This window comes from Mesocricetus auratus, unplaced genomic scaffold (genome assembly GCF_017639785.1).
Source record: "Mesocricetus auratus isolate SY011 unplaced genomic scaffold, BCM_Maur_2.0 Super-Scaffold_100028, whole genome shotgun sequence".
NCBI classification, from domain to species: domain Eukaryota; kingdom Metazoa; phylum Chordata; class Mammalia; order Rodentia; family Cricetidae; genus Mesocricetus; species Mesocricetus auratus.
The window spans coordinates 16,494,683-16,565,905 of record NW_024429209.1 but is presented as its reverse complement, the minus strand read 5'-3'; the positions used below and the strand labels follow the sequence as shown (position 1 = coordinate 16,565,905).

General features: G+C 46.4%; 1 protein-coding gene across 5 annotated transcripts; it reads left to right on the top strand.

Moving 5' to 3' along the window:
* Positions 1–33,990: 33,990 nt before the first annotated feature.
* Positions 33,991–68,176, top strand: Znf217 (zinc finger protein 217). Of its 5 annotated transcripts, none has more exons than XM_040732836.1 (6): positions 33,991–34,056; positions 55,885–57,583; positions 60,323–60,439; positions 61,403–62,905; positions 64,498–64,627; positions 66,082–68,176. In XM_040732836.1, the coding sequence occupies exons 2-5, from the start codon at positions 56,197–56,199 to the stop codon at positions 64,605–64,607; spliced, it is 3,117 nt and encodes a 1,038-aa protein (XP_040588770.1). In that variant the 5' UTR covers positions 33,991–34,056; positions 55,885–56,196; the 3' UTR covers positions 64,608–64,627; positions 66,082–68,176. The 5 variants fall into 5 exon arrangements, with proteins under 5 accessions (XP_040588770.1, XP_040588769.1, XP_040588768.1 ...); XM_040732835.1 differs by lacking the exon at positions 33,991–34,056 and adding an exon at positions 42,889–42,952; XM_040732834.1 differs by lacking the exon at positions 33,991–34,056 and adding an exon at positions 44,081–44,157.
* The last annotated feature ends 3,047 nt before the right edge of the window (positions 68,177–71,223 follow it).

Genomic DNA, 71,223 nt, shown 5'->3' with positions numbered 1-71,223 from the left:
AGACCCTGTCTAAAGAAAATAATCCTGCCAGGTGGTGGTGGCACATGTCTTTAATCCCAGCACTGGGAGAGAGGGGCATGGAGGCAGGTGGATCTCTGTGAGTTCTAGGCTAGCCTGGTCTGCAGAGTGAGTTCCAGGACAGCCAAGGCTATTATATAGAAAAAAACCTGTCTTGAAAAGCCAAAAAAGCCGGGCATTGGTGGCACACGCCTTTAATCCCAGCACTTGGGAGGCAGAGGCAGGCGGATCTCTGTGAATTCAAGGCCAGCCTGGTCTACAGATCGGGTTCCAGGACAGCCTCCAAAGCCACAGAGAAACCCTGTCTCGAAAAAAAAAAAAAAAGAGAGAGAGAAAAAAAAAAAAGAAAAGAAAAGCCAAAAAAAAAAAAACAAGAAAGAAATGTTGGGGAAGTCCTGTTATTTGCCTGTGCATTTGTCAATAAAGTACTGTCTGGCCAATAGAAAACCTAGATAGGAGGGACTAGGAGTCGAGGAGGATTCTGGGAAGGGGAAACACAAGAGAGTTCGACATGTGACGCCATGGGGGTAGGACGCCGGGAACTATTCTCCGGTAAGAAACATACTTAGATTAACAATTATGGGGTAATTACTTAAGGCAGAGCTAGCCAGTAAGAGACAAACAAGGCCAACAGCTTCATAATTAATATAGCCTCCTGTGTGTTTATTTGGGACTCATGCGGATCTAGAACCAGGCTGGCGCGGCAGAGCCCAGGTGACTGGCGGGGGATAAACCAAAGCGGCTAGCAAAAAAAAAGCTTCTCTTAACAAAGAAAGATTGATTCTTGGGCTGGAGAGATGGCTTTAGTGGTTAAGAGCACCCATTGCTGTTCTTCTAGAGGACGTTGGTTCAATTCCCAGTATCCAAGGGCAGCTATCAACTGTGCCAGGGGACTTGATCCCTTCTTCTGAATGCCTTAGACACCAGGTAGTCATGCAGTACACATACATACATGCAGGCAAAACAATCATACATGTAGAATAAAAAAATAAGTTATTAAAAAAAAAGAAAAAGAGCCCGGCGTTGGTGGTGCACACCTTTAATCCCAGCATTCGGGAGGCAGAGGCAGGCAGATCTCTCTGAGTTCAAGGCCAGCCTGGTCTACAGATCGGGTTCCAGGACAGGCTCAGAGAAACCCTGTCTCAAAAAACCAAAGAAAGAAAGAAAAAGAAAAAAAAATCACCTGTTGGATAGGTGTTTATTTTATAAACTGTGGGGTTTTTTTGGGGGGGGGCAGGAGGCATTCACCTTTTTGATGTACTGTTTGTTTTATAAAGTAAACCACAAAATTCCCTTGAGGGAGATCTCAGAGAAGACGATGCCATCCTAGACGCGTATAAGACAAGCCTTGGGGAAATACGCGCGGTGCCCCCTTAACTTTGAACCCCTGACTGCTGCTTTGTCACTGACCTCTCACCAGCCTCAGTTGGGCAATTAAAGGAGTTAAAACCCAAAGACACCGGGCAACCCCTGTAGTCATGACCTGCATTTGCCCAAGGCTGCTGCTGGCCTGACCATCCTCCTTCAGTGCTCCCAGGGAAAGAAATGGGGGTCCCTGCTCTGCTCTGAGAACAGCCACCCTGGGGAATGCTCTCTCCAGTGCGCATTTACAGAGCCACGGAACTCTGGTGGACTTTGCTCTTTGTGCTGAAGTCTCTGGGGAAGTTGATAGTTATGATTTATCATTTGGCAAGGGACACTTGGAAGCAGCAAAGGCAAAGGTCACAGGGATCGACTCTGGCTTTAAATTCAGCCTTGGGAGGGTTGTTTTGAAGAGAATCGTCCACAAGGCTTTCTGGTAATGTTAGGAGTTGAGAAGCGATTGATCATCCATTACAGTGGAGTCTTGTGGATGTTTCTGGTGCAAACATGAATTAGAATATTGCATAGCTAAGTTGGGAGGAGGGTTCTTTTTTTTTTTTCTGTCAAAAGAGAACACTCACCAGATAACATTGAGGGACAATCCTAGCACTGTGGCAGAGTATCAAGAGTTAAGAGGCTATCCCGAGTAATAAAGAGAGCTGATTAAAAAATAACACCAATACAACAAACAACAACAAAAACATAGTTTGGAAGCTCAGGATATAGCTCGGGGATGGACCACTTGTTTGGCATGCAAAAAGATCGGAGTCCCATCGTCACATTGTAAAAAATGTAGAAAGAGAAAGAAAGGAAGGAAGGAAAGAAAGAAAGGAAGGAAGAATGAATATATAGCTTGGGAATAATCCTAAGTATAAAACAATATAGAAATGCATTCTAATTGTAAAAAGAAACTCAGAATGTCTTACAATTTCTCTAGAAAAAAAAAAGTATTTTAGACACCAGTCACCCAGGAGTGTGTCCAGAGACCTGCTAGGGATGCTGGGGGGTTAGGGGGGGTTGCAAGGGAAGTTCCAAGAAGCAACATGCAAAGCCAGAAACCTGAGTCTGGCTCCATTGTTTATTGATGCTTTTAAATTGATGTTTAAGTAGCCAGCTGATGCCTCTGCTTCCTTCGGTGATTCTGTGAAGTGTGTGACACTCCTGTCCTGTCGTCCCCTCCCCCCTCTCCCTCCCCCTCCCCAGTCTCTATCCCCTGGCCTTTTACACACACACACACACACACACACACACACACACACACACACACACACACACACTCCCACTCCTGCAGGGCTCAGGGAGCAAATGTAAAACTTTCTCCAGATGAACATGTAGTACTATGAACAAGACTGGGAACACAGCCTAGGCAGGTTTTCCTCCTGCTCAAGAATGTCATCTTCCCTCCCCCACCCCACTGCCTCCCCACCTGCACGGCCCTACATTGGAACTTCATAGCCAGGTTTGGCAAACCCTTGCTTGGCTAGAAAGATCCACCTTTGTCAAAACAGAAACACTCTTTTTTTTTTTTTTTTTTTTTTTTTGGTTTTTCGAGTATTGTTTTGGAGGCTGTCCTGGAACTAGCTCTGTAGACCAAGCTGTCCTCAGAAACACTCTTAAAAGGATTTCCATTCACATACTCTTTTATTTGTCCTAAAAGCTCTGAAACCTCAAGATGCTCTTTAAAAATAAAGATGAACGCCAGGCGTTGTTGGTGCAAGCCTTTAATCCCAGCACTCGGGAGGCAGAGGCAGGTGGATCTCTGTGAGTTTGAGGCCAACCTGGTCTACTACAAAGCGAGTTCCAGGACAGCCTCCAAGACAATACAGAGAAACCCTGTCTCGAAAAACCAAATAAATAAATAAATGAATAAATAAATACATGAATAAATAAATATGAACACGTTGAAGGACTGTAAACCTTCAGGATATGCGGGCATGTTCCAGTGAAGAGTTTTCACCGTTTTTAATTGTGTGTGCTTATTTTTTTGCGTGCATCATGTTGCAAGTGTGCAGACTAGACGGTTTGCAGGTGTCCAGTCTCTCCTTCCACCATGTGGGTCCCAGGGATTGAACTCCAAGGGTCAGGCTTGGAGGCAGTTGCCTTCACCTAACAAGCTATTTGTCCAACCCCTATAGTCTCTTTTAAAAAAAATAAATAAAAATAGACAACGTGAACACAGATTAATTGCAGAGATGGAAACGGAAATCTGTGGGATGTAGTCCTGATAACCATGATCACTGGGGAAATTGAATTAGCCTCAGTGTGAGGCTTCACAGCTATCGAAGCAAGCAGAAGGGAGGGCTGAGGCGTAGCTCAGTGTGAATGGAGTACTTGCCCAGCTTGAAAAAGCCTTGGACTAGATCTCCAGTTCCACCTAAGACAGGATGTGAGCCGGGCGTTGGTGGCGCACGCCTTGAATCCCAGCACTCGGGAGGCAGAGGCAGGTGGATCTTTGTGAGTTCGAGACCAGCCTGGTCTACAGAGTGAGTTCCAGGACAGCCTCCAAAGCCACAGAGAAACCCTGTCTCGAAAAAACAAACAAACAAAAAAAAGACAGGATGTGGTGGAGCGCGGTTTATAATCCCAACACTTGGGAAGATGAGACAGCAGGGCTGTCCTTGTAGAAGACTAGGGTTTGGTTCCTAGCACCCACATTGGAGTGGCTCATAGACTCCTGTAAGTACAGCTCCAGGGTATCTGTTGCCTTTGGTCCCCCTCAGACATAGATGTGTGTATATTCCTGTAACTTTAAAAGAAGAAAAGCATGCTGGGCCTGGTGGCACTCGGGAGGCAGAGGCAGGCTGCTCAAACATAGTGAGCTCCAGAAATTCAGGGAAATGTAGAAACACCCCATCTTAAGAAGACGAGGAGGGGGAGGAGGAAGAAGAGGAAGAGGAGGAAGAACAAGGAAAAAATCTGCGTGGAGAATGCTTAAATGTTGACTGCTATTTAACAGGATATAAAAATAAACATAGACTCATGCAGTGGTGGCGCACGCCTTTAATCTCATCACTCAGGGAGCAGAGGCAGGCAGAGCTGTGAGTTCGAGGCCAGCTTGGTCTACAGAGCGAGTTCTAGGACATCTAGGGCTACACAGAGAAACCCTGTCTCAAAAACAAAACAAAACAAAACAAAAAAACCAAAAAAACATGGGCTCAGCTGTTGAGCACTTGTCCCACGTTTCACACACACACACACACACACACGCACGCACGCACGCGCACACACACACACACACACACACAAGAGGGCTGGGAGAACTGTTTCCGGTGCACGGTGGGAAAGTTTACCAGAAGGACAAGCTGCCATGTGGAAATGCCACAACAACATTCTGGTCTACTTCCTCAGATCAAACAGGGCAGACACAAACCCAGCATTTAGATCTGCTGTGGCCAACTGTCTCCTCTCCCCTAGAGGAATTACACGCTCCAGTCTCGAAGCCATGTGCCTAATACCCTAACCCTCCCAGTACAAAGAGCAGTTAGGGTCAGATGACGTTGCTATATTTAGAGAAGGGCTTTTCTGTTTGGCTCAACCCCGACAGTCTTCTGCCCTGAACAAACAGGAGATTCAAGAGTGCGTTATCTCTCATTTGGTGAAAGAGCTGAAGTTGCCTCTGTATTTGGTCACTAAAAATGTGTTTTATAAAAGGTGGGGAACTCCTAATTCAACGTGGAAGGTATATGCCCTCCCCCTTTGTTTTTCAAAAGAATTTCACCGGAAGGCTGCGTGAAGAGCATTTAGCAAATGTTATAGACGGGTATGTGCTTCACTGAGCAGATCTACACAATGCTCACAGGACTACTTAGATAGCGATCTCCCCACGCCCCCAGAGCTCACACTGGGGGACAAACCAGCTCGCATAACTAAAGATGGTGACTGTAAAAAATTAACTCCAAAGAAAAGAGAAGGAACAAAAATTAACTCCACAGGAGCAGGAAAATAGCTTGTGTCTGCTCAAGCCTTCCCCTTCAGAAATTCCTGGAAATAGTAATGTTTCTTTTTTCTTTTTATTTATTTTTACTTATTTACTTCGGTTTTTTGAGACAGGATTTCTTTGTCCTGTCCACTGTCCTGGAACTCACTCTGTAGACCAGACTGGCCACCAACTCACAGAGATCCCCCTGCTTCTGCCTCACAAGTGCTGATCAAAGGCGTCACCGTCGATGCCCAACCAATGTTTAGTTTCTTTTTTTTTTTTTTTTGGTTTTTTTGTTTGTTTGTTTGTTTGTTTTTCGAGACAGGGTTTCTCTGTGGCTTTGGAGGCTGTCCTGGAACTCGCTCGGTAGTCCAGGCTGGTCTCAAACTCACAGAGATCCGCCTGCCTCTGCCTCCCGAGTGCTGGGATTAAAGGCGTGCGCCACCAACGCCCAGCTTGTTTCGTTTTTTTAATGGACAGCTTTTTACTAAGTAAAAAAAGTTATTATTGAGTGCATATTCCGGGTACACACATGTAGGTCAGAGATAGCTCTGTGGAGTCACCGTCCCTTCCACCCTTACACAGGAGAAGCAGGTATCCTGACTCTCATGTCAAGCTCCGGGTTACCTGAGGGGCAGCAATCTTAAGGCCTAGCTTTTTTTTTCTTTTTTAATATTTTTAAATTTGCCTGGTGCTGGTGGTGGTGGCACATGCCTTTAATCCTAGCACCCAAGAGGTAGAGGCAGGTGTGGGGAAATGTTGGTCAACATGGCTATTATTTTTATTCGTGTAAGTGCCAAAAGAGGCCAGAGAAGGCCTTAGATGCCCTGGAACTAGAGTTACCTGCAGACTGTTATGAGCCACCCAATGTGGGTGCTGTGAGCTCAACACAGATCCTCTGCAAAAGTGGCCCAGGCTGTAGGTCACTGAGCCATCTCTCCAGCATTAAATGCATTACTTATTCCTTTATTTATTTTAGAATATGAAAATTTATTACCACATTTTCATCTTCAAAATTTATGACCTTTTTTCTTCCTGCCTTTGCACAGGGCCAAAAGAGACACCCTGGCCACTTTAGCAACCTTAAAATGGACTCCAGGGATGCCACCTAGGGCATGACCTTTTCAACCAAGTCCGGCAGCCAGAACTTCATCATTTTTCTCAGCGAAGTTCAAGCAGCCTTCATTGGGCATTAAGGTCAGCCTACATGAGACCCATTTCAGCTAGAGGATGTTTGTTTTCAGGCGTGCAAGCCTGCCCAATGAGTGCTATCTCCTAAGCCCACAAAAAGGCAAATGCATTGGTAAGTCTAATGCTTTTATGGAAGACAGGAGGTGGAGACGGGAGAAAGGCCTGGAACCTCAATGACTAGCTAGCTTGGAGTGGAGAGTGACACAGCAGAAGGAAGGGGTGGAGGAGGAAGAGGAGGAGGAGGAAGAGGAGGAGAAGAAGAAGAAGAGGAGGAGGAGGAGGAGGAGGGGAGGAAGAAGAGGAAGGAGAAGGAGAGACTGCATGAGGCGAGGTGGGAGCTAACTCCTCACAGCTGTCCCTACATCTACCAGTCAGCAGCTGGCTGTGGCATGCGTGCGGGCACACACACACACACCCCATTCATACATACATACATACACTAGCCAGCTGGCTGTGGCTTGCACACATATATATAATACATACATACATGCAAATATCACCAGCCATCTGGCTGCTGTGGCATGCACACACACACACACACACACACACACAGACCATACATGCATGCATACATACATACAAAGGAAGTAGAAATGGAGTTCCCAGCCACCTGTTTGAGGAAGCATAACAGAAAAAGCTGGATGAGGACATTAGTGCAGGTGACAGCCAGGTGGGGAGGGCCCTGGGGAGCTGCCCAACGCAGGTACCTCGGTGAACAACACTTTCGGTTGCGGGACAATGATGAGTCACTTCCTTCCTTCCATGCTCAGAATGATTATCTCAGGCTTGGCACCAGTCTAGATTTTAACAACAGTATCCACACAAAGGGTTCCTCATTCCAGAAATTCAAAACACATTGCATAAGAAATGTGTTCTTTAAAAAATTTTCTAAAAAATTTTAAAAAACAATAAAACTGGATTCGTAAGGGTGTCATGGGGGTGTACACAGGAAAAGACAATACTAAAAAAATAAACTACATTTGAAAGAAATGTGTTTGGGGGTTAGAGAGTCGGCTCAGTGGTAAAGAGCACTTGCTGTTTTCGCAGAGGCCTGGGCTTCTATTCCCAGCACCCACATGATGGCTCACAACCATCTGAACTCCGGTACTGGGGGGTCCTGTGCCTTCTTTGATCCTCCACAAATACCAGGCACAAACACATGGGCAGATGAGACACCCATACACATAAAATAAAAATAATAAATAAATCTTTTGTAAGTTTTTAGATTTATTTTATTACTATTAATTTCTTTAACCTCACTACGTAGCCCTGGCTGTCTTGGAACTCACTATGCAGACCATGCTGGCTGCAAATTCACAGAGATCTGCCTGCCTCTGCCTCTCAGGTGCCAGGATTAAGGATGTGCGCCACCCCACCCAGGCCTACTCCTTCGTTTGTGTGTGTTGCCTGCATGTGTGTATGTGCAGCGCCTGCGTGCAGTTCCTGAGGGGATCAGTAGGGGGCGTGAGGTCCCCTAGGACGGGAGCTACAGGTGGTTGTGAGTGCCCTGTGGATGCTGGGAACCGAACCTGAGTCCTCATGAAGAGCAACAAGTGCTCTTAACCTCTGTGCCGTAGCCCCAGCCCCAAACGGATCTTCTTGTAGACCAGGCTGGCCTCAAACTCACAGAGATCCGCCTGCCTCTGCCTCCCGAGTGCTGGGATTAAAGACACAGCCACCACCGCCCGGGTATATTTTCTTCACTAGTGACTGACGCACTGCAGGTGGTGTCATCCCTGGGCTGGTGGTCCTGGGTTCTGTAAGAAAGCAGGCAGAGTAGGTCCTGATGAGCAAGCCAGTGAACAGCTCTCAAAGACCTCTGCATCAGCTCCTGCCTCCAGATTTCCACCCTGCGTGAGTTCCTGTCCTGACGTCCCTCGGTGATGGAGTGTGTCCTGAGAGCTGTAAAATGAACTAATCTATTTCCTCCCCCAGTTGCTTTTGGTCATGGTGTTTTATCACAGCAGTAGAAACGTAACTGAGACAATGATTGAGTAAGGACTGCAGAGGAGGAGCTGGAGATTCTGGCCGGCCCTAGTGTAGCATGGACTGCATTTCTGGGGTGTCCCAGGGCCACATCAGGATGCTGGTGTCCGGGAAAACCCTGCAGGCCTGTTTTGAATATCTTGATGCTGTTGAGACCACACTGGATGTAGCGAAGACTGCCGCATGGGCTGGTCTACCTAGAAACTGCCGCAGACACAGCCTTGGCCCCAGAGAGTATTAGCAAATTAAAGAAGGGGAAAGAGGAAGGGCAAGTTACAGAAACATGCGATAGAAAGACAGGAAGTCTGAGGTTTGCCAGTTGCTGAGCGTTTCATGTCTCTTAAGTGTCTGTGTGATCTGAGAGCTTCCTTCGGGATAACAAAACGAGAGCAAGCATTAAAAACCGACATCAGGGGGTGGAGGCAAGAGGATGGAAAGTTCCAGGGCAGCTACATAGCTACATGGCTAGACCCTGACTCAAAACAGGCACGCACACACGCACGCACGCACGCACCTGTGTGAGGTGGCGCATGCCTCTAATCCCAGTACCTGGGAGGCAAAGACAAAAGGTGGGAACAAGTTGGAGACCTGCACAGGCTTCCTGTGGAGACCCTGTCTCAAGACAAATAAGCAGATAATAATAAATAAAAGTGAAAAAGCAAGCCGGGCGTTGGTGGCACACGCCTTTAATCCCAGCACTCGGGAGGCAGAGGCAGGCGGATCTCTGTGAGTTCGAGACCAGCCTGGTCTACAGAGCGAGTTCCAGGACAGCCTCCATAAGCGACAGAGAAACCAAACAAACAAACAAAAAAAGACTGTAACTAGCCTTTTTCTGTCATGCCAGCCAGCTCCCAAATAATGACAGAGTCTTATTAATTATGAAAACTTGGCCTATAGCTTGGACTTGTTCCTAACTAGCTCTTATAGCTTAAGTTAACCCATTTATATTAATCTACGTTTTATCATGTGGGGTTACCTGTCTTCTACCTTGCACTTCCTGTTTCCTCTCCTTGTCTCCTGAACGCCTAGCAGAAATCCCACCTATACTCCTGCCTAGCTGTTGGCCGTTCAGGTTTTTATTACACCAATAACAGGAACATATCTTCACACGGTGTACAGATACCCCACAACAAAACATATATTCCTATTTTTATTTATGTGTCTGTGTGAGTTTATGCTACGTTGTATACAAGTGTCCCCAGAAGCCAAAACAAGGCACTGAGTCCCCAGAGCTGGAGTTTCCATCACTTGCTTCTTCTGCAAGAGCAGGACATGCTCTTAACTGCTGAGCTGTCTCTGCAGTCCTGTTAGCTAATTTCTTGTTTTGGGTTTGGGGTTTTGGATTTGGTTTGGGTTTTGGTCTTGAACTCACAGAGATCCACCTGCCTCTGCCTCCAAGTGCTGTGATTAAAGGCTGAGCTGGAGGTGTGACTCAGGTAAGAGTCCCTGCCTAGCACGTGTGAAGCTTTACATAAAAACTGGGCTGCCTTATAATCCTAGTATTTGAGAGTCAGAGGCAGGATGAGGAGGATTTCAAAGTCCTCCTCAGCTACGTAGTGAATTTGGGCTACATAGGACCTTGTCACAAAAAGAGAGGTCTAGGGAGATGTCTCAGCAGTTAAGAGCAGTTATAGATAGATTGTGATCCAGCAAGTGGGTGCTGGGAATTGAACCTAGATCCTCTGGAAGATCATCCAGTGTATTTAACCATTAAGCTGTCTCTCTAGCCCTGGTATTTCTTTAAAGATTTATTTGTTTGATGTTTTAATTACATTTATGTGTGTATACACATGTGAGTATTCACACATGAGTGTAGGTGCCAGAGGGAGCCAGAAGAGAGCTTGCAGCTTCATGTCTTCTTTTTATCCATCCCTGCATCTCAGCTCATGAGGAGATGACACCCTTATGTTGGGTGGATCTTCTCCCATCAACCTTCACGCCTAGCAACTCCCTCACAGACGTGGTTTGCCTCCCAGATGACTGTCAACACTAGCCATCACGATGGCTCCAACAGGGTACAGCCAGGCCACAGCTTCACCAACGCCATGGTTAGTGTTAGCCGTCAGATGGAAAGATCTGGAGTCACAGGAGAGACAGCCTCTATTCAGGCCTGGATGGGACTATGTAGGATAGCCTCGAGGCCCCTGAGGAGGGACTGTTTTGATTATGTTAATTCGTGTGGGAAGACTCATCTCAAACGTGGGCAGCACTAATCCCTAGGCTTGGGTTCGGGACTTTTTGGAGAAGTCAGCATGTTTTCACTCATCTCAAAGGTGGGCAGCACTAATCCCTAGGCTTGGGTTCGGGACTTTTTGGAGAAATCAGCGTGTTTTCACTGTTCTCTGTTCCCAGTTGTGGGTACAACGTGACCAGCTGATGCAAGCTCCTGCCTCCTGGATTTTTCTGTCTAGAATTAATTGTACAAGTAAACTGTGAGTTAAAATAAATGCCTCATATCTTGAGTTGCCTTTGCCAGGATTTTGTTTGTTTGTTTTGGTTTTGTTTTCCTGAGACAGGGTTTCTTGGTGTAGCCCTGGCCATCCTAAAACTGGCTCTGTAGACCAGGTTGGCTTCAAACTCAGAGATGTGCCGGCTCTGTCTTCCAAATGCTGTGAATAAAGGCATGCGCCGTTACTGCCCAGCTTGCCAGAATATTTTATTACCAAGCCAGCAACTTCTCTTAGGAAAGAAGTCCAGCTGGAAAGATGAGTAGAGGTTAAGAACACTGGCTGCTCTTCCAGAAGATCTGGGTTTAGCTCCTAGAACCCACATGGAGGCTCACAATCCACTGTAACTCCAGACCCAGGAATCCTGATTCTTTCTTCTGGCCTCTGTAGGTACCAGACACCTATAAGGTATACAGATGTACACCCAAGCAAAACTCCCATAAACATAAAATAAATAAACAAGTATTTTAAAAAGAAGTCCAGCCAGGCGTTGGTGGAGCACGCCTTTAATCCCAGCACTCGGGAGGCAGAAGCAGACAGATCTCTGTGAGTTCGAGACCAGCCTGGTCTGCAAGAGCTAGTTCTAGGACAGCCAGGGCTACACAAAGAAACCCTATCTCTGATGATAATAATAATAATAATAATAATAATAATAAGACAAAACAAACAACTAGAAAACCTGCTTATATATTTAGCATCATTTGCAAGTTGGGAGCCTGTGAAATGGCTCAGTTGTAACGGTACTACCTGCTAAGCCTGGCAATCTGAATTTGTAATTTGATCCCTGGAGCCCACATAAGTGAAGGAAAACACAAACTCCCAAAAGTTGTCCTCCGAGACCTCCGCATGCTCTCCTCCCCACCCCGTACCCCCGCCTCCGTACACACACTAAACAAGCAAATGATTTTTTAGAAGACTTTTGAGAACCTTCCAAATTACAGCACCAGTGGCGACAGCATAATTTTCCTGTTTTTCCACATTATGACAAAAATGCTTCACAGAAACAACTTAAGAGAGGATGTGCTTGCTCTGGTTCTAACAGTTTCCTGGGTCATGGGTGGGGTGGGGTGGGGTGAGGGGTGGAGCTGAGGACTTCCCATCCTGGAGACAGGAAGGAACCAGCTCTAGCTACAGCCACTGCCTCCCAGGAACCTCTTTAGATGAATCTGCCTGTGAATTAAAGCCTCATCAGACTCACCGCCACACACTCAGATGAGTGTTGCCTCATCTTCCAGGCATTTTCCAATCCAGCCCGGGTGACAACCAAGACTAACTGATACGAATGTTCCGCCTCATGTCAAAGAAGACCAAGGAGGGGTTGGAGACGCGGCTCATTTGGTAGGGTGTGTGTAGAGCATCCATGAGGACCTGGGTTTCATCCCAGCACCCCATAAATCAAGCGTGGTCTACACCAGTAAGCCCACTCCTCAAAGTGGTGAAGGCTAGAAACTCAGAAGTTCTGAGCCATCCTCTGGCTCCAGAGTGAGTTCCAGGTTAAGCAGGGATATCCAGGATCCTGTGGTTAAAAAAAAAAACAGCCAACCAAAACAAATGACCAAGGAACCGGCAGGACATAAAGATGGTTTTCTCCATATGAAGAAACAGATTGAATATTTTCTTCTTTTTCAGAGGCCATCCCTAAAACCTGACAAATGAGTGAACAAAGAAGGAAATGATTACAAACATTTAAAAATAATTAACAGGCCAGATGTGATGGCACACACCTTTAATCCCAGCCCTCAAGAGGCAGAGGCAGGCAGAGCTCTGTGAGTCTGAGGCCAGCCTGGTCTACACTGTCCAGAACAGCCAAGGCTGTCCTGTGAGATTCTGTGTATATTTATAAATAGATGGATGATAGATGATAGATAGACAGATAGAGATAGATAGATAGAGATGGAGATAGATATAGCTAGAGATAGATGGATATATATATAGATATGTATATAGATCTCTCCATACATACATACATACATACATACATACATACATACATACATATAGAGAGAGAGCTGAGTGTAATAGGGCAAACCTGAAATCCCAGCACTTGGAAAGCTGAGGCAGGACAATGGCAGGAAGCTTGAGGTGAGCCTGGGCTACAGAGTGAAAGTCTACCCCAGATAAAGAAAGACAAATGAAAACAAAGAACAGACAACAGCAGATATGGTGCCTCAAACCTGTATTCTGGCACTCAGGGGGCTGAAGCAGAAAGATCGGCTCCAGTTTGAGACACTGTCTCAAAACAGACAGGAAACACACTGGGCTGGGAAGATGACTCACTTAGTATGTTTGCTGAGTTCAGATTCCCAACACACACACACACACACACTTACACACACACACAGTCAGAGAGATGGACACACACACAGAGACAGTCAGACAGACAGACAGGGACACACACACACAGAGACAGACAGACAGGGACACACACAGATAGACAGATGGACACACACACCACACACACAGACACACACACACACAGACACACACAGTCAGACAGAGAGATGGACACACACACAGAGACAGTCAGACAGGGACACACACACACACACATACACTTCTAGTTCTGGGAAAGTAAGGGCCAGTGGATCCTTGAGTTTGTTGACTGGCCAATCTGACTTGTTCAGTGAGCTCCAGGCCAGTGAAAGACACAAACATGGGCCCATGGCTTCTGAAGAAAGGTGAATACCCAAGGTTGATAGATATTTGGCCTCTACACATATGGGAACATACACTCATAAACATACCCAGGTACTCACACTTATACACGCACACACATAACACATACATGCATCCACTAGAGAAAAAAAGAAAAACAGATGAGCTATGGTGGCGCACGCCTTTAATACTAGCCCTTAGGAGGCAGAGGCAGGTGGATCTCTGTGAGTTCGAGGCCAGCCCGGTCTACAGAGTGAGTTCCAGGACAGCCAGGGCCACAAAGAGAAAAAGCCTGTCTCAGATAAGAAAAACAAAAACAAAAAAAATAATAATAATTAGCAGTACAATAATGTCTAAAAATAGTACAGACACAACCTTTGAAGTTAGATGAAATAAATAGCTTCTGAAAAATTAGTGTGCTCTTGGAAGAAAGCTAGGAACCAGGAAGCAAAGTACAAAGCAAAGAGCTTCACCTACCCATCCCCCCAAACAGAACTTGACAGGTTTCTCCCGAGTCTGATCTTTCTCCTCACCTTTGTTGAAAAGAATTCCCACCCCCGACAGGCGAGGTATCTCTATGTAGCTTTGGAACCTGTCCTGGAACTCAATCTGTAGGCCAGGTTGGTCTCTAACTCAAAGATGCATTTGCCAAAAGGTTCAGGAGTTCACGGCTATCCTCAGCTACTTAGTGAATTCAAGGCCAGTCTTAAGTTATGTGAGACTCCGTTTAAAAAAAGAAAGGTGTGGGGGGAGTGGTGAGATAAAGAGCTCAGCAAGGTAGGACCACTCTTGCTCTTCCAGAGGACCAGGGTCTGGTTCCCACCACCCACGTAGTAGCTCAGAGCTGGCTCTCACTCCAGTTCCAGGGAATCAGGGACACACATGCAGGCAAACACTCACCTGCATAAAAACTTAAACCTTGGGCTGGAGACATGGCTCAGTGGTTAAGAGCACTGACTGCTCTTCCAAAGGACCCGGGTTCAATTCTCAGCACCCGAATGGCAGCTCACAACTGTCTGTACCTCTAGGATTCACCACCTTCACACAGACATACATGCAGGCAAAACACAAATGCACACAAAATAAAAAATAAATGAATTTAAAAAAAAGTTTAAACCTTGTTTTTAATTATATTGATTATTTACCTATGCATACTTGTGCATCTTGCTGGCTCTCAAAAATTTTTTCTTTCTTTCTTTTTGTTTTCTGGGATAGGGTCTTACCAGGTAGACCAGGCTGGCCTGGAACTCACAGAGACCTCTGCCTCCAGTGTAGCGGGATTAAAGGTGTGTGACCTGAGTTGACCCTTGGAATCTACATAAAGATGGACAGAGAGAATCAATTCCGCAGAATTGACCTCTGACCTTCCACATATCCCGTCTCAAGCCATGACACTTGTGCTATCGCTCACAATAATAATTAATTTAAAATTACCACACAGCTGGACTGGTAAGACAGCTCAGTGGTTAAGAGTCACCTGTTCTTCCAAATACCTGGGTTTAACTCTCAGTATTCATGTAAGGGCTTACAATTCCTTCTTTTTTTTTCTTTGATTTCTCAAGACAGGTTTTCTCTGAGTAGCTTCGGAGGCTGTCCTGGAACTTGCTCTGTAGGCCAGGCTGGCCTTGAACTCACAGAGATCTGCCTGCCTCTGCTGCCTGCATGCTGGAGTTAAAGGTATGCGCCACCATCGCCAGGCCTTACAACCATTCTTAACTCCTGCTCCAGGTGATGCATCAGCCATCAAGCATGGATACATGTAGCATATATACATACGAGCATGCAGGAAGAGGAGTCACACATGCATGTAGCATATATACATAGGAGACATAGGAGCATGCAGGAAAAGGAGTCACACATGCATGTAGCATATATACATACGAGCATGCAGGAAGAGGAGTCACACATGCATGTAGCATATAAACATACAAACATGCAGGAAAAGGAGTCACACATGCATGTAGCATATAAACATACAAACATGCAGGAAGAGGAGTCACACATGCATGTAGCATATATACATAGGAGACATAGGAGCATGCAGGAAAAGGAGTCACACATGCATGTAGCATATATACATACAAGCATGCAGGAAAAGGAGTCACACATGCATGTAGCATATATACATACAAGCATGCAGGAAAAGGAGTCACACATGCATGTAGCATATATACATACGAGCATGCAGGAAAAGGAGTCACACATGCACGTAGCATATATACATACAAACATGCAGGAAAAGGAGTCACACATGTATGTAGCATATAAACATACAAACATGCAGGAAAAGGAGACACATATTCATGCAGCAGATATACATACAAACATGCAGGAAAAGTAGTCACACATGCGTGCAGCATATATACATACAAACATGCAGGAAAAGGAGTCATACACATAAAAATAACACAAGTGTTAAAACTGAGGGAAAATTAAATTATCTTATAAAAAAAAATTGCACTAGCTAGGCTGTGGTGGTGCAAACCTTTAATCCCAGCATGATAGGCAGTCAGATCTTGGTGAGTTGGAGGCCAACCCAGTCTTAAGAGCTAGTTCCAGGACAGCCAAGGCTACACAGAGAAATCCTGTCTCAAAAACAAACAAAAAACTAAAAAGAAACCAAACCAAAAATTGCACAGTTAATTTCACATAGTGGGTGCTTTGATTTTTAAAATGTGGTGCATATCTTTAATCCCAGCATTCAGGCAGCATGGACAGGTGGGTCTCTGTGAGTCTGAGGCTAGCCTGGTGAATTCCAAGACGGCCAGGCTGTCTCAAGGAAAGAAAGGGAAAAAAAGTGTTTCCAAACAAAGAAAGCAGCAGTGTAGTTTAGCAGCAGACTGTTTATGCCGACCAAGGCTGTGGTCTTATCCCCAGAACCCCAGAACAACAAAAACAAAATAAACAAAAGAGGAAAGATGTAGAAGAACAGGAAAGAGTGATTGTCTGTAGAAAACTGAATCTTTTGTTGCTCACTTCCTCTCCGGACGGAGGTGGGGATAAATCACCAGAAGAGAAGTGATAGTGAGGATTTGGCCCAGAAGCAGAAGCTTCCGGAACAGTACCGTGTGTGTGTGTGTGTGTGTGTGTGTGTGTGTGTGTGTGTGTGTGTGTGTGTGTGTGTGTGAAACTGGGTTTCCTCCTGGACCGAGTCCACCAGGACCAATGACTGGAGTCAAAATGAGAACACCAGAGGCTTGTAAAGTCTCCTCAACAAATGAGCAATAAGCCGGCAGCTTAGTCAGGTAGCCTCTGACCTCACCTCATAACAAACAACATTTTTACCATATTGTGGCTATTTAAAGACTGAAAAGCATTTCTTGTATACTGAAATTGGATGGGAAATAGTTGCCTGTTCATGTATGTGGGTATGCTTTAATATATTTTAAACATTAAACAACACTTCTATGAAGCATTTATTTTCCTGTGTACGTATTTTGTATGGATGTATGTCTCCACATCATGTGTCTGGTATCCAATGAGGGTGCCACATCCCTTGGGACTGGAGTTACAGGTCTGTGGGCTACCATGTGGCTGCTAGGAGTCAAACCTACAAGTTTGGCCCTCCTGGTCCTCTAAAGGCCGGCCAGGACCCAGTACTCTTGGCCAGAGTCAGTCAGTCATCTCTCCAGTCTCCCAGCCCCCACTCAAAAAAACAAAACAAAACAAAAAAACCCAAAAAACAAAAACACCTTTTTATTAGTGACTGAGTGAATAGAAGCAGCAATTAAAAGAAATATCCCTCCAAGCATTAAGGCTAGGGCTGGTTCTTATTATATTTTTTTAGGTTGTTCTGGTTGGTTCGGTTTGTTTCCATTTTGTTTGGTTATTGCTACTTTAAAAAAAAACATGCTTTGCAACTGGGTGTGGTGGTGCACACCTTTAATCCCAGCATTTTGGGAGGCAGAGGCATGGAGAGCTCTATTTCAAGGCCAGCTTGATCTATGTAATAGGCGTTCCAGGACAGCTAGGACATTTTACTTTTTCTTTCTGTCTTTCTTCTTCTTTTTTTTTTCCTTTTTTCTTTTTTTCCAGACAGGGTTTCTCTGTGGCTTTGGAGGTTGTCCTGGAACTAGCTCTTGTAGACCAGACTGGTCTCGAACTCACAGAGATCCGCCTGCCTCTGCCTCCCGAGTGCTGGGATTAAAGGCGTGTGCCACCACCGCCCAGCCTACTTCACATTTTTTAAAAGCTTATGTTCTGCTCATGGGAGTGGTCCCAGTGTGTAGGTCAGGGAATAATTTGTGGAATCAGTTCACTCCTTCCACCCTGTGGGTTCTGGGGGTGGAGCTTAGGTTGTGAGGCAAGTGTCCAGAGCCTGCTCCCACTGCCACAGGATCCTGAAGGCCTCTGTTTCTTAATAGAAGAGCTACACACCTTCTTTTCTGGGTGACGTGGTGACCTGGCTAGAGACAACCACTTCGGATGTGTGATACAACATTTTAAAAAAGAAGAAGGGAAGTTCCCTTCAGGTAGGTTCCAATTCGGCCTATTTTGGAGTTGACTCTCCCTGACTTCCTCCTACATTCCTGTGAGACTGGGGGAGGGGGAAAAAGGGAAGAGAGGAGAAAGTTAGATTGATTCTGCCTTTGGGGCAAGACTGGAGTGGGCAACCCCAGCCTGGAGACAATGATGAATGAACCATTCCATGCAGCAAAGCTTAGCTGTGTGGTCCTGGTCGTGTCGGCTGCCATCCCTGTGCTCCAATCTTCCCCGTTTGTGATTGAGAACATTCAACGTTTCTGTCCCACTGAGGGTTGCATTTAAGATTAACTAAAAGAATACCCAGATGGCCCCAGGAAGGAAGGAATGCCCCTAAGTCATGTACCCCCTTATACAGTGGTTGGTGACATCCCCTGGCCCCGAAAATGGGACCCAGAGAAAACCAGAGCCACGGGGAGGGGTTTGCCACCTCGGAGGGGAGCACCACACACCAGAGTTTTCTTGGACAGGGTTTGAAAAGGAAGTTGGACTGGAACACTGCCTGACAGAATGCCGTGGGCAGAAGGGAAGGCTGGCTCCGCCCAGCCCAGCCCAGCCCAGCAGGAGGGCAGGGCGCAGGGACTTTTAGCTGAGTAATAGAGCAGAATTCCTCCCCACATAGTCTTCCTCCTTCTTCCCAAGATTGTAAAACCACAGCAGAAATGCCCAGTTTTCGGGTGTTTTATATACCCACTTGAGACAGCACCCCTCCCCCAACCCCGTCCTTGATTGTCACCCTAAGCCTCAGCCTGAGTTTGTCATCAAACTTCACAGTGTTTCCCATGGTGTCAGGAAAACCACCCACTGGGGGAATTACTAGAAAAAAAATGATAAAGAGTTTTTCTTTTTCTTTTTTTCTTCAAATTTCTCCCTAAATGACAGGGAAAAAGCCAAAGTCCTACATCATTGTTAAAAATGTGGAATCAAACACATAGCTGCCCACACAAAGGAAATTAAAACTCAGTGGGAATCATTAATAAGATGTTAGCTGATGACAAGGATGGAATAGGGAGAGTGTCTCCGAGGGGGAGGAGCTGGGATAAAATGATACCAGACCGCACTCAAGAAGAAAAAAGAAAGAGGAAGCCATTTCACAGGAAATCCCTACTCTAGGCCGCTTCCTTCTCTCTCACAGGTGACCTCTCTGCTGTGAGGGAGAGAGAGGGAGGGAAAGGGAGGAAGACAGAGAGACAGAGACAGAGACACAGAGAGACAGACAGAGACAGAGAGGGACAGAGACAGAGAGGGACAGAGACAGAGACACAGAGAGAGAGAGAGAGACAGAGAGAGAGAGGGACAGAGACAGAGACACAGAGAGAGAGACAGAGACAGAGACAGAAACACAGAAAGAGACAGAGACAGAGACCAAGCAACAGGGAGGGAGGGAAGAAGACAGGGAGCTTCAAGACATAGGAAACTGGCGGAAACCTTCCTGTGGAGTGTAGAAGTTACAAACACAGGTTTCACGGGAAAGCAACACACACACACACACAAACTCCTAGGTTTCCCTTGCAAGATGAGAATATGCAAATTTGGGAGGGAAAGTGAGCTGGGCTCTGGAGTCCTATGGTGCTGACATTGTCTCTTCCAAGGCTCTGTTTTGTCAGTCTGTCTAAAGCAGGCCACTCTGCCTCCCCTCTGCCTTGAAGGGGCCTGTGAAATCCTCTTCACACTGCGATGCAAACAGAAGGTGCCATTCAAGGAAGGCATTGTACCCTCCTTGCTAAAGACCAAATACAGAAGCTTCCAGCACCAACGATTGAGAAACTTCTGCTGCCCAACTTTACAGCCCCCTCCACCCTCATTGAATTTACATAAAGCTATGTGATGGGCTTTGTTTTGTTCTTACTATGTAACCCTGGCTGGTCTAGAACTGCTTCTCCCCACCAACTTCTGGGATTAGAAGCCCATGCCATCATGTCCGGCCTAAAATTATGTTCTAGGGATAAATGAGACCTGGCACCTGGGTGTGGTTCCCAGCACCAGCATGTTGGCTCGCAACTATCCAAAATTCCAGTTCCAGGGTTCTGATACCCTCTGGCCTCCCCCGGGTACCAAGAATGTATATATTGTGCATGAAGACAAAACACTCGAACACATGAAGTTAAAATACTCTTTTAAAGAATGTACATTAAGGCCTGGGATGTGGTGGTGCACACCTTTAATCCAGAGGCAGAGGCAGTAAGATGATATCTGTGAGTTCAAGGCCAGCCTGATCTACATAGTGAGTTCTGGGCAGCTAGAACTACACAGAGAGACCCTGTGTCAAAAACAAAACAAAACAAAACAAACAAAAAGAACCCAAAAAGTATAATTAAACAATGTTAGGCATGTAGCTTAGTTGGCAGAGTGCCTGCTTAGCATGTAGGAAACCCTGGTCTCCACTCCCCAACATCACATAAACCCCCAATGGCGGGATACCTGTAATCCAAGAGGAAGGCAGAAGGATCAGGAGTTCAAAGCCTGCCTTAGCTACCAAACAAATTATAGGTGGCAGCCTGTTCTTACATGACAGCGCATCTCAAAAATAAATAAGCAAATGTAAACAAATGTTTAAAATTAGGTATCCAAAACCACTCTCCCCTTTAAGGGAAAAAAAAAAAAAACCCAAAAACACAGGATGAAGCTGTTTCAAGCTAAAAAACCACCCCGTCACATTTATTCCACGACAACCTTTGTTGACTGTCTTTTGGTCACCACGTGCTAGCCTGAGTGAAACATCACAAAGTCAGTAAGTACTCCCTAGCCAAACATGCTCTCTGCTGTTAACTATCTCTGGCCAAATCCTGCAGGGTTGAGGCTGTATGTAAGGCTTCCTAAGGAGCACAGGCCAGCCTATCTGGGGGCCACGCCCATTTACAGTTCCACAAGAAACTTGGAGGCCGGCCAGGGTATGGCCAAATAGTTACTGCACCCGAGTTAGTTAATCACAGGCCCCGGGGAGGTAGCGATAAGCCTCTCCGTGGTGGACCAGTGGGGTGAGGGGAGGTTTTGAGCTTCTGCCTTAGCGGGACACCTCACCCCCCCTCAGCCATCCCCACTCTGCAAAAACACCCCAGTCCTGGGCAAATCTGGTTCAGCCTCTCCGGGTTTAGGCTACCGTCTGCTTTTGGCATAGGTAGGAAAAAAAGAGATTCAGAGAGAGAGAGAGAAAAAAATGGTGTAAGCAGGTTTCGAAATCCTGATGATTTCATGAACCACTCAGTGTTTCCTTCAGAAAAGTGCCATAATTGGCGTTGGAGAACTGGCTTTGAGAAGCTATTTAAATACCCGGCAGCTCCCGGATCATCATCCCCACCATGTTTACATCCCAGAGCAGCCAGGCGCCCCCCCGATCATGTTTACATCCTGCAGAGAGAGTTCCTCCACCTGAGAGATAATGTGGCTCCTAGAAAATAAACTGTCACACACTCCCTCCTTCCTTCAGACTTCCTGCTCTCTGTGACAAATGCCTTGAGGTTGTCATTCTCTCTCTTTTTCTTCTCTCTTCGGTCTTCCTGCTTTATTATTTATGTATTATTTTTCTTAGCTTTCTTGTCATAGAGTTATTCACTAGTTTGTCTTTGTAATTGGCATATGTTAATTATTTCTAATAATGAGTTGCATCATGACCTTTTCAGACATGTATATACTGCATTTGGTCCTGTTCACTCCTTACCGTCTCTGTCCCTTCCCCAACCCCACTCTTGCACCGTCCAAAAGATCCCCCTTTTACTTTTAAGCGTCCATTTTGTTTTGTTTATTACCCAGTGAGTTATTAATTAGGGTTGCTTACAGGAGTTTGGGTGAGGGGTGTTTTTCCATCTTAAACTACCCAACATGCAAAAGTATACTTTTCCCTCAATAAACTAGTGTTTTTAACCCCAAAAGCAGAGTAGCTGTATTTATAGGAATGACACACTGTATGTTTCTTTAAACATACAAACTACATGCTTAAGACTATGTCAAATGTTACTTTTAAACCGTTTGGCCACATTTCCATTTTTTTAATTTAATAAGTCTATTTTTGTGGCAAACTAGGCAAGCATTCTGCTACTGAGTCAGCCACATCCTCCCTCCAGCCCTCACTTCAAGTTTAAAACTTCCCTAAATATCCCTGAACCAATGAGAACTAAATATCATGATGCAGGAAGATGGAAATGTCACAAGGAAACCCATTACTTTCTTTATTAATCTAGAGAAATTAATTTTTTAAATGCAAAAAAGAAAAAAAAGATTTCTAGGAAAACCCCGTCTCTTTTGTGCTCTGCACAAACCCTCCCAAGGCTCACCCGGAGGACACCCATTTCCCTTTTGGTGTGGTAGAAAGCAGCCTGGAAGCGATAACTCCAAAGCCCTCTTCAGTGATTCACACGTGGAATATTGGTAATGTTATAGGTATGCAAATAAAATTTAGTCGTGTCCCAGGCAGACTCTGTAATTCAGTAAATAAGGTTGAGGATGTATCTGAGGTTACCCGGAATCTATTTGCATACAGGCTTATCTTGTTTTTAAGGCAGAAGACACGTGGGTCGGGGAGGAGGAAGAAGAAAAAAAATCCCGATTTCCACCACATGTTCTCAAAATACAGTCGCCAGAGACGACGGTCACAGGCCCTTAAGTGCTGAGTGTGGAGAATCCAAAACACACCAGAAACAGTCTCCAGTGTGACGGGCACACATGCCATTGGCCTCGGGTCATCTCACTGAGAAAATTGCACAACGACACTTTTTGTCCCTGGGGACTGCCGGGTTAGGTAGGAACTGGTTCTGTTTCCACTCATGGGTTTTGCCTCTGCGTGGAGCCAAGGTCGAAGAGGGTCCCCGCATCTTTCTGCAAGGCAGACTCGGACAGACAGATGGACACACAGGAGGGAGGACGCCCGGGAGCCCGCCCCTGAGTGTTCCTTTAATCCGGGCGAGGGAAACCGGAATCGCCTGTAGTGGGGGGGGGAAGCCAAGAAACAAAACCACAAAAAAGCCTGAAATTGTCATGTATACATTGGAAATAGTTCAAGGACACACCAGGATGAGCGAGGGCCATACTTATACGGGAAGAGAACGGATTTAATTTAAAACGCATTTTTGGTTTTATTTGTTTATTTTTTGCCAAGTCATAAACTTTAATAAAAGCAGAGGCAGGAGACTCTTGGGTAGTTCGAGGCCAGCCTGGTCTACAAATTGAATTATGTAGCCAGCCAGGGCTATATAGTGAGACCCTGTCTCAAAAACAAAACAAAAATGAAAGAAAGAACAAAACTTGACTCAAAAGCAAAGAGGCAGAACAGGTCGGTAAACTGCAGTCTTAGACTAAGCAAGGAGGAGCTGATTGTAGTGCTCAGTGCATAACCAACTTCTTAAGGAGAATGATGAATTGTGTCCCTGTGTCCCACATGGTGGGAGGAGAGGGAGGACCTCTGACCCCAATACAGGCTCTAGCACAAGAGTCCACATGCATGAACACACACACACACACACACCCTGCTCAAGGACTTATTTACATTTTATTTTGATTTTTGCATGGTGAGCAAGAGCTCTGCCAATGAGCTGTAACTCCAGGTCTTATTTACTTATTTTTAAGAAAGGGTTTCACATAGCATAGGCTGGACTCCAACTTGTTATGTAGCAGAGGATGGCTTTGAACTTTTTTTTTTTCAAGGCAGGGTTTCTCTGTATTGTTTTTGGAGGCTGTCCTGGAACTCGCTCTTGTAGACCAGGATGGTCTCGAACTCACAGAGATCTGCCTACCTTTGCCTCCTGAGTGCTGGGATTAAAGGCATGCGCCACCAATGCCCAGTGGCTTTGAACTTCTGATGCTATTGTATTCACCTTCCGAGTGGTAGGATTACAGACTTTCATAACCACACTTGTGTTTTGTTTGTTTGGTTTGGTTTGGTTTAAGACAAGGTCTGTCAAGCCGGGCGTTGGTGGCGCACGCCTTTAATCCCAGCATTCGGGAGGCAGAGGCAGGCGGATCTCTGTGAGTTCGAGGCCAGCCTGGTCTACAGAGCGAGTTCCAGGACAGAGAAACCATGTCTCGAAAAACCAAAAAAAAAAAAAAAAAAAAAAAAAAAAAGACAAGGTCTGTCTACTTAGCTCTGGCTGTCCTGGAACTCATTATATAGACCAGGCTGGCCCCAAATTCACAGAGATCTGCCTGCTTCCGTCCCTTGAGAGCTAGGATTAAAGGTGTACGCCACCATCGCTAGGCAAAGTAACTATTCTTACAGGGACAATAAGGAAGATTGAAAATGGGTTATAGACAACCTACCGGAGCAGTAGAAACATCTCTGATCAGCTTGATAATCCATTTCCACCGTAAAAGCAGTTTTCAGTTCTACGCCTGTGTGTGCTTTAAAACATACAAAAAAAAAGTGGCAGAAAAGATATTTTAATTGCTTTCGAATGTTCCAATAAACTCAGACCCAGATAATGTTGCTCGGCACTTCCTTGCCAGATTATGGCAGGCTTGTTTGCCAAGTCTCCGTAAGCTTTCTCCCCCTTTTACTAATCTTAGGAAGTATCGAAGATATTAAGTGCTGCTGGCTGGTCAGAAATGTAAATGTATGCAGAAGGCTTAAACCTTCAAATGTCCTGGGAAAGATGCAAACACTAGATCACTATTCTGAAGATCACTTAAAATTTAAGGAGCAGAGGAAAAAAAAATCATAGGTTTCCCCCCAAAGAAAGATTGTATATATACCCTTGGTGTTCTTGTTTAAATAGTTCGTTATCCTCATAGTTTCTATTGACAGCCTCCCAATTAACTGCCAGTCTGTGACTAAGGAAATAGCCCCAACCAATGAAGATAGGTGAGGAAATATCAGCAGGGCCAGGAGGCCCAAGGTTGCTATCTAACCGTGCCGACAACCTCTGCAGTTTCTGCAGGCACCGCTGACTGGCAACGGGGCAGTGCTTGAGCCCCAGCCACGACAAAGTTGCTCAGAGGGCTCCTCCAGTGAATGGCGGACGGCCGATGAGCGCCATTCCCACTGGATTCTAGATGAACAGAGCAGAATCTACTAGCTCTGGTAGGTGTCCTTGTGTAGACAGTAAACCTTAGAATTAATTTATTGATTCCTGGGGACAACATCTGAAGTAGCCCAGGCTGGTTTCAAATGCTCTATAAAGCCAAGAGTGACCTTGAACTTCTAAATGTCTCCCTCCCAACCATCTAGCACTGGGATTAAAGGTTTGGGTTACCATTTATGTGGTGCTAAGGGTAGAACATAAGGTTTCCTGCATGGTGAGCAGTTAATCCCCAGCCTCTGACTCTATATTATTTATTATTATTATTCATTATTATTGTTGTTGTTGTCGTTGTTATTTTGCATAACTTTGCATGGAACCCAGGGACATAAAAGTCTCTAGAATTTGAATTTATTACTGCCATGCTGACATGAGCCTTTAATCCCAGCACTCCAGAGGCAGAGGCAGAAGCAGGCGGACCGCTATGAGTCAAGGCCAGCCTAGTGTACAAAGCCAGTTCTAGGACATTTTATACAGAGAAACCCTGTCTTAAAAAAAAAAAAAAACCAAAAGAAAAAAAAAGGATTTGACTCATTATAGGTTTAAATTTTTAAATTTTAATTTAGAATATAGATTTAAATTTTAGTGTCTCCCTGATAGTTGACATGTTCTTCATCGCCTGGAGATGAAGTGAGCTATGTAAGTTTTTTACTAGTTTAGGAAAAATAAAGGACAGGGTAAAATGGTTTTCTGGCTCTTCTCTCTTGAGGAACCTGGTTCCACACTTCTGAGGGACCTTTTTTTCTCCTAATCCTTATCTTTGGGTTTATATTAAAATAATTTAAACAAAATCCCTAACTCTATGAAATAAAAAAAATTGCTTTTTAATCCACCGGGGTAGAAGGAGTCTAGTTCTGAGAGTTAGCCAGGCCCCATCTGTTGTTGTTTGTTTATCTGTATTTTGGGGACAGGGTTTCTTTGCAGCTCTGGCTGCTCTCTGGGTAGATCAGGCTGGCCTCGAACTCAGAGTTTGCCTGCCTCTGCCTCCCAAATGCTGGGATTAAAGGTGTTTGCTGCCACCACTACCATCTGGGTCTTTTTTTTTTATGGGCCAAATTTATGTTTGAGGCAAGTATTATTCCCCAAACACTGATTAGATCACTTTCACTTCAAGCTGGACTCCAATGACATGTAAAGATTTCACTTCTTTGGTTAAAGACTGTGCTATGTTTGCATATGTTTTTCTTTTGTTTTTGGAATCTGAACTCACTCTTTCCGAGTCCTATAAGTACTCTTTCTTTAGCCATCCCCCCCAAGGACCAGTATAATAGCAATGCTGTATTAAATATATAAGGTCTATCCAAAGGGTCCTATTACAAAAACTAACAAATGATGCAAAAACCCCAAGTTTGTGACTTAATGCTTCCACGAGGGTGATAGCTTAGTGGTAGGGTGTTTTTTGAGCCTGTCAGAGTGTTGGGATACAGGTATAGTACACTATATTTGAACTATGATTGTGTCTTATAAGGGAAACTAAGTCAGAACAAGTGACAAAGTATGGGTTTTACATGATTCCCCTAATATCAAAATTCCAGGATCCATCCATCCATCCACCCATCCATCTATCACCCATCCATCCATCCATCCATTCATTTATTCACACACACACACACACACACACACACACATATATATATATATATATATGTTTTTTTCTTTTTTGGTGCTGGTGGTTGAGCCAGAACCTTGAATATTCTAGACTGACATTCAACTACTAGCTTACATCCTTAATTCAAGGCCTATTCAACTCACTGAGGTCATTTGCTTGTCACAGTTATGTCTGTTAAAACTCACATAGTCCTTAGGTTAAGTAAATTATTTCAGAGGGGTATGAAAACTCACACCTATAATCTCAGCTCCAGGGAGGTAGAGGCAGGAAGGACAATTGTTGAGCTCCAGGTCATCCTGGGTTACAGAGTAAAACCTTGTCTCAAAATAAATTAAAAGAAAAACAGATAAATTAAATGTATTTCAAATATGTATGCAAAATGTACATATGTAAAAAACATGTATTCACATATATGTATATATGTATTTTGTTGTTGTTGTGTTTTGTTTTTTTGGTTTTTTGAGACAGGGTTTCTCTGTATTGTTTTAGAGCCTGTCCTGGAACTCACTCTGTAGACCAGGCTGGCCTTGAACTCACAGAGATCCGTCTGCCTCTGCCTCCCTAGTGCTGGGATTAAAGGCATGCGCCACCAACGTCTGGCATATGTATACTTTCTTATCTTTTTTTTTTTTGTTGTTTTGAGATTTGACCTCACTACCTGGCTTTAGCCTGAGACCTTCGTGTAAAAGTTCTATCTGCCACTGCTGGGATTAGAGGCATGTGCCACCACACCCAACCTAAATGTTCTTGTTCTGAGGCGAGATCTTCCAGTACTTCCCAGATGGCTGGCTTCATTCAGTCTTGTGTTCCTCCTCACCGACAGACATGCGCTTCAGTGCCTGCCTTAAACTAAACATGTGTGTGAGTGTGAGTATGTGTGTGTGTCCTCACCAAAAGACATTTGCTTCAATGCCTGGCTTAAACATGTGTGGCCATTATTTTGGGACTCCCCCCAATGTGTGTGTGAGAGAGAGTGTGTGTGTAGTTCTGGCTGGCCTCCTCCTGCCTGTCTTTTTCCTTTTGCTTTTAGATTTATTTGTTTATTATGTATTATGTATACAGTGTTATTATGTATCCAGCTTTCTGGCATGTAGATGGTTGTCAGCCACCATGTGGTGGCTGGGAATTGTGTAAGGATTCAGGCATTATGCTGGCCTGACCCTGTCCTGAAAGAATGCACTCAGGCAGTGCTCTGGTCAGCCCAGGGTTCCATGGTTGTGTGGTCTGCACACAGGTGCAAAGTACCCCTTTAAAAGACAGACCCCCACCCACTTAAACTCTCTTCTCTTTCCCACTGTTCCCCTAGGGGAGACATCTTCTCTTCTGTCCTCTCTGTCTCTGTGTCTCTCTACCCACCCCCCCACCCCCCACTTTCCCTTCTCATTAAGCTCTGTCTGCCTGTCGTGTTTGTCCCCTGCCTTGGTCAACCTTGCCTGCCATGGAATCTGACAAGGTTCCCCTCAAGCTTTATCATAACAAATTGAACTGAGGACCTCTGGAAGAGCAGTCAGTACTCTTAACCTCTGAGCCATCTCTCCAGCCCCCATTGCCTCTCTCTTTTAAGTGTGGAGATTACAGGTAGGAGTCATTCTGTCTTATTTACAGTTAAATACAAATCTATCAAGAGGAAAACTTGGTAGGTCAAGGCAAGCGGTGCTTTGTGAGTTCGAGGCCAGCCTGGTGTACAGAGCGAGTTGTGGGACACCAAAAACTATTACACAGAGAAACCCTGTCTCAAAAAACCAAAGAGAGAGAGGGAGAGGGAGCGAGGGAGCGAGGGAGGGGGGAGAGAGACAGAGAGACAGAGAGGCACACAGTTTGAGGAAGACCAGGTTTAAGGAAAACAGGAAGTAAGTGTGAAGCTGTGTACCTGTGGGGCAGGGGACTCATAAGGTCCAGACCACCCTGTCTCTAAATAAACAGACAAACAAACACAGGAGGACCATAGAAGGCAGCACATTGGGGGGAATTGGGCTCCCCAAATGTACAAAATGATTTTTTCAAAATGGTTTATTAATGAAAAACCCTGTCAAATCTGTTGTCTCCTTAGGGTCATTCTCCACTGCAAGCTCTGACCTGGCTGAGTGTGGTGGCACACTTTGATCCCAGCACTCTGGGATTAAAGAAACCCTGTCTTGAAAAACAAACACAAAAGCAAACAAACAAAACTCCCCACAAAAACCATGGCCAGGAGGTGTGGTTCCTCCAGACATTAGCACTGTTGAGGTTGACTGTAATTCCATTTTAGGGGGCTGAAGCAGGAGAATTGCCATGAGTTTCACCAGCTGGGACGACACAGTGAGACTCTGGTTTTGTTTTTTACAAACAAAAAACAAGAGAGGAGGAAACACCACAGCAAAGTCCTCTGAACTCTATCCTAAGAAACTGTGGCTGTGTTCAAATCTAGTATTTACAAGGAAAAAAATAGATATTCTGTGAGAATACGATATTTTCTTTAAGCTGCAATAGTTTTGCCACCTACTTTCCCAATCTGATCAAATATGCCACCTTGGATGGCCATGTAATCTCACTTGGAAATCTTCCTCAAGGCTTTGTCTTGAGGTGAGAAGACAGATCATACATAACCTTGGTTCCAGTAACTGCTAGTAAAAAGGAAGTTTCTGACCACCAGGGCTACAATCATTTGCCTATGAATAGCTGAGGAAGCTGCTTTGTTGTTGTTTGATGTTATTATTGTCATTCTTATTATTATTGACAGTGTCTCACCGTGTATCCCTGGCTGGACTGGAACTCAATATGGACTACACTCACTTCAAACTCACAGAAATCCCTATGCCTCTGCCTCTGCAGTACTGGGATTGAAGGTGTGCAACACCACACCCTGCCAAGACAGCTATATTTTCAAATTGCTCAAGTGCTTATTCCTTACTGCGTCTCCAGATACACTGGCTATGTATGTCTGAAGTCTTGAAGATCAGACATCTTCATCCGGTAAGCTTTGGGAAAGAGAATGGTGTGTAACAGAATAGAGCAGCGTCTTCTATGGTCCAGGCTTTTTACCATTGTCCTGTTCGTGGACCTGTGGGGTGCTGAGCATGCTGCGTGTTGGGCGAAATGGGAACTGTGCTGTCGGAAGTGGAGTGCTTCTGATACTGCTAATTAAGGAATGTGGAACCCTTCCTTTCTGAGTCAGCACCGAGGTATGTAGAACTCTGCCCAGCTCTCTGCTTACTGCATGGAAGTTTAGAAATAAAACCAGAGTGTCTTGCCTTTTAACATTTAAGAAGCAGGAAGGAGGCGCAGTGTGTGTGTGTGTGTGTGTGTGTGTGTGTGGGCGCGTTGGTTTAAACAGTCCCTCATCTTTGGAAGGGTTCGAGAGGCAGCTTGCTCTTTGTCATCTGATCATGTTTACGGCATGGATTCCGATGGCACATTGCTGTCCCACAAGAACACCGTACACACCAGTAACAAGCACCAGTTTTCAGTCACTGGAGTTTTACAACAAGGAAAACATTTCACAAGGTTGTTAGATTTTAGTTTTAAATTTCTCTTTTGGGCAAAGACATCTTATGTTTCAAAGGTTGTTATTGGCAGGTTTATGGGAAATAGAGAAAAACAGGAAGTAGAGAAAAGGTCATTCATATCCCATTATTGAGAAAAATGACTATTTAGAATATTTTGAACAAATTTGAAGTGCATGTAAATAGAATAGCAAAAATAGTAGGATGGTCCTCTCCTAACCCAACACCCGGTTCTATCATTTCAGTGTGTTAACCACGACTGTTTCAATTCTCTCCTTTTATAATTTGGGAAAATATATATTTTTATTTATCATGTCAGTTTTCCATATGTTTCTGTATATGTCTTTGCATACATATAAACTTATTAGAGAATTTTGCATATGCTATATATTTTACAGAGAGTTTGTGGGTATCACATAATATTTAACCCATACTAAAATTTTCTCTAATAAGAAAATGTCCTCAATTCTTTTTTGTTCATCACATTATTTATTCGTGTGCATGTTACACACTGTAGGACACAAGTGGAGGTCAGAGGACAACTTTTGGAAGTGAGTTTTTCCCCTTTCCCTTGTAGGTCCTGGGAATTGAACACAGGTCATGAGACTTGGCACCCAATTCCTTTACCAGCTGAGCCACCTACCCAGCCTGATTTTCTTTTTTCTTTTTTAGGGGAGGAGGTGATTTGAGATGGAATTTCTTTATGTGACTCTGGCTGTCCTGTATTTCACTCTGTATACCAGGCTGGCCTTTAACCCACAGAGGTTCACATGCCTCTGCCTCTTTACTGCAGTGATTAAGGTGTACACCACCTATGCTGGAATGATTTACATTTCTTGTTTCTTTATTTTCGTTTTCTCTCTGAGATAGTCTTATAAACCCTAAGTTGAGCCTCTTACTTCAGTCACCCAAAACCTGTGACTGAAAGGTTGAACCACTTACATGGTGGACTTAAACATTTTCATGTGTTACAACATTCTTCTTCTTCTTCTTCTTTTTTCTTAGAAAAAGACTTGTAGGTTTTTTTTGTTTGGTTTTGTTTTGAGACTCAGAGATCCTGCCTCTGCCTCCCAAGTTCTGGGATTAAACATGTGTGCCACTATGCCTAGCTTAATTAGTAGTTTTTATATATGAATTTTTGTTTTATGGAGACTTTGTTCCCCTGTGTAGCTTTGGCTGTCCTGGAACTTGCTTTGTAGACCAGGTTGGACTCGGAACTCACTGAGATCCCCCTGCTTCTGGAGTGCTAGGATTAAAGGCGTGTGCCACCACCGCCCGGCGTTGGTTTGTAAAACTTAAATAGTGAGATTGCATCTTGGATTTTCTATTTGCTATCAAAACTATTTCCCAGTGGGCTATTAATATTTAAAATACAGTTTAAATACATTTATTTATTAATTATTTTTAGTAAAGGATTCTGGTAGGTCAAATTGTTCTGGTACTTACTGTGTAGCCAAGGATGACCTGAAACTCCAGGTACCCCTCCTGTTGTCTGGAAGCACTGGGATCACATAAAGCTCTGATTTCATCTTGAAAATTTTATTTCATTTTTATTTATGGGTACGTGTGTGTTTGTGTGTCTGTGCACAGGTGAGACCAGAAGAGCGAGGGATCCCATGTTAGAATTAACATGTGTTTGGTGGGTTTTGGGATCTGAACTCTGGACCTCTGTGAGAGTTGCAAGCTTCCTAATGGCTGAGCCCTTTGGGAGGGGCTGAGTGTAAATTCTGATTTAAAAATGACTGTTTCTGTTAATGTGGAGTAACTCCTTTGACTTGGGGGAAGAGTGTGCATTTTGTCTCTCCAGCCATTGTTGCTGGGCAGACCTTCTCTCCTAAGAACTCTTCCTCCTTGGGGTCTGGGTCCTCAGTCCCAGCTCGGGTACTGCTGAATCCGGATGAATGAACGTCAGTAAGGCCCTGGCCTGTCTCCCCACTCTCGTACACACGGACTGTACCAATTTACACTTCCACTTCCAAAGGCTGAGAGAGGCCCTAGGAAGATGCTTCAAGGCGGAGCTTTCTTCAGAGCTCCTAATAAATCACTGGCCGCGGGAGGCTGCCTGGTGTCAGTCACGTGACCGGGCTCTTCTGAAAGTAAATACACATTTTCTTTAGGTATAAAAACACGGGCTTTGATCACTGCTAAACAACCACAAAGTGACTTTGGAGTAGAGGGGAAACCGGAGGACCGGTTGAAAACGTGGTAATGAAGTGCTTTCCACCCGGGCCTGGGAGGGTGGGGTGGGGGGGAATGACCTTGTGGTCCACAGGCGACTCTGCAGTGCCCTCTCCATTTACTTTATCATTTCCTTGTACTCTATTTATTTATTTATTTATTTTGCAGTGAATATTGTATTTGTCTCCATATGGCCGAGCTCATGATGCAACTCCAACACTTCTGGAAGGGGGGTTTCCTCTCCAGCCCCACAGTGCTGGGTCCCAGGTGGGGGTTGAAGCCAGAGCCACACAGGCAAATTCTACTTTGCTTTCTTGGGGACACGCTGTTTTCATTCGTGGGCTCCCAGCCACAGCGTTTATTCTGCTCCTACCATTACTGTCTGCTTTAAGGGATGTGTCCCCGGGCTTACAAGTTCTTGCAGGAAATTCAGCTTCTATTGGTTTGGAGGGTTTATGACCGCGCCCCTCCCCCACCCCTTGAGGAGGAGAAAGGAGACTCGTTCCTGGTTCCTGCCGGGGGCGTTTGTGTGAGGGAATGGGAAAAGCAAGGATCACGTACCTGGGCTGTGATTTTAAATATAAATATATATATATATATATATTAAATTCTTTGGCATTTCCCTACGTATGTATCATTCCTACTACTCAAAGGCCCAGCATCTGAATTTTAAATTCCCTCTCAGACGGGCGATGTTGGAGCACACTTTTAAACGCAGCACCCCGGAGGGAGAGGCAGGTGGGTCTGAGTTCGAGGCCAGCCTGGTCTAATAGTTCCGGAAAGTTGGTCCAAGTATCAGGTGTTTTGACCCTTCCAGGATGAAGTCTCTTAAAATACTTTTCGAGCCGGGGCGGGCTGTGGTGGCGCGCGCCTTTAATCCCAGCACTCCGGAAGCAGAGGCAGGGGATTACTGCCAGTTCTGTACAGTGAGTCCCAGACCAACAATATAGGACTGTCTCAAAATAAAAAAAAAAAAAGCGAAATTAATTTAAAAATAAAAGATCTGGGGCAGAGGCAGGACGGTCTCTGTGAGTTCGAGGCCAGCCTGGTCTACAGAGTGAGTTCCAGGACAGCCAGGGCTGCACAGAGAAATCCCATCTCAAAACAACAACAATTTTTAAACTATTTATTAATTTTATTTTATTTGCATTAGTATAGAAGGTGTTAGATCTCCTGAAACCAGAGCTACAGACAGTTGTGAGCTGCCATATGGGTGCTGGGAATTGAACCCAGGTCCCCTATAAGACCAGACCTGTGCTCTTAACCTCTGAGCCATCTCTCCAGCCCCCAGTAACTTTTTTCAAGAAGGCACCCTGGCTCGGTTTTTTTTTTTTTTTTGTCTTTATCCCGCCCCCCTCGGTGGCTTTTCTGCCTTAGCCTGACAACCACCAAAGGTCTCCACCGGTGCCAACCAGGGATCCGCGTGGCAACTAGTGCAGCGAAGGCAGAGTTCCGGAAGTTCAGGAGGACTGTTACGGGCTCACTTCCGGGCGAGCCTGGTACTAGTAGGTGCTTGCTGCACGGCCCCGATCTCGCCTTGGGGGGTGGGCCCAAGCCGTGTTCTCGCGCGCCTATTGGCCGCGTTGTTTCTGGCCCCGCCCTCGCGCTGGTGATTAAATTGGGCTGACTTGGCCCGGTGGCGCCCAGAAAGGATCGCAAGTGGCCGAGTGCTGAGCAGGTAGTTGGAGCTTGCCCACGGAAGACCGAACCCCACGTTAAGGTATGTGGCTCAGGAGCCAGTGTCTACAGTAAGCAAACCCAATGAACAAGAACGCGTCTCGGGGGCGTCTGCCCCGTGTGGTGTTTCGGTGGGAGTCCAGGGCCCCGGTCATTGGGGACGCGTTGAACCCGATGCCTCCCAGCTCTGCGTACACTTTCTATTTTAAGACGGTTGGCGTTGAACTCATTCTGTAGCCCAGACAGGCCTTGAACTTGTAATCTCCATGTTTCCATCCCATGTAGCTGGAATTGCAGGCCCAGAAGGGGTTCCATACTCACTTTGCCTCAAATTGAAGACATATCTAGGGAGTAATTGATAATTGTGAGGGCCCAAGTCCGTCATACATGTTGTTGGTGTTTTGATTGAATCTGAAATGCCGTTTGGTTTCACTTCAGCCAGATAACCTTGAATAAGAGAAGTTACTAAGTCAGAAAGTTTAGTCATCTTGGATTGTCTGTTTTCTGTATCAGGTTATTATTTTTGTTTTTTTCAAGACAGGGTTTCTCTGTGTAACATTATTATTTTTTAAAGACAGAATTTCATAGAGTTCATTTGCTATATAGCCAACGGTGACCATGAACAGCTTTAGCTGTCCTGGAACTGGTTCTGTAGACCAGGCTGGCCTCAAACTCACAGAGATCCACCTGCCTCCACCTCCTGAGTGTTGGAATTACAGGTGTGTGCCTGGCTGTAAGAGCATTTACTTCATCAGTTATTCAGAACTTATTCTGTAGCCCAAGCAAGTGTGAAACTGTCTGTCCACCTGTCTCAGTCTTTTAGGCATCTGGGATTTTAAGTGTACCCAAGTCATTGAGTTTATACTGGCTCAGAGCATGGCCCCAGGATATATTCTTGTTTGTTTGTTTTTTTTTTTGGTTTGCTTTGGTTTTTGGAGACAGGGTTTCTCTGGCTTTGGAGGCTGTTCTGGAACTCTCAGTATACCAGACTGGCCCCAAACTCACAGAGATCTACCTGCATCTGCCTCCCAAGTGCTGGGATTAAAGGCGTGAGCCACCACCTGCCAGCTATGTTTTCTTGGTTTTCCTTTTGGTTTCTTTCTTTCTTTTTCTTTTTCCAATACAGGGTTTCTCCGTGGAACAGCTCTGGCAATGGCCTCCAGCTCACAGAGATCCACCTGCCAATGCCCCCCAGTGCTGCGATTAAAGGTGTGGGCCGCCACACCCAGCCCTTCTTGTTTCTTCTGTTACTAGTTATCATTGTAGTTGCAGTAAAAGTGACCTGAAAACGGGACACACCTCCTCATCTGCGTGGCTGCAGCCCTGATGGTCTGTGTTACTGTCTGAGGAGACGGGTCACTTAATAACTGAGCCAGTTGCTAAGTGTGCCCACAAAATAGCCAGGAAGTTCCAGGCAGCTGATACAAACTGCCCTAGGTCAGTTTTTCAACTGGTTTCCATGCCAGGCTAGACTTCCTGTTCCTTGAGCTTTTGGCCCCTGAGCCTGGAACGATCTAACTCCCTCTGTCACCTTCAAACGTTCGTAGAAAGAAAAAACAAACCTGTAGGCATCCCATGGATCCCTCATTGTCCTCTGTAGACCCCACTTCAGACGCTGGCTTTGGAACTTTTGTGCTGTAGAGTGCTTGCCCTGGCTGTGTGAACTAAGCTAACCCCCTGAATAGAAGGCAGGTCCTTGAAGGGGAGATCCATTTACTCCACATTGTGGAAGAAAGGAAGCGTCTCAACATTTGAATCTTCTGTTTAATTGCATAAACATGCCCCTGGGATTTCCCATCCACTTTTTACTTAATATAAATATTTAAGGCCAGGTGTGGTGGCACACACCTTTAATCCTAGCACCAGAGAGGCAGAGGCAGGTGGATCTCTTTGAGTTCCAGCCAGGGCTACATAGTGAGTCTTAAAAAAATGTTGTTGCAGGAGGTTGTACTCTAAGCACCTACTATGCACCACACACTATTCTAGGTGCTGGAGACATGGCAAGAAATCAAAAAGAACACAGTGCCTATCCTCACACATGCTAGACTTTGACTTTCTTCAGGACAGGGTTTGTGTGTATTGCCCTGGCTGTCCTGGAACTTACTGTGTAGACCAGGCTGGCCTCCCTCCCTCACAGAGATCACCCTGCCTCTGCAGTGCTGGCATCAAAGGTGTTTGACAGCATTGTGTCCCAGTCAGGTTGGACATTTGATCTAAGTAGTGTTAGATCCTAACTAGTATTGAGGGAAGAACGGGGGCCCTGAAGGGCACAGGCTGGGACAGGGTTATGCCAGACATCCCGAAAAGCTTCACTTTTCCTAGGGGCTGGAATTAAACTTGGGATTTTATACAAATCCTCTAACCACTGAGCTGCCCAACCCCTGCACATAGCTTTGTTGCATGTATGGGGTACTTGGTGTGTCGGGGAAACTGGAAAGTCAGGGAAGGCCAGGCAGCAAAGAGAAGGAATAAATACAGTGCTCGTCAAATGTTTATAAAATTATATTTCTAGGGTTGGGATATACTTCAGCAGCAGAGCGCTTGCCTAGTAAAGCACAAGGCCCTGGATGCAATGCAAAAAAAATATTTTTAGGTCTTTTCCCCTAGATATATATGTGTGTATGTATGTGTGTGAGAGTATATTTAGAAACATGTACACATGTATATACATACATATATACATACATGTACACACACACATTTGGAGATGGGGTGTCACTGTGGCCCAGGCTGCTTTGAATTGGGGATTTTTGCAAAACCATAATTTTGTTTTTGATTAACCTATGACAATTGTGTTTATATATGGGGTACAATGTCATGTTATTTAAAGGTGTATGCAGAAAAATGAGAAATTGAAGCTGTTAATGAATACATTATCTTCTATATTTTGGTGTGTGTGTGTTGAAAACATTCCTTTCTTTCTTTTTTTGTTGTTTTGAAACATGGCTTCTCTGTGTAGTCCTAGCTGCCCTGAAACTCACTCTGTAGTGTGAGTTCTGAACACAGATATCCGACTGCCTCTGCCTCCCAAGTGCTGGGATTAAAGGCTTTGCTACCACATTTAGGCAGAAAAAATTTTCTTAAAATGTTTATTTTTTTATTTTATTTTATTTTTTGGTTTTTTTCGAGACAGGGTTTCTCTGTGGCTTTGGAGGCTGTCCTGGAACTCACTTTGTAGACCAGGCTGGCCTCAAACTCACAGAGATCCTCCTGTCTCTGCCTCCCAAGTGCTGGGATTAAAGGCGTGCACCACCAACGCCCGGCTATTTTTTTTAGATACTTATTTTTTTGAGACAGGGTCTTGCTATGTAGCTCAGCGTGGCCTAGAGCTCACAAGACAGTTGAGGTTGGCCGGGGACACTTGGTGATCCTCCTGCCTCAGCACTGCCTCTCAAGTACTGGGGATCACATATCAGTACTAGTAGGCTTGGCTTGCAGTTAGAATATATAATATTTCTTAATACACACACATTCCATAATCACTATATTAGTGTTAAAGACAACATCCAGCCACATGAGAACTCTGATTCTTCTATTGCTAATATAAACTACTGTTTATATTCTGAAATTGGGCTTTTCAAAGTTTCAAGATTTTCCCTGTTACAATGATTGTATTTGCCCCTCTTATACATGAGCTATGACCTCCGGGGTAGATTACTTATTTGTGTTTAAATTAGGTGAACATCTACTTCTGTTAAAATAGAAGCCTCAGGAAGGTAGGACTCCTGTAATTACTACTTAGCTCAGTTGCTTGGGAGAAAGGACTGGACTGTAAATATTTACTAAGTGAATCATGCTGCCAGGTTGGCTGGGGCCACAATATGGTTTTGCATCCTGGTGTCCAGAGAGTGAACTGAGTCATGTTCTGGCAAAATAGGAGATTTTCATACAGGGCAGAAGTGGGGTTGGGAGGATGATGGGGTCAGGACCGTGAGCACGAGGTGACTCAGATTGGAGGAATCAAGGATGATGGGAAAGGAAGGAGGGACCCCGAGAGATGTGGCCTAGGAGGACATGCAAGTACCTTTGAGGGGCACAGTTACATTGGGATTTTTATTGTCCTTTTTTTTGGAGACAGGGTCTCCTGTAGACCAGGTTGCTCTTGAAGTTGTTGTGTGGCTGAGGTTGACCTGAAATTCAGGACTCCTACCCCCAACTCTCAGGGCTGGAATTATAGGCATGGGCTACCAGACCCAGCTTTAGTGTTTGTCTTTCTGTATAGCTCAGGCTGGTTTCCAGTTTGTAATCCTTCTGCCTCAGCTTCCTGAGCACTGAGATTATAGACCTGCATGGGCAACCCTGACTCTGGGAGACTGGTTTATTTATTTGAGATGGGGTCTTAAGGAGTCAGGCTGTCTTGAAGTGCTGGGATAACAGGCACGTGACACCACGTGTCTGGGACATTATTTATTTATGGGGAAAATTACATTTCTTTAGAGTGTGTGCGTGCCTAATACCAGCACTCCTGAGGAGATGGCACACGGAGGTCAGAGAAAGACAGCCTTCCGGAGTCAGCTGCCTTCTTCCACCTTGTGGGTCCTGGGGAATCCAACTCAGGTTGTCCAGTCTGGTTTGGCAGCAAGTGTTCTAGTGTTTTCATCTGCTGAGCCATCTCCCAGGCTCTTTTTTATTTTATTTTTTGAGACAGCTTTCTTGGAACTTACTCTGTAGACCAGGCTGCTCTTAGACTTGTGCTGATGTTCCTGGCTCTGCCTCCCAAGTTGACAGCGTGATTACAGGGATGCCCTTCCTGACTGAGTATCTATATTTTAGAAACATTTACTGCCTTCTGCCCAGTGGGGAGAGCTCTGGTTGGGACACTGATTTGTTTTTTGTTTTTGTTTTTGTTTTTTTTTTTTTGTGTGTTTTTTGAGACAGGGTTTCTCTGTGAAACAGTCCTGGCTGTCCTATAATTCACTCTGTAGACCAGGCTGGCCTCCAACTCTCAGAGATCCACCTGTCTCAGCAGGGTTCTTAGTCACTAATCCACATCTATGGTGTTCAAAGGATCTGGCTCTAACCGGCTACCTGGTCTGGAAGCCTTTGTTGTAGACTTTGCTTTTAGTCTAAGAAACTCAGGATTTGAGGCAGGGCAGTGGTGGCTTGAATATTGAACCAATTGGAGATGAAACTATTGGAGGTGGTTTTTTTGAGCTGCTGGTATGGGGGAGATGACTTAAGCCGGGGTCATGTGGAGACCAGTAGAGCAGGTTGAGGGGTATCAGGGTGTGGGGCCACAGACTGAGAGGGTCGACACATTAACAGCTCTGTGGAGTGCTGTTGATGGCAGAATGAGAAAAGAAAATTAACCTTTGATATCCTACTGCAATCCCCCAGGCTTTGCCATTATTTTGTTAACTCAATATATTTAATGTATATTCATTTTTCCTTTTTTGTTTGTTTGTTTTTGGTTTTTGGAGACAGGGTTTCTCTGTGTAGCCCTGACTGTCCTGGAATTCTCTCTGTAGACCAGGCTGGCCTTGAACTCACAGATCACCTGCCTCTGCCTCCCCAGTGCAGGGATCCAAGGTCTGAGCCACCATTGCCCAGCCACATCTTTTGTTCTTTTTTTTTTTTTTCCAATTTTTTGGGTAGTAGAGTTTGATTTTAAGTGATGGTCCTTCTGACTCAAACACCAGGATTACAGGTGAGAGAGAGCAGCCACATCCTGTGTGTTTCTGGGGACCAGACTGAGGGCTTTGTGTATAGTAGTCAACCACTTTCCCAGCTTGGTTACAGCCCCAGTCTGTGTGTGTGTGTGTGTGTGTGTGTGTGTGTGTGTGTGTGTGTGTGTGTGTTGTCTGTCTGTCTGTCTGTCTGTCTGTCTGTCTGTCTGTCTGTCTGTCTGTCTGTCTCTAATGAGGCAGTGTCTCTTGTTGGGTGGCATAGGCTGGTGGGGAACTCCTCATTCTCCCTGCTTACCCGTTCCCAGTTCTGTGCTTACAGAGCTAGGCTGCCACACCTGGCTGTAATGACCGTAGCTGGATTTCCTTCCGGGAAGCGACTCCTTACTTCTCTCCAATTCCCTTCTGTCTGTCTTAGAAGATAAGCCCAGGAAAGACAAGGACTCATTGTTTCATTCCACTCTGCCTTCTTTGCTCACAGCGGGCTCAGGGGTACCCAGAAGGTACTCAATGAGTCTCATTAAAGCTTCAGAGTCCCATAGAGAGATGTGTTATTTCTGCAGGCAATCTGGATAGTTGCATTACCATTATATTTCTTGTCATGTTCACCTTCCATCTTTATTTTCCATTTTGCAGTACTGGGGATGTACTCTAGGGCCTCTTGCATGCCAGGGAAGTGCTCCACCACTGAGCTACGTCTCCAGCCCTGCTTTGTTTTGAGACAGGGTGTCCTTCTGCCTCTGCCTCCTTAGTGTTGAGGATCTTGGGCATCCAGCATCATGATTAGTTTATTTTGTTAATATTTTTTTTGAAACAGAATCTCATGGAGCTCAGGCTAGTCTAGAACTTAATATGTAACCTAGGTCAACCTTAAATGCTGATCGATCCTCCTGTCTCTCTTGAGTGCTGAGTTACATCCTTGTACTCTCAGATCTTTAGTTGACTAATTGAGAGTCTCACTATAAGCCAGGGTGATCACAGACTTAGAGATTCACCTGTCACTGTTTCCTTAAAGGCCTTCACTTCCTCATTTTAGTTTTTGCTATTTTGAGGCAGGGTTCCAATTTACCAGGCAGTTCCTGAACTTATGAGCAGCTGTAGTTACTACCCTGAGCTACCAGGCCAGGTTCACCACTCCCTTTTCTTGGTAAGGACAGGGATTAAATAGTAGTCTAGGATTATATAACTCTTTTTAAAAATGATTAATTTTGCTCGCATTGGTGTTTGCCTGTGTTTATGTCTGTGAGGGTGTTAGATTTTGGAGTTAGAGACAGTTGTGAGCTGCCATGTGGGTGCTAGGAATTGAACCCAGGTCCCCTGGAAGGGTAGTCAGTGCTTTTAACCACTGAGTCATCTCTCCAGCCCAGATTATGTAGCTCTTAAGTGGTGTAGCCTGAGGATTTGAGCCACAGTGAAGGGAGAGGATATTTCTGTCCAGGCCACCATGTCAGACTCCTCAGGAGAGAAGGACTGGTTAGGCGTTCTTGCTTTTGTGCAGTGGGAAGTGGCGGTAGCAGAGACAGGACTGGTGGTGGAAACTAAGAAGACTGCTGGTTCATACGTGTAGGATTTGAAGTCAGGCCCCTGCAAAGACTTGGAGACTTGAGTTAGGTCAGACTTAAAGGCTAGGCGGGCTGGCTAGGGAAGCTGTGCTCTTGCCTAGGGCAATGGGAAACCAATGAGCAGGGCGGTGACAGGCTCTGCTCTCCTCTGTAAAGGATGTCCTTTGTTATGGGTGGAGAAAGCATGAAGGCCAAACTGTATAGATTGAGAAACTGTACGTGATCACCGTGTGTGTCTGGAGGAGGGAACTGAGTGCCCCCCAGCAGGCTGGAATTAGACACAGATAAATTGACAGAAGTGACATTTGAGGTGCTTGGGAATTGAACCTGGGGCCTTGTGCATGTTCAGTGAGTGCTCTACAAACTCAACCTTGTTCCCAGCTCCAAAGTTGAAAATATAGGAGAAAATATAGGATTTGCTGATAAATGTATGTGTGTATAAAATCTAATGGAGCTATTTGTAGGGAGGAAAAGCTTATTATAATGCAAGGAGGCAGCAGACAGAGCAGTTAACTAGAATATTCCTGTAGCTTTAAAATATTTAATATGTAATTACAATAACAAATCAGTATTGGTATTTTTTTATAGTTATTGTCAGTTTTACTACATAATTCTTATTTTCCAAGTAGTTTTCAAGCTGTCTTCCAAAATGTTGTATCCTAAATCATAGTATTAGCAGGCCTAACATTGTTATTTTACTGGTGCAATATTGTCAGGAAGTATTGTGTTGCTAAATATGTGTATATTGATATAATATTAACAATATGACAGTAATAATAATCATCATCATCATCATCATCTTTGAGACAGAGTCCCTCTACATATCTCTGGCTGCCCTGGAACTCACTATGTAGATCAGGCTGGCCTCAGAAGCACAGAGATCTGCTGCCTCTGTGTATGCTTCCAGAGTGCTGGGATTAAAGGGCATGCATCGCTGTGCCCTGCTGTTATTATTATTTTTTGAGACAAGGACTTATGATATAGTGCAGGCTGGGTTCAACCTCACTGTTTGCCTGAGAATGCCTTTGCACTCTTGATCCTTCTGCCTCCATTTCCTCAGTGCTGGGGTTTCAGCCATGGCTACCATGCTTTGTTTATGTAGTGCTGGAGATAGATACAGGCTTCCTGCATGCAGGCAAGCACTCCACCACCTGAACTAGATTCCCAGTCCTGCTTTTTTTTTTTTTTTTTCCTGAGACAGGATCTCATGTATTCAGACTAGCCTTGAACGCCTTTCTGCCTGCTTCTAAAGTTTGAGTATGTGAATAGAAAATGGTTCTCTTGATTTCCAAGGGAGCCATGACTGGATTTCAAGGAATTTTACTTTTCTCTGTTTCTCTTCCCTTGTCCCATTGGGAAAAACCTGTTGAATGGAAGACGTTTTGAGAGAGGCTTCTCTGAGAACGTTATATGTACAAATCTGTAAGGCAGTTTCCATGAATATTTTGAGAGAAGGCAAACTTGAGAAACAGCAATATTAGAGGAAGAAATAGTTGTGCCTGTAAAGGGGTTAAGAAAGTTGCCAAAGGGACAGATGTACTTAGAATCAAATGGTATTCTTAACCCAATCGAGGTTGATTTAGTCAATCAAGTCATTATATGTCAACCTCTATTTAAATTGAGCTTTACTCTTAGCCCCTCCCTTTTGGTCTGCTTGTAAAAACCAGCGATCACCTCTCCTGTATTGTTCCGGGCCAGGTGGAGTGGCAGGCTCCTAGGATTTCTAGTCCAGCACTGGTTTCCCTCCTGAAAGGTAACTTCTGCCATCTACTTTTCTCTTAACCTTTTGAGTATTTTCAAAACTGATGACTTCCTTGGGTTTGAAATTTAGGAAGGGAAAAGTGGAGTGCCCTCCCTCGGCTTTGTTTGTTATCTCTCCTTAATTTAGTGCTTTCAGTCCTGGGAAGAGGGCTGCCCCTGCCTCCCTCTCAAACGTCCTTTGTAGTTGTAAATGCAGGTTCGCCTAACTTTCTGTTTCCTGCTGGCTGCAGTTTTTCTGGTTCCCCTGCCCTGCACACTGAGTTCTTTCGAGCTTGTGTGCCGTTTCTGCTGCAGCTCCAGGGATTTCGTTTCCAAGTTGTTTCTCTGTAATCTGTTCCACAGTGAAATAAATACTTAGGAACGATTATATTCCATCTGCACTTCTAATTAGGACTTTGTCTCAAAAAGATGATTCCTGTAGATAGTATATGCAGCAAACCAGGCTTGCTCCTGTTTTTGTAAGATTTTCGAATACAGGCAGGATCTGGATAGAAAATCAGATGTTAGTTCAAGGAAGAAGAGGCCTGCTAGCACTAAGATGAAATCAGAGATAATGGTGTGATTTTTTTTTTTATAAGCGCACACTGGGAAATGTGTGTGTGTGGGCTGTTTGGGAACAGTGAAAAGGACGAGACTTAATTGAGGTTTGTCGGGTTCAGGAGGACATGGGATGGAGCCTGGGTTTGGGTACACGTGCAGATCCTAGTAGCAGGGTCCTCCAGCACCTGATTCCTTTAGAGGTAGCGCAGCCTGGGAAGTGAGTGATGGCGAAGCTGGGTTCCGCGTGGGCGGGGCCAAGGCCGTGGAGACCAACGTTCGATTTTTCAGTTTCCACTTCGCCCAGGAGTGGGGAGTTCTTAGCTGCTTATTACGAAACCAAACGTCCCTGGTATTCTCCTGTGACTTTCCGACTTTTAATTGTGTCTTAACAAACCACGCTTCCCAAATGCACGAGCCTCTGCTTTCTAAGGCAGGAATTCCTATCCCCCACGTCCCTTGGAAAACACGGTGTGTGTTTGCAAGCGCAGCCGTCACTGGCAGAATTTTGCAACGATTTCCCTGTTTTGTTGGCACATCTCCAGGAGGGGAAGGTTCTTTGTAATTCTTTGCTCAGACAGACATTAGGATCACACACACATCTCTTAGCAGATAGACCAGGGAAGGCAGTTCTCTTTCAATTTTAAAAGCTACAACATAGTAAGTTTTTATTATTATTATTATTATCCCTTTTATTTGTGGTGGGGGGGAGGAAGGGGGGAGAAACAGTAACAGACCGTCTCATGCCAAAATGGCTTAGAGTGGTGGCTTTGTGAGGGCACCGAGGAAAAACACCCCCCCCCCTTTCTTCTTTACTCTGAAAATAACTCCGTAGCTACGAGGTCTGAGAGCCCGATCTCATTGTTCCTAGCCACACGATTATTTGTCAAAATATTTGATTGTTTCCCTATAGCTGCTGAGAAGTTTGGACTTTCCTTTATGCTCCATCTCTACACTGGGATTTTTAACTATCAGCACTATTGTGTTTACAGTATTGAAGGCTTCAGAGTGCAAAGGTTATCCATTAACATGTAGACTGAGGCTACACATAGGGTTAGCCTCAACCTCCATCCGCTTCACTTGGCCATGGTTTTCTTTGTTTTGTATTAAAGCTGCCCCCTACCCCCTCCCCCCTATCGTTTTTTGGGACAAAGTTAAATGAAGTCTCCTGCTTATGAATGTTTGCAGAGCTGTTTCGTGTAGAGCGTGAATATTTAGAAGGCTTTAACCAATACTTTAAAGAAAGATTAATCTGTGGCGAGAAAAGGAACCCTAGTACTAAAAATGATCGATATCTTAACGTAGTTGAATGAGAATCAGGGTTGGCTTAAGGATCTATTCCAGCGCTGCTAATTAATTGTGAGTAAGTAATTGATTCACTTCCTTTGAAAAAAAGACTAACGAGACCATATGTGGGTTGGTAGTTATGTAAAACGACAGCAAAAACATACTACAAGGCAGATTCTTGCCCTGTGATAAGCTGGCTTCTTGAATTCTTCCTATTTATTAGGGACTGCGTTGCTTTACCAGTTCCGGTCGGCTTTTTTTTTCAGGCTCCCTCCCCCCCCTTTTGATTTAGGAAATGGGTATGAATGCTTTATTGATGTTTTTCTACTTTTTGACACACGAAGGGCCAGCTTGAAAAAGAAACCAGTTGGCTTTTCTGTATGCAGCAATGGATCTATTTTATATTTGAATTCATTTGCATTTTGGAGTAGAAGAATTATTGGATCTGATTGTGGCCGCCATAGTTCCTCCCTGGGGCTTGCTTAAAAATAGGGGGCATCTGTCCTAGGCCTTTGGAGTCATCACCTTTTCCTGTCTTTCATCTTTTCTATGAGTTAGGAACCCAACCGTGGGGGAAACGTTGTTAGTGAGTGGGGTGGTGGGGGCAGTGTTCGTTTTTGTTTTGACCCCACTTTTAAACCTAGTTTCACCCAAGTGAATTTCTATGCAAACTCAATAATTTGTGGTACCAAGTGCAAACTCAGACACGAAATTATAATAGAAAGGCAAGCCCAGGTCTTAAGGAAAAAAGATAATTACTAAAAAGACAAATACTGATTTGGGGAAATTTTAATCCTCCTCACATTGAATCTTTGGAAAGTATTTTCCTTTTCCCTTCTTGTGAACACCGCTATCCTGTGAGCTCTGGCAAGTTTTTTTTTTTTTTTTTGTTCCTGATTCTGGGCGACCCGGGAGTTGGGCAACCGGCTCCTCCCTTCCCCTCCCCTCCGGGCGCACCTTGCAAGGGAGGGGGAGGCAGCGAAGGAGCGATGGCTGTGCGCCTGCGCGCTGTGCTCGCAGCCCCCCCCTCCAGAATACCTGTCACTGGAACCGCCCGGGCGCGAGCGCGCCACGTTAGGCCGGATGGCGGGAGGTGGAGCGCGGCGCGCGTGCGCGGGAGCCCATGGGGCGGGAGCGGGGTGCGCGCGCCGCTCTGCGGGGCTCGCGCCTCGGGGGGCCCGTGGGGGGCGTGGCCGGCACCGGTGGGCGGGCCAGGGATGCGCTTGCGCACACGCGCGGGCGCCGAGGGGGCGTGACAGGCGCGGCTGGGGGCGGGGCGTCGGGCGGCGCGGCCAGGGGGGAGGGCGCAACAGCTGCTGCGAGCACTTTCTGCCCCAACAGTCCCCCCGCCGGACGCCGGCCGCCCGCGCAGGGACCCCGCGCCTGCACTGTCCCCGCGCGGACGAGTAGGGGGCGCCCGCGCCGCTCCCTCGTCCCGCGCCGGAGGTGAGCCCGGCCCCCCGGAGCCGCTGTGTGGGTGGGGGTCCCGGCACCCGCGGCCGTGGGAGGCGGGCATGGAGCGGCCCCGTCCGGGGCCCCGCGCCGTCGGGGCCCCGCGGCGGACGCACAAAGGCCGCGCTGCCCTTGCCGCTGGTTCAGCCCGCGGCCGGGCGGTGCAGCCGGACGGCCGCAGGTAAAGGGGCTCCGGGGCCGCGTCCCCACGGCCGGGGCAGCGCGTGGGGCTGGGAGGGACGGCCGAGACAATAGCCCGCCGGCGCGGCGTGACCGTCGGGGGTCCGCGCCCCCTCCGGACCTGCGTCCCGCAAGTGAGGGAAGGTGTTCGGTTTCACGCCCAAACTTAGAACGCCCCGCAAACTCCCGTGGGAAGTTCGTGCGGGGCGGCGAGAGGCCGAACCGCACGCTGGAGGGTGCGGCCCCGAGCACCTCAGTTTAGCCCTGACGCGAGCGGGCGGGCGCACGGTGAAGGGCGCCCCCGCCACGGACCCTCGGAGCACGGGAAGCGCATTCTTGGGCGGGGAGAGTGGGGGTGGGGACAGCAGGCGGGGATTTTTCCCCAAAGGTTTTCTTCCTGTAGTGAGCCGAAGCCCTGGGGTCCCCCTATCTGGGACCCCCCCCACCGTGGGGGCCGGTCCGCATTCGGGCGGTAGAAACTTTATAACTTTTTATTGTTTGGTTCCGGGGGCGGAAAAGGGTGGTCGTTCCCAGATCGAAGGTTTGTGTCCTTGAGCCTTAGTTTCTCTTTCTGAGAAACAGGCATTCCTGAGCACGCCTTGAGAAAGGGGAGCCAGCCTGGGGTCCCTGATTGTGGGCACCATGTGTGCCTTAGGATCGATCCTGTGGCCAGGTTCCTGATTTTGGGGATGGTTTGGAGCCTTTAAGCTGGGTGTTTTAAGAGGCCTAGGTCTGATTTAGTTCAGGTTGATTCAATTATGTCTTCATCGCTTTTGAGTTGGTTGAATAACTTGACATGAGATTAAGGCCAACAAAAGAGGCAGGGTAGCCACAGCTGCTGGCCAGGCCTAAAGACTAGGTAGGGGCCTCAGGGGGCCTTTCACCTCTTTGTAAGTGAAGGACGTCCAGAGCCTTCTTCTTGACTACTTTTCCCCAAGTGGGTCGACTGCCCTGATTGGTACCAAATCAGATATCAGACGTCCAATTTTTCCTTCGAGAAGGCTGAGTAAGAGGTTCCCCCCCAAGTTATTTTCTGTAGTGACAAGTGCAGAGAACTAATGTAATTGCTGACTGAAAATGTGACTGTCAGACCACTAGTTTGTGCTTACTTAATGTATCGAGAACTTTTAAGGTGTGTCCTTGATGGGAAATGACTTTTCTTCCCGAGAAGTCCTATTTATTTTAGATACTGTTTTGCAGACTTCTGGAGTACACTGGAGCATTTTTCCTTTTTGGTTATTTTGATTTTCATTTTGAATCCTGATCATTCTTTTATTGGGAATCACCCAGAAGCCCCCCCCCCCCATCCTGCCACTTTCCCAGTTGTGTAAGTATAAAATCCAGGAGGCCTCTGAAGACTTACCTCCTATGCATGTAGGAACTAGAGGGAAAGACTAACTGGGAAAAGAACATACTTCTTCAGGTGTCCAGCTGCTCCTACCCCTCCAGCACCATCTCCCACTTTCACAGTGTAAGAATTCGTGAGATTGAAGTTTAGTAATTGTTTTGGCTTTGTATTATTCCCTTTCACTTCTTACTTTAAAAAAGGAACTAAGATACCACTTAGAAAAATTTTCCCCTTTATGCTGAAGAATCTATTTTAATAATAGCACTCTTTCTTTTCCCCAGGTGGTAGGGGAGGAAGAGGGGGAGAAAGTTCTGACTCTGGCTTCTGAGTGTGGGGGGGGGGGTTGCACTCGGGTTTTTTTTTTTAATTCCATTTATGGCAGAGAAAGTTGGGGGTGGCTAGGAACCCCTAATCCTTTTCCAGTGGGCTTGTTTTAGAGGAAATCTGAAAATAAGACTTAATCAAGTCTCTTAAAAACTGATGAAATAATTAAGGCATACAATGGCCCTAGATGACTCAGTCTGTATCCTCCTGGTGGATAAGTGCTAATCACCTTTCTCCCTCCACATCACTTTAGTAGGAAACATGTTTCACCACAGCAGGGCTGCCATCCTCAGCGTAGGAGCCCACTTAATTCTGAGCTGCCTGATTAGAGCCTTGGGGTTCCAAAAGATGAGCTCCTTCTTCACTTTATTAAATGACGTTTCCCAGTTGTTCTAAACTTGATATTGGGTGATAAGAACTTTGGAGTAGTTTTAATGACCTGCCTTAAAACAGGGCTTTGTAGAAGATCTGCTCCCCCATTGCGGTGGAAACTGATGACTGGGGCCTTAAAAATACCGTTTGGGAAGCAGCATTTCCAGTCGCTCAGAAAACAATTTGAGATTGTCCCATCTAATGTGCTGCGGGGCCTCCATTGTGGGTTTTTGAGGTCACTGGCTATAATTTGTTTTAGATGGCTGGTTCCTGATTTCCTATTTCAGTTTAATCCCGTGGCAGTGTGTGTAATTAATAATTTGGGAAGTTGAAGCTGAGTTATCAAGAAGTGGGTTTCCCAGCTTCAGAATTAGAAGGAACAGCACAGGGCAGTTTGGGTAAACTGTTGGGCATTTTAGTGTCAGAATGTGCCGTCTCAAACGATCACAACTGAGCCTATGGAATAGTTTTTAATTCACCAGGGTTATTAAAAAATAGAAACCTGGAAGATGTGTGTAGGACAGCTACCAAAATTTAATTAAAGAATTCCAGTCCTATTAAATGTTCTGAACCAGGAAGAGCTTAGTTACCAGCATGTAAATTAGAGCTGTGACAATGGAGAGCCTCAGTTCACACACCTCAGCTCCAGGGTTTTCAGGGGGAATGGTGTTAACTATTTAAATGCACGAGGAAGAAAGTGTATCAATACACACAGACTTGGAGGATGTCTTCACCGAGTTGTGTTGGGGGAGTCTGGAATATCACTTAATGGCCTCGTTGTGGGGGCACGTAGAAAAGTTGTAAAAAGCTGGCCTTTCAGTTAGGTGATCTGGATTAAGGTTCTCGGTTAGCCAGACGGATTTGCAATGGTATGTGGGCCAGAGGGTTTTGAATTCAGACCACGAGGGCAGATAGAGATCTTGCCTTCAAGGAAGTGTGTATGAGTGGGGGTGGGGTGGGGGCACATACCACCATTCTCTCCTAAAAGTCTTCATCTCCTGAGTGAGTTCAGTTCTTGGACATGTCTAGCATCCAAATGGACAGGGGGAGCCCCTGTTAGCCAGCTGCCACCACAGATTACACTTTTATGTTGCACTACATTGCATGTGGACGCTTGTTGGCTGTACTGTTCTAAAGAGCCATTGCTTCCTGCCCAGGCTAGCAACATCAGAGTTACTGGAAATTTGGGGCCAGTTTGGTAATTTTATGATAAAGTTGGGAAATACAATACTAACCCTGAAAAGACAGCTGAGCTGAGGTGAGCAGGGGGATGAGTTGCCCCTGGCTTTTATTCAGCTTTACCAGTGTTGTTGTTGTTGTTGTTTTTAACACTACCCCCAAGGCTGGTTTTTTAATGGGTGATGTATCTTTCATGTTTAAGACAGTGCTGAATGGCCAGATGGCTTTTTACTTTACTTTTCTGATGGCTCAGAGCAGGATAATGTAAAATCTTTAGTTAGATCAAAAGAAGCTGTTTGTTTGGCACTCTTAGTAAGTGAATGTTTCAAAGGGACAAAATTCAGTTTTGGTGGCAGTTTTAGTAGCTGCTGACTTAAACTCTAACCTTTAAATCTCTCCAACAGCGATTGGTCTTATTCATTGAAAGATTTTATTTAATTTGAGATGTGGACAGGTAACTATGAAAGAGCTGGCCACAAGTTTAGTATTTATTCAACTTTATATAGGAAGGGGACATTCCTGGATTTTAAGGGCATTGCCTTAGCTTGTGTTTTACCTTGTTAGTTAAATTGAGTCTAATTTAGACCCTGCCCATTTAACCTGAAAAAAAAAACCCAGCATAGTGTGTAATTCCTGGTGCCACATAATAGGCATACTATTTGTTGATGTTGTATTGTGTTGTGTGTACACGAATGTGCCGTGTGCAGACACTGAGTCATTGTAGAATGTGGAGCTGATGAGCTCAGGTAAATGTGGGTTTGCTGCTGTAGTTTCCTGAAACCCTTTGCTCTGTGCAGTTGGTCCTGTCAGATCTCAGAGCAGATGGAAGGTTGCCCTCCTTAGGCAGGGTGTCCATCTTGCCTAATTGAAAATTAGTAAAGCAGTCCTTTCTCCCATAGAATGCTCTGCGGGCTTGCACAGTGTTTGAAATGCTTTACAGATCTCAGTATCGTGGTATTGACCATACTGAAAGCAAAACTGACTCCCTCTGCACACCTGAACTGTGTTGGGGTGAATCAGGCAGCATCTGAAGGGCCAGGATGGAACTCCTGCTGTCAGCCCTCGGATCTCCTGCTGTTGGGAGTGGGGTGTTCTCAGTGACTTTCAGGAAATGCGATTGTTTTGTAGAGGAACTTCTCACCTTGCCTTGCTGCAGGGTTTTGCCTGTGATGGATTGGATTATGATGCTGAATTTAGACTGAGACTTTACACTTTAAATCTTTGTTTCTCTGAACTTCTAAGTGTTTTTTCTTTTTTTTTCTCCCTCACCTGCTAGGAAAGTTAGCTTGATCACTGAAAGATCAAAAGTTACAGGTTTAGGGGCTGTGGGGATGGCTCAGATGGGTAAGGCCCCTTGCCACCAAGCCTGATAACCAGCATTTTGATTGTTATGACAGACATGTTGGAACTGTCTGGCTGAAATTGTCTGCCCTTTGATTCCCACATATGTGGTGTGGCATGCATCCACATACATACATACATGCACAAATGCAGTTTTTAAAAAAAGTGGTAGATTTTGTTTGTTGCTATAGACTGATGTAGAAGTTAGTCCTGCTACACGGTTAAGGAAAAAAAGCAGTGGGCTGGAGCGATGGGTCAGCAACTGGTCAAGAGCCCCTTTTGTTCTTGCTCACGACTTGGGTTCGGTTCCCAGCATCCACGTGGTGCTCACAGCGATTCATAACTTCAGTTCCAGGGGGTCTTAAGCCTTTTCTAAACTATGGGCACTGCGTGTAGATGTTTCACACACACACACACACACACACACACACACACACACACTCACACACACACACTCACACACACACACACACACACTCAATAAGTAAACCTTAAACACCCCCCTCCCACAAACTAAACTAGTGGATGCTTGGCCTGCATGTACTTGTGAGCACTGTGTGTGCCTTCAGAGGCCAGAAGGGGGTGTTGTATTCCGTGTAACTGCAGTTGTGTGCTGTCCGTGGGTGCAGGGGATTGAACCTGGGTTCTCTGGAAGAGTAACCAGCCAGTTCCTTTAACCACTGAGCCATGTCTCCTGCCCTCATTTTGTAATTTTAAAGATAAAAATAAGTTGACCAGAGTGCAGTACTGTGAGTTGAATGTCTTTGATTGTCTAGTAGGACGCTGTAAGGATGTGTGGAGGATGTGACAGATTGATCCTCATGGGAAGCACACAGATTGATACCTGAAGGCTGGGAGCACTTGTGTGTGTAGTGGTGTTTCCAAGTCCAGGTATAGCGGCTGTCACGAGTGGCAGTTCCCCTGACAGTTTCTTTTCACCATCGTGTAATTGGTAATTTAACAGGTACTGGGGCGGAGGGGTTCATGTTGATGTAGTCACACATCATTGTCTAGTTAGTGACTTATAGAATATCCGACACACTTGAGCAGTAAAGCCATATGGTTCTTACTGAAAACTGAGTAATCTTAATATGTATTAAGCCTAAGTATTCTCAGTGTGAGGGCATTTTGGGTGAGGCGCCTGGGGTGTGGGACTGAAGGTGAGTGCTGCCTTTACAGGAGTGAAGATTTAAAAATGTTTCTAAGTAGACTTTTTTTTATTTTTGCAAAGTACTTTTTAACAAGGTTGGTGTGGTTAGAATACTTGCTTTCCTGGCAACCAAACAAACTTAAATTGCAGTGATATCCCTTCCCTTCAGTTCTCTGTCAGGAAATAATCTTTAATATGTTGGGATTCCTGTTCCCTTCTGCACACCAGGAGGAAAGCCTGGAGCTTCTGGAAAAGCTGAGTTTGCTTGAACTTTCTTCAGGCACAGGGACTGTTTATTAGGTAGCAATTACAGTAAAAGAGCTGTTTTGATAGGTTCTGATACTAAACCTGTTGGAGTTCCTTAAAGATTGTAGTTGAACAAATGGATTTTAACACCTTAAGTACACTGTTGCTTTAAAGTTGAACAGACTTATGGCTTCTCAGTGAGGAAGAGTGAGCACCTGCTGTCAGATCTTGATGGCCATGGGAGGGAACAAGCTCAGATGGTGGTGCCATCTTCTTCAGGGCTGGGGTTGGGATCCCAGATCTATACATGGCATGGCAGGCCAGTGCTCTGCAACTGACCACACTGTGTCCTCAGCACAGGGCATGGCTGTTGTGCTGGTCAGCTTTATAAGTGCGGGGGAAAATAAACGTGACACGTGCCTTTAATTCCAGTGTTTGGGAGGCAGAGGCAGTTTCTGAGTTGGAGGCTAAGCCTAGTCTACACAGTGAATTCCAGGACAGCCAGGGCTATGTAGAGAGGCCCGGTCTCAAACGACAAAACCCACCCAAAACAAATAACTTGCAGGGATGGAACGATGATTAATTTGTTAACAGCACTTGCTGCTCTTCCAGGGGACCTTGGTTCCATTCCCAGCACCCACCCCAGGTGGCTCACAACCACCTGTAACTCCAGCTCCAAGGGATCTGACACCCCACTGCTACCCTGCCTCTGCAGGCATCTGAACACATACTTGGAAATAAAAGTACACCTTAAATTCTGTTTTAGTCTTGATTGCAGAGAGTGGGCATGGGGTGGTGGCCTTTTGACTCTAAAGAAGAAAGCTGTGAACACTTGGGTTCATTTAGCATCAGATCAGGAATGTCAGGGACCATAGCCCAAGGAGTGGCTGTTGCTTTGGCCCCCGCTTCCTGATGAAGTCATAAGTGTCTTTTAGTTCAGTGCCAATTCTCAGAGAAATAGCAGTGAGCCAGCCGGCCAGCAACTCTGTCCTTAGGATCTTAGGATGCTTTTTTTATATTTTAAAACTTTAGGAAATAATCCTTAAAATGATGGTAGAGAAAGATAACTTATTTTTAAATTTGTTTTTCCTTGTAGGATGGTTTTATATTGAACTGAAGTCCCGAGAGTGTGTCCCAGGTGAACTGTGGGTGGTGGTGAGCAGGAGTTGTGGGACAGGCTTGCACCTGAGTCTTCAGATGCTGTAACTCAGGCTGCTTGGGGCTGCATCAGTTGCGAATAGTTGTGACTGTCAGAATCTGTTCTGGAAGCTTCTCAGGAGGAGGAAATGCTTCCAGCTTTGCTCTTCCTCGTGTCTCTACTGCTCAGCCTGAGGAGGCCCCATTTCTCTCTGGCCACCAGCCCACCTCTTGTTACTCTTTCTGGGCATGTCTCAGGTGGCCATCTTTATAGCATCCTTACCTGGAACTGCAGCCTCTTCCCCTCAGGCAGCCAAGGAGTTCACAAATGAAATAGGAACCATTTTTTTCTTCCCCCTAAAGTAGCAGGAGTACTTTACTCAAAATGTAAGGAGCGTGCAGATTTGAACAGAATACACCATCCAGGAAGCAGGCTGTGTGAGTGAGGGTACTCAGACAGACACTTGCTGGGACTGTAAGTTACCCTGCCCCCCAGATTGGTGGCGGGTAGGGTAACTTGTAGAGAGGTGGGGTTCTTCCAAAAGCTTAGGTAGTACAGAGCAGCGGTACCCTCCCCTACTGTGCCCCCCCCAAGCAAGTTTGCTCTTAGCTTTTTTGAGGTAGGGTTTCCTCTATAGCCCAGGTTGGCCTGGAACTCACTTTTTGGTCTAACTATTGCTTCTTTGCCATTCTTAAATAGTTATCTGAGAGCTTCAGAGAGGAGAGGATGTCTAGTAACTAAGTGACTGCTCTCAAATTACAGGAGGGGGCAGCAAGGTGAGACCCCACATTCATTCCTAGAGTAGGAGCCTGGTTCTCCAGTGAGCACACCACCCGGCCCTGGGTGTGAGGTTAATGAATGTGTAGAAATCTAAAATGGGGCCCGCCCGCACTGAGATTGCTGCCAGGGCTTTGGTTGTGTGGATCTGTCCTTAGCCATAGACAGGTTTGGTGCTTGTCAACCTTGCTGTAGTTTTAACCACAGGAAAGTGCCTGGGTTGAGTTGGTTTGGCATGACACCTTGAAGGTCCTAACTTGGGCTAGAACTCAGGTCTCTGTTACGTCACAGTGTGGTAACCACTCCAGGTATTTGTCCTCCATTGTGATCACAATAAAGGCAGAAACGAAGAAGATAGTTGTGCCCTGGAGCTCACAACTGTGTAATGGGAAGAAGGGGAAGAGCCGGCTTCATGAGCATGCAGTGGGATGGGACCCAGGAGGGAGGAGGACAGCCCTGTGGCAGGTGCCTTGCGCTGTGCCCTTTGGGCGGAACTAACCAGCTTATTCGGAGAGGAGGCAGGACTATGCAAAAGCAAGCCCTCTGTGTGCCACGAAGGTCTGACTTTCAAGAGTTAATTCTTCAAGAGTGGGAAACCAGCCTCTGAAGCAGATCCCACAGAGTGCTAAGTCAGGTCCCCACTTCCAGACCAGTGCCCAAGTGGAAGGTGGGGTACAGAGTGGGAAGTGTGCTTTCTGATGGAAGAGTGGGTCATGTGGAGCCAGGTCTTGGAGGCCTGTGAGAATGGGGGTGCTTGCACAGTGAGTGGCTTCTGAAGCCCTTACCCTACCTGGCAGCACCCAGGGCCCCAATTGCACGCAACAGTCTTGGGCCAAGGTGAATGCGATTCTGAGGTGTGTCTGAGTGGGGGCCTGAGGAAAGGCCCCTGTGCTGTTCACTGAGGGTATAGGCCTCTCTGTGACTGCGACACTTAGACTTCTATCTGTAACTTTTTTTTTTGAGTCTGGCTTTAGGGTATTAGTTGAGGAAGCTCATTTTCATAACTTACTAAGAGACAGGGTCTGCCTATGTAGGTCTGGCTGTTCAGGAATTTGCTATATAGGCTAGGCTGGCTTCAGATTCTCAGATCTACCTGCCTCTCCTCCTGGCACTGGAATTAAAGGTGTTTGCCACCATGCTGGCCTTTTGTAACTTTTATAGTCTGTGTGTATCTTGGTGACAGTTGAGACATAGCAGAATTGTAACAATTCTAAAACTTGACCTTGTTATATTTATTTTTGAGACTGTCTTTTTATGTTGATAAGGCTTACTTTGAACTCGCCATGTAGCTCAGTCTGGCTGGCCTGTCATAGCTGTTCCCTGTTTAAACTTGGCTTTTATATTTCTGTGAGCAGAGCTCTGGCTTAACCTCTCCTTCCTGGTTGAAATTCTACTCACTCAGTAAGTGTATCGGCTGGGAAATATGCTAATGATTTAATTAGCAAACATGTTTAGCAGGACGCATTGTGGATTAGTTAAAGGTGAGGCGATTGAGTCTGGTCCCTTTTTGTGGAGAAGACCATGTGACTCATCAGCCATTCCTCTTTTTTGTCTTTTTGAGCCTTCCTCACTGAGCCTTGTTTTTCCTTCTAGACTTTGGAAGTCCCTTGTCTTCACATTGCCGGGATCCGCGTCTTGCTCAAATGAGCCACTCAGCCAATGAAGACAGACGGAACTAGTGCCCTGGTGCTGACTCACATCTGAATCACAGCACTGGGCAGCTGGGATACTGTGTTTGTGCAAAGACCCATCATCTCCATCACTGAGCTTTCCCCAGAGTCTGGAGTACACTCCCCTCTGAACTTTAGTTACAAGCCCAGGTTCCTCAAGGTTTGTGTGACGTCTCACAAGTGGCCTTATTCTAACTCCCAGAGATTCTCCAGTAGACCTGAAGGGGCAGGCAACATGCCAACTCAATCCCTCCTCATGTACATGGATGGGCCGGAAGTCATTGGTAGCTCTCTGGGTACCCAGATGGAGGTGGATGATGCTGTGTCCATCAAAGGGCCAGCCTCAGTCCCCTTCCGAGCTGCTCCGGAGAGGAGCATGACCCCAGCTGAAGGGCACATGCCCCTGGACTGCATGTTCTGCAGCCAGGCCTTCTCTCATGCAGAGGACCTCAGTCAGCACGTGCTCCTGCAGCACCGACCCACCCTCTGCGAGCCGGCCGTCCTGCGGGTGGAGGCTGAGTATCTGAGTCCTCTTGATAAAGGCCAGGTGCCAGCAGAAGCGTCCAAGGAGAAGAACTGCAAAGAGAACGAGGAGCTGAGCTGCGATGTGTGTGGGCAGACGTTCCCAGGGGCTTTTGACGTTGAGAGCCACATGAAGAAACACAAGGACTCCTTCACATACGGGTGCAGCATGTGCGGGAGACGGTTCAAGGAGCCATGGTTCCTGAAGAACCACATGCGGACACACAATGGCAAGTCTGGCACCAGGAGCAAGTTGCAGCAGAGCCTTGAGAGTCCTATGACTATCAATGAAGTAGTCCAGGCACATGTAGCTGGGAGCATCTCCTCTCCCTACAAGATCTGCATGGTTTGCGGCTTCCTCTTCCCAAATAAGCAGAGCCTCATTGAGCACAGTAAGGTTCATGCCAAAGAAACTGCCTCCAGTGCCCCTAGCACAGCCCCTGATGTCCAGCAGGAGGGACCCACGCCCCCAAGGGAAGAGCTGCTGCAGTTTTTGAACTTGAGACCCAGATCCCACCCGGAGACTCCAGTGAAGCCCACCACCTGTATACCTCAGCTTGACCCATTCACCACCTACCAGGCATGGCAGCTGGCCACCAAAGGGAAAGTGGCCATTGCCCAAGAAGAGGTGAAGGAGTCAGGCCAGGAAGGGAGCACGGACAATGACGATTCGTGTTCAGAGAAAGAGGAACTTGGAGAAATTTGGATTGGGAGCAAGTCGGAAGGTTCTGGAAAGTCCAAAACAAATAGAAGCAGTTGTCCAGGTCTCTCCCAAGACAAAGAGAAGCCTAGACATGCCAACAGTGAAGTGCCTTCTGGGGATGGTGATCCCAAGGTGCCCAGCAGCAAGGAGAAGCCCACACACTGCTCTGAGTGCAGTAAAGCCTTCAGGACCTACCACCAGCTTGTTCTGCACTCCAGGGTGCACAGGAAGGACAGGAGGGCCGATGCCCCATCTCCTACCATGTCTGTGGACGGACGACAGCCTGGGACTTGCTCCCCAGACCTTGCTGCCCCTCTGGAAGAAGGTGGGGCCGTGGACCGAGAAGGGGGCTCTGAAGACGGGTCTGAGGATGGCGTCACTGAAGGGCTCCATTTGGGTAAGTCCTCTACTGCTTCCCAGGCGGGGCTGGCAGGGAGCATGTGGTGTCATTCCATGGAGTCAGCATCTCAGCCCTTCTTTTGTTTCTGTATTAATGGGGTGGAGTTAAAAAGCCTGTGCCAATCCTATCTTGTTCTGAAAGGGCTCTGTACATTTGGCTCCCAAAGGACTCAGGTTTTTATAGCTAGTGCACCAGGAGTGCTGCTGGCCTTCTGAGGCCCTGGAATGAGCCTGACGGTGACCTGGTGCAGGGTACTCGCGCTCTGGAACTGAGACCCAGGACTTTGTGTCAGTTGTCAGGCAGTTCTGTTCTTACATTGTAAGACCAGGCCTGTCAAGGCCGTGTGTTTCCGTCTGTTCACATGGGTTTCCAGTGGTCCCAGAAGAAGCGGGGTGGGCTTCCTAGCCAGTCGGCTGGTCCTGCTGTGTGGGAACCCCCGGCTGCACTCTGATGACCTTGGTGTTCATGAGGTCAGTGTTGATGAGTGAGCTTCTGTAGGTGAAATCCAGGCTTGCGGGTCCACTTCAGGCCTGCTTCATGAATTTAGTCTTCTAATAGTGTTTATAGAAAACAAGCTGTTGCCTAGGTTCTCATGATTGGGTGTGAGCCTGGATGGAGTGAAGGAGTCCACCCACACCTGAACCATTCTCTGAATGTGGGGCTCTGCTACTCAAAGTAGTTAAACTCCTGATGTGTGGGACATAATCACAGGTTAATGATGATACTTGAAGATGTGTTTGGAAGTCTGTGTGAGACCAGGGTGAGTATTGACAGTTATGTCAGACTTGTCAGCCACTGCATTGGAACCAGTAGCCTTTTTTTTTTTTTTTTTTTTTTTTTTTCTGGTCAGCAATTGACCCGAGGACCTTTGCTTTCCTGACAGATGTCCCGCCAGTTGAGTTTCCAGGGTCAGTGGAAACCTAGAGGTTAGCATAGTCCCACTCCTCAGTCTGTAGAAACCTACAGGACACATGGTGTCTGTGACATAGGAGCAACCTCATGGGTGGCCTCTGTGCCTTTGCAGTCCTGCAGTGTCAGCACTGGAAATGCCCTTGAGCTCTCAGAGAAAGGAATCTTCCAGCCATTGGAGTTGGTAGGAAACTTGCTGGGGTCCTGAGGAAGGCTCCCTGGCCTGACTTGCCACAAGTGGGAGTGCCAGGATCTGGCTGTGGTTCCTAGTGACCATTACACATTGCCCACCCTTTGCCGTTTCCCTGTTTGCAAAATCAGTTTATCCAACTCTGGTACTCCTCCCTAGGACGAGTTCAACATTAGTTGTACAAGTTTGCAACTCTGTACAACAGCATAGTTCAGTCAAGATCCAGGTTAGAAGGCAGGTCCAGATGTTGAGAGGCCACAGTCTGTGTTGTGTGTAAGAGATGTTTCCCAGCCTTTTGCATGTGATTTAATAAAGTCTATACACCCTGACACAGCTGGAGGCAGGGTAAGCTGTGAGCCTAGCTGTAAATGCGGTGAGACTGACTGTAAGGACATCCTTCATCCACTGTGCCGCCAGCCAGTCTGCTTTAGGCTTACTTTCAAGAAGTTCAAAGAGTTTGATGAATTTTCAAAACCTCTGGTAGCATTTTAGGAATTGTCTTTTGGATCCCCTTTCTAGTAGGATTCCATATAAATGAAGATGGCACAGGCCCACGCATCACACCTGCTCTCACCCGGGTGTGCATGGGTCACCTGCTTTTGCATTTGGTAAGAAGGCAGTGTGTGGCAGAGCAGGGAGAAGGGGCCTGCGATTGGGGTCAGTTTCACAAGGCAGAATGACTAGTTTAACTGTCCTCCTTGAGCCCAGGTGGGACCTGTGCCTTGTGATGGACCACACCAGCATCATGGCTCTGATGGCTAGATTGCAAGCGGTGGCTGAGCTGGGTCATTTAAACCTACTTGCTGGAAGGGATGGAATTCACTGGGGTGGGGGGGTCTTATCACTTAAGTTGGAGGGCTGGTGAGACTGAAGCCCTAGCCCGCTTTAGGTGGCCCCTGTCTCCGGTGGTCCTGCGCATCAGGCACTTCAGCCTTGCTTTTCCAGCATATTCTGATTACTGGGTTTATTTTGCCAATGAGATTGCCTGGAAACTGAACTCCACCTTCCCAAACTTGGCTAAATTTTGATCAACTTTCCTAGGTACTTGCCCAAAAAGCCAAGCCAGGGTTACTGTTGAAGTTATTTTGGGCTTACTGCCCCCTAGTGGTAACTTCCTTAATCTCAAGCTGTTTTCTGCCAGTGATCTTATTCCCTCCAAATAAAATTGCTGGTTCTGAGTAAGGTGGTTTCTCTGGCTAGTGGGCACATCCACCCAAGTATGAGCCGGGTTCATTATATGTCAGGTTCTGTCTTTCAAATATCACTGCGGTGACTTAAGGTGCAGATCCTGAGTATGCCAGGGCACTAAGGCTGTTCTCTGAACACAGAAGAACAGAGTATAGTGCTGAGCACACATCTTAAATCCCTGCCATAGGGAGGCCGACAGGTGGGTTTCTGAGTCCAGAGCTAGTCAGGGCTACACACTGAGACCTTGTCTCCAAAACAACAAAACAAAACTACACAGTGTGAGGCATGAAACACTGCCTTATGGCATTCGGTATGTTACCTTTAGCCTTTGAAACTTCTGCCCAGAACTAAAATAAATTATTTCTCCAAATGTTTTGTGTCAAGAATACTGGAGTCCTGAATCATGTGCTTCGTCTGACTTACACAGATGTTTTTGTTTCTGCTTTAAGATAAAAATGATGATGGAGGAAAAGCAAAGCCCCTCACGTCGTCGAGAGAGTGTAGTTACTGTGGCAAGTTTTTCCGTTCAAACTATTACCTCAATATTCATCTCAGAACGCATACAGGTAAAGATCTTGGTTCTTTTTCTTCCTTTCTTTTTTTTAAGGTTCATTTATTAATTTATTATATATACAGTATTCTATCTGCATATATGTCCACAGGCCAGAAGAGGGCACCAGGTCTCATTACAGATGGTTGAGTCACCATGTGGTTGCTGGGAATGGAACTCAGGACCTCTAGAAGAGCAGTCCGTGCTCTTAACCTCTGTGCCATCTCTCCAGCCCCAAGAGCTTGATTCTTTTTTTTTTTTAATGGTTTTTCTAGGCAGGGTTTCTCTGTATTGTTCTAGAGCTTGTCCTGGAACTCACTCAGTAGACCAGGCTGGTCTCGAACTCACAGAGATCCGCCTGCCTCTGCCTCCCCAGTGCTGGGATTAAAGGCATGCGCCACCACCGCCCGGCTGAGAGCTTGATTGTTAAAAGCATGTGTTAGCTGAAACCGTTATGTGGTGCTCTGTGGTTCAGATGCCTTAAGTCTGCTGTGTCCTCTAACATCACAGCGGCCTGAACTCGGCCCTGTTGGAGGCTGGTTTACACTGCCATATTCTGGCTCTCATCTTAAGGCAAACCTGTAATATTTTTAATGTCACATTCTTTGAGAACCACTTTATGACTTTGGAATGAAGGGAGGGTTTGGATGTAGGCAGTAGTGTGGGTTAGGAAGTTGCGAGCCTGCCTCGTGGCTTGGGAGCACTGATAAACAATCCCCAAGCTCCCATATCCTTAGCTGGGAAATGTGCAGACTCTGCCACAGGGCAGCAGTGAAGACCAGGCCAGCTGAAGCGTGCAGCGAGCTTCTGGGAGAGACAGGGCTAAGTTAGTGCAGCACACTGGGGTGGTGAGCTATCCTAGATATGCAGATTGGTAGGTAGGGAACAACCCATGGTTTGTGTCACAGCTTGGCTAGCTTGCAGAGTTTCTTGGTGTCTTTCCTAAACGTCACGGTAACACTGGCATATCTCGTTCTAGGTGAAAAACCATACAAATGTGAATTCTGTGAGTATGCCGCAGCCCAGAAGACGTCTCTGAGGTACCACCTGGAGAGACATCACAAGGACAAGCAGCTGGTGGATGCTGCCACGGAGGCCAAAAGCGAAGGCCGGAGCCAGGAGCCCCAGGAAGTACTGCTAACTGCCGACAGCGCGCAGACCAAAAATTTAAAGCGCTTTCTTGATGGTGCCAAAGATGGTAAGGGCAGCCCACCTGCCAAGCAGCTGAAGGAGACGCCTTCTGTCTTCCAGAGTGTTCTGAGCAGCACTGTCCTCTCACCAGCACACAAGGATACTCAGGATTTCCATAAACATGCAGCCAGTGATGGCGAGAAAGTGCGAAAGAGCCCTGCCCCTGCCTATCTGGACACGACAAAGAAGAGAGCAGCAGGTGACCCTCAGGCCAGCAGCCCTGCTTGCAAGCTAGAGGGGGTCGGACCCCTGGCACGGGAAGCCGGCCATAGGGAGAAGATGGAGTGGGAAGCTGACTGCCAGGACAGTCCTTTGAATCTATCCCTTGGGCCACTCCACGCCTCTCCTGCCATCACCCTGAATAAGTGTCTCATTCCCAGCATCTCCTGCCCCTTCTGTACCTTTAAGACCTACTATCCAGAAGTTCTGTTGATGCACCAGAGACTGGAGCATAGGTACAACCCTGACACCCACAAGAACTGCAGCAGCAAGTCTGTGATGAGGAACCGGAGGACAGGCTGTCCTCCTGCCTTGCTGGGCAAAGATGTGCCTCCCTTGTCCAGCCTGCACAAGTCGAAGGTCAAGCCTGCCTTCTCATCACAGGCCAAGTCCCTGCACCCGGAGAAGGTCCGACAGGGCTCCTCGGGGCCGAACAAAGCTCCCCAGACATCAGGGCCAGACAACAGCACTTTAGCCCCAAGTAACCTGAAGTCACACAGGTCACAGCCTAGTGCTGGAAGTCCTGGGGCCGCCAGGCAGCAGCAGTCAGAGCTGTTTCCCAAAGGTGGCGGCGTCTCTGCTGCTACAGAGAAGGTGAAGAGACCCGAGCTGAAGCCCAAGGCCCTGCCAGCTGCCCCATCTCAGTCTCCCCTCGGCAGTAGTAATGGCAACGGCTCCATCGAGTACTCTGTGAAGGTGGATGGCCCATGGGTGTCACAAGGAAGAGACTACTACTGCCATCGGAATGCTGGCAGTGCCGTAGCAGAGGTCAGTGAGCCACATCCAAAAAGACTCAAATCCAGTGTGGTGGCCCTGGACACAGAACATCCTGGGCCCAACGGCAGAAGGGGCTTTGAGCTCCCCAAGTACCATGTGGCCAGGAGTATCACCTCGCTATTACCATCAGAGTATGTGCGTCCATCGCCTGTGCTGCTCCCCAAAGCCCGTTTCCTGAGCCCTGGGGAGGTGGAGTCGCCCAGTGTGTTGACTGTGCAGAAGCCCTGTAGCACCTCTGGACCTCTGTATACCTGTGGACCTGTGGGACACGCAGGAGCCAGCCCAGCCCTTGAAGGTATGACCACAGGCACACATCCCATAGGAACCCTGGGGTCTCGGGTGCAAGCAAACATTCTCCCATATGTGGTATGCTGCAATGTGTTATAGGCCTCTAGAGCTTAACTTTGCTTGTTGATTGCCTTGAGTTCTCTTAAGAAAATATGTAGAATAAAACAGAAATAATAGCAAGCTAAAAAGTGTTCCTTTTCTGGTGTTGAAGTCCAGGTACCAGCTGGGCATGGTGGTGTGTGTCTGTCATCCCATCAATGGGTGGCTGAGGCATTTGAGATTAGCCTGGGTTATATAGACTGTTCCCAAGAAAAACCAAAACATGAGTGCCCCTGAGAGCCTGCTTAGGCCCTTTGTTACAACCCTCTTCTGTCCACGGGTTGTAGCAGCACTTGAGTCCTGTGGTGTGATTTGGGATTCTTCTCTGTTCTGTGTTAAAGAGAGTGTGTGACACTGGTACCCTGCTTGTCTGTTGTTGGGCCTGTTCCTGATGTGTTTGTCTTGTATGTAGTGGTATCGTAGGGAAATGTTTTCTGGTGTTTCATGGAGCTTCCGGGGCTTTCCAGTGCTTGGAAGAAGGTAGACCACGGGTCTGTCTGTTTCAGGCCTGTGTAAATCGTAGTATTGTGGGTTTGGGCTACTCCATAGCTATCACAGTCAAACCTTTATTTAGGGTTGGAGTGGGTTCAGGAGGCAGAGTGCTGGAAGAGATAGGGCTTTTGTTTTTGTTTTGCAAAACTGTAAACGACTTGTATAGTAAAACCCTGAGAACGACTCTTGGTGTCCTGTGTTCCGGGCACTTCCTCCTGGAGCAAAAGCAAGTGCTTCCATTGGCTTCAGTGGACTGTATTAAAGTTGTGATGAAGTAGTGTGTGCTTCTTGTGGGTGTGGGCTATCGGACCCAGGGCCTGTTGCGCGATTTTGGCAAACACTCCACCAACTGAGCTTCAGTATCCCTCCCCTGAAGTGGATCTAGTGTCCAGTATTCCATGGTCTTTGTACATGTTTTTAACCCTTTCCTGTTTGTTCTGCAGAGGTCTGGTTTATAATATCTGTAGGCTTAAGTGTGTTATTTGTTTATTGTGTGTGTAATGTGTGTGTATAGACACTGGGGTTGGGTCTCTTCCTCCACGCTCAGGTCTCCAGTCTTATGTAGCAAGTGCCCTAACTGACTGAGCCATCTTACTGTGCTCAGTTTAAGTGAGTGTGCATGTCTGCTTGCCTGTTACTTATTTATCCAGGCTGTCTTGTAACTCACTCTGTAGACCAGGCTGGCCTCAGTCTTCTGGACATCTCTCTTGCTCTGCCTCTTAGTGCTGGGATTAAGGGCAAGTGTCCCAGACCTGGCATGCTTCTTTTTAAGAGAAGGTCTGATTGTCTAACCCTGGTTGGCCTTGGACTCGCTTTGTAACCTAGGTTGGCTCAACAGGTATCTGCCTGTCTCCACCTCAGCCTCTAGGATTAAAAGTGTGCAGCACTGTTGTCCTTTGTTAGTCTCTGGTGAGTGTTGTAAAACTACAGCTGTGGACGCCTGCTCCCCCTAGACTGAGTGTAGCGTTGCTGTGCTGGACTCTGACCTCTTCCTTTCTCTTCGATTAGGAAAGAGGCCGGTGTCCTATCAGCACCTATCCAACAGCATGCTGCAGAAGAGAAGCTATGAGAACTGTGTGGGAAATACACATTATCGACCAAATGACAAAAAAACTTGATTTCTGAGTTTGGGGAAAAGGTGAGCGTTATTTTTAAATTTATTGATATTTTTAAAATTGTTGATTGATTTGTGTGCTGTGGGAGTATGTGCAAAGTATCTTTAGGGAGTCCCCTTTTTCCTTCCTCGGGGTGTGGCAGCAGGTGTCTGCACCAGATGAACCATCTAACTGGCCTGTCTTTACAGTTATGGCACTCAGGGACTGTGGCAGGCAGTAATGAAATAGTCACAGTAGCCCCTGGAGTGTAGTGAGTCCTTACCGTGCAGTGAGGATTACTCCAGTGCAGTAATTCTCACTGCAGCCAGGCCGTTAGGTCAACCTCCCCAGCAGCTGCCCTCTTACTACAACAGCAAAACCGTGTGTAACCCAGTGACCAAGGGTCACCATAGGTCTGCTGAAAATAGACCGGGGTTCTGCCCTGAGGCTGAGAGCCACATATTCCAAGCCAGCTTGAGACAGGCTTGACTTGAGTAGCTTCCCAGAGTCACTCCTCTGCCTGGCCTTGTCTTGGCTTTACACAGAACTAAAGCTGTGTGTGCCTTCTTGGTTGAGAGCTGATTCAGAGCATTCAGAAGTCCTTCTCTGTTCCAGGAAGGGAACTGAGGACAGGGGCAAGCAGAACTGTGGTTTGGCTTTGGGCTTAACAAGTCAGCTGTGTATGAGTGCCAGCTTCCTGAACGCAGGGTGGCATTGTCAGCACTGCATGGCTGTCCGTTTAGATGTCACAGCCTGGGCAGCGGCCATGCCAGGATGCCTCTTAGGCTTGGGACTCTGAGCACTGCAGTTAAATGGCTGGATGGGGCTCCTGGACGGAGGCCATGGTCTCTGGGGTGAGTCCCATGAAAGCGTCCTGTGTGTGTGTGATGGGACCCGCACTCAGGCAGGAGAGGATGATCCAGCTTCAGGGAATGGGGCCTTTGCTCAGCACCAGTTTGGTTTTCCTTTTTCAGGTAGGGAACAGGGTCTTGCTGTAAAGCCTAGGCTGACTTTGAACTTGGTGATCTGCTTTCTTCATGTTCAGTCCTGGTATTACAGAAGTGAGCATCACACCTGGTGACCCTTCTGAGTTTGTGGCAGTTGCGGTTGCCAGATGTAATGTAATGAGTTCTCATTCTCCTGAGTAGTCCATCAACACTAATTTAGTCTCTAGCTGTGTAGGTGGTGAAATTGGTGCAGAAGTGTAATCCTCTGCACTTCTAGGTTCCCCTAGTTGACTGTATGCTTTAAAATTGTGTGTGTGTGTGTGCATGCGTACGCGCTTGCCTGCCTGCCTGCCAGCCAGCCATGTGAGTGCAGGACTTGATGTCCAAAAGAGGGTATCTGAGCCTTTGGAGCTGGAACTGTAGGCAGTTGTGAGCTGCCCAGTGTGGTGCTGGGAACTGTAGAACCATTTCTCCTGCCTACTCCTTACGAGCCTTCCTTCATCAGTGTGCTTTTTTTTTTTCCTAATCACTTTGAACCCTTTCCCCCTTAGGTCTCGCCAGATGCAAGTACACACTTCCCACGGAATCACACTTTGGTTCATCTTGTGCGAGCGCGTGGTGATAGCTACTGAAGAAGCTGTGACTGTATTGTACATAGACTCCAAGAGCAGAGAAGGAACACTACATCCTCTAAAGTTCTGTTAACTTTTGTACCAAATAGCAATAAAAACTAGTGGGAGCAGTTGGGCTGTACACAAATGGGGACTGCAATCTACTTTGTCCCTAAATATTTTTTTAAAGAGTTGACCAAATACATTTTTGCATACTTGAGCGCTGCTGAAAAGAAGTCACTGGGGTGGGATGGGGAGGGGAGGGGACCGACGTTATGCTCGCACCTCAGGTCATTGTAAATACCTATGTTGTAAACTTGCCTAAGTACATACTGTGTGTATTTCTTTCCCTCGTGGAGCTCAATGTTTTGAGCAGTTTCTGCTCCTTTATGCTCTTTCATTTAAAACATGTTTTAAAGCAAATTCTCTTTGCTCTGTGTTATGTTGAGTCCTCTACAATCTATTGTTTGTCTTAACAAAATTGTTGATGGAAGTGTTGACACTCTGAAGGTGTGCTGTGCATCTTGAGGTCAGCAGCACTGAACCTGGCACCTTTTAGTCAGCTGTTGTCAGCGAGTCGCCGAGGAGGGTAGATAGATAGATGTCTTCCTGTGTCTGCAGGTTGTCCTGGAGCCCCAGCATCCTGCCTCGGGGTGGCCTGTGGTGCTTCTAGCTAGTGAGCCTACAGAGAAGCCACCGTCCTAGAGGGGCAGATGTTGAGTGGACCAGCCAGGCTTCATGGGAGCTATCTCAGTTGTTGATGTCTGTTGTAAGATCAGTTTCTTGGAGAGTTGTCTGAGTTAAGTCTAGATAAATACGCCAAATTTCCTTGTGTGAATCGCATGCTGGGAAGCAATTTTAAAGGGAGTGAAAGGTTTGAGGAAGTTTTTTAGTTTGTGTCTGGAGTCTTGGTATGAGGTGGAGACACCTTGAGTCTGGTGAGGAGCTGCTGGCTGAGCCTCCTGGGAGGGAGAGAAAGCTGCTGTACCCTTGTCTCCCGGTGCCTGTCACAGCCAGGGTGATTTCCTCAGCGCACAGGCAGCTTGGGATTGAGGGTGACAGCCACCAGCTGGCTCACTCAGCATTTTAAACTTGAGTTCCTTTGATGCCTTGAGTTTATTCAACAGTTCATGGGTTTAGCGAACCCAAAATCTTTTATTAAGAAACTGTTTCAAAAGTTTGCACTGCTCGTTTTTCTTGCCCTACCCCTCTTGGTAGGACAAAAGGGTGAAGAGCTCAAAGAACCCGACTGCTCCCTACTTTGATTGTGTGACATGGGGTCCTCGGGAGACCTGTGTGAGGTCCCTAGGGAGACTGTACCTCCTGTGTTGAAGGGAGAGCTGGGTTGAGATGTGTCTGCTTTTGCAGACAGTGCGTTTGTATCAGGAACCGTGTACACTAGGGCCTGTTCCCGTCCACAAGCGGAGCCATGTGTACATAATCTAGACTGTTTTCTTAGGTTCTGCACTTTTATAGCCTATTTTTGAAGATTAACACATTTGCAAGATGATTGACTCAATCTTTGCCTAAATCCAGCGAGTATACAGGAAGCTCGCAGAGATGATAAATGTAAATTTTGAGGGGGAGGTTATATACAATAGGGGGCAAAATGACACCTGTATTAAAAAAAATCACCAAATCTATTAGAAAACAAGTCAATGGTGTAATGCTGAAATTTTGGGGGCTTTCGGATTTCTCTAGTTACATTTTCTGAATGCATAAAAATTCCAGTTTTTTTTTTTTTTTTTTTTTTTTGCTTTTAAACAGCCCTTTGTACTTCACAGTGTGTTCTTGTCATCAGTATTAACTCTTGGGATACTACTGGCTTTGTGTGTCTTCCCTTTGAGGCAACAGTACATGTGATAGAGGTACAATTTGTTGGATTTTTGTTAATGTATTTATTTCATTCCAGTTTGATTTATTTTAATTGTTGATACTTAAGTTGTCAGACTGTAGACATGCTTTATTTATGATATATTTCAGCTTAAAGTTATGTTATTATATGTGGATGTAAATATAGATTTGGTGTTTTACAGTTCTGGTGTTCTGGTTTTTATTGTGTTTTTTTCTCTCTCCGTGTGTGTGTGTGTGTGTGTGTGTGTGTGTGTGTGTGTGTGTGTGTGTGTGTGTGTGTGTGTGTGCGTGCGCGCATGCATGTGCATGCAGCGCGTGTACTAGGGGCTAGTTTTCTCCTTCCTGTGGGTTCTGGAAGGAGGAAATGACCACCTTGCTGACCTTAGGCCCTGGTTCCTGCTTTAAATATAACTTTTGTTTTTGGTGGCAGTTTCTTTGTGTAACAGCCCTGGCTGTCCTGGCGCTCACTCTGTAGACCAGGCTGACCTTGAACTCGAAGAGATCCTCCTGCCTCTGCCTCCTGAATGCTGGGATTAAAGGCGTGAGCCACCACCTCTGGGCTTGATTGTTTCATGTATGTACACATGGATGTTGGAAGAGGGTGTTGCGTCCCCTGGAACTGGAGTTAGGACGGTTGTGAGCCACCATGCAGGTGCTGAGCACAGAACCCCGTCCTCTGCAGGAGCAGCCAGTGCTCTTAACCCCTGGGTTAGCTCCTGCTTTTTCCTTTGCTTTTTTAAGCCTTTATTTTTGTGTCAGGGCACATGCAACATGGGGTGCAGGTGGAGGTTGGTGCTTTATTTCTACCACGTGGAAGGACACCCAGGTCAGCTCGTCCTCGGGGTGAAGGTCTGGGTCCCCTGGTGCTTTCCAGCCTGCTTCCTGGATTTATTCTGAGACATGCTCTGATCACACAGCCCAGGGCCCATCAGACTTAGCATGTGACCTGGGTTGTCATCGAACTTGCTCTCTTGCCACCGATCCCCAAGTCCTGAGATTGCTTGTCCAGAGATCGCCTGCCTCTGCCTCCCAAGGGCCAGGATTGAAGGCGCGCTCCACCACCGCCCGGCTTGAAACCCTTTTTTTCCCAGCCCCTGCCCTGTGCACTGACACTGGCTACTGAGGCGAGGGCCCTTGTCCTGAGTGAGATTTGGTTCTGTCAGTTTGGGCTTTATTGCTCTTGTCTCTGACCCATGTTGGTGAACCAACAAGTTAAACCTCAGGGTGGATTTGGGTTTAGTTTTTCTGGAATAAGGTGAATTCCTCTTGCCATTTCTAGTCCGCGGGCTGAATGGTGGGTTAGGGCGAGTCAAAATGATACCATTATAAACTTGCCCCTCCTTTCTGCTTAAGCTTTCAGTGGTCAAAATCAAAGCTGGGAATGTGCAAAACATGTTTATAAAAGTTCCATGGGCAAAAGGCAGAGAATCAGAGCATTTCAGGCATTTTCAGTCACTGTGTCCTCCCCTCTGATTATGAACCCACCTGATCCTGGAGCAGGTGCAGAGGGAGACCCAGGAGCCAGGGCGGCCCTGCTCGGTAGCAGCAGGTTCCTACAGCAGGGAAGCTGTGGTAGCACCAACTCACAGGGAAGACCAGAGAGCCGTGGAGTCAAGCTTGCTAGCAAAGTAACGCCCCCAACCCCCCCATCATCCTTCCCTCCTTTGCCCAGGCCCAAAACAGCATCAGAGGGCCTGATTTACCAGACTGTGTCCCTCACTGACTACTTATGGGCCGTCAACCAGAGTTGGGCTGCCAGGGATTAGATCTCCATGACAACAAAAGGAAGGCAGTGTCTGAGCCACGTCGCACGGTGTTCAGTGACAAGCTAGTGAGGCTGTGTAAGGGACCCTGTAATGCCACCGGACTCGGCTCCTCAGACCAGGGTCTAAAGGTTGGGCAGTTGTCTCTTCCAGCCTTTCTGTGTTCCAGTATGACTTTTGAGATGTATGAAGTCAGGCAAGTTAGTTTTATTTCTCTGGGTTTTAACTTCATATGTTAAATAAGGATAACTACATAATAGCTACCTTACGGAATTGTTGTGAGGGACTCCATGTGGGTAGATACTTAGTACCCGGTGCATAATAAATATATGTAAATTACTTTTAAAAAGAAAGCTCCTTGGGACTGGTGGGATGGGGCAGTGGGTAAAGGAAATTCCTGGAACCCATATGGTGGAAGGAGAGAACCAAAGCTTGCAAGTTGTCCTCTGACTTCAACACACACACACACACACACACACACCACACACACACACACAGAGACACACACACCACACACACACACAGAGACACACACACACCACACACACACACACAGAGACACACACACACACACACACACCACACACACACACACACACCACACACACCACACACACACACGCGCACGCACGCACACACACACCACACACACACACACACACACCACACACACACACACAGAGACACACACACACACACACACACACACACTCTTAAGAAAAAGCTTTGTTTGGACCAATGAGATGGTTCAGTGGGAAAAGCTTTGGCCCTCCAAACCTGATTACCTGAGTTTGGTCCCTGAAACCCACATACATGTACACACAATCACATAAAAGAAATACAACTAGTAAATAAAGATGTTCCTTCATCACTTGTTGAAAGGAGACCATGTGAGTGGGGCTTGGGAACTCAGGCTTATCGCTCCAGCACTGGGGAGTGTGAAGCAGGATTGTGAATTCCAGATCAGTTAACCGGACCCCCTAACTTGCCTTGTGACTCTGAAATAAAGTTTGAACAAAGACTAAATTCCTCTCTGCTGCTTCCTGACTTGGCAACCCCTTGGCCTTCAGCAGGGAAAGTGACCCAGGGAATGTTACTTACTATATGACATCATTTAAGCAACTGACCATGCTGAAGCCCACAGTCTCCTGTCTGGTCAGTGGCAGTGTCTCGGTGGCCCAGAGTTTGTTGAGAGTGCTGTGGCGTCACCCCTTTGCTGTGACCAGACCTGATTTCATCTTGGATTCTTTGTATTATTCTAAAGTTAAAAACTAAAGAATTTCCACGTATGTGTGTAGACACCCACAGGGCCTAGAGTTGGAGGTTGTCCGCTACTCCATGTGGGTGCAAATACTCAGGACCGCTGAGCCATTCAGCCCACCCTTCCCTTTTTTAAAAGATTCATTTTATTTGCAATTATGCATCGTGTATGTAAACATACTACCTATGGGGGGCCAGAGGCATT

Coding starts and splice junctions, on each gene's coding strand:
- Znf217 (XM_040732836.1), top strand. CDS start 56,197: ATGCCAACTCAATCCCTCCTCATGTACATGGATGGGCCGGAAGTCATT. Junction 60,440..61,402: donor TCATCTCAGAACGCATACAG/GTAAAGATCTTG, acceptor ATCTCGTTCTAG/GTGAAAAACCATACAAATGT. Junction 62,906..64,497: donor AGCCAGCCCAGCCCTTGAAG/GTATGACCACAG, acceptor CTCTTCGATTAG/GAAAGAGGCCGGTGTCCTAT.